Source organism: Ornithodoros turicata, chromosome 3 (assembly GCF_037126465.1).
Source record: "Ornithodoros turicata isolate Travis chromosome 3, ASM3712646v1, whole genome shotgun sequence".
In the NCBI taxonomy this organism is placed as follows: Eukaryota; Metazoa; Arthropoda; class Arachnida; order Ixodida; family Argasidae; genus Ornithodoros; species Ornithodoros turicata.
Window position 1 is genome coordinate 55385904 of NC_088203.1, and position 72089 is coordinate 55457992.

The 72089-nt window shown below is 44.7% G+C and overlaps 3 protein-coding genes and 1 long non-coding RNA gene across 5 annotated transcripts; 1 reads left to right on the forward strand and 3 right to left on the reverse strand.

The window, feature by feature from the left end:
- Positions 1–216: 216 nt before the first annotated feature.
- Positions 217–13485, reverse strand: LOC135389487 (uncharacterized). The gene is made up of 12 exons (XM_064619529.1): positions 13406–13485; positions 13188–13350; positions 12932–13099; positions 11023–11114; positions 9556–9705; positions 9403–9490; positions 6075–6248; positions 5249–5461; positions 4971–5142; positions 3080–3165; positions 448–525; positions 217–333 (listed from the first exon to the last, which is right to left on the reverse strand). The coding sequence occupies exons 2-12, from the start codon at positions 13338–13340 to the stop codon at positions 217–219; spliced, it is 1491 nt and encodes a 496-aa protein (XP_064475599.1). The 5' UTR covers positions 13341–13350; positions 13406–13485.
- A 1617-nt stretch (positions 13486–15102) lies between these two features.
- On the forward strand, positions 15103–17823 carry LOC135389488 (uncharacterized). The gene has a single exon (XM_064619530.1). It carries the CDS (start codon positions 15103–15105, stop codon positions 17194–17196), a length of 2094 nt encoding a protein of 697 aa, XP_064475600.1. The 3' UTR covers positions 17197–17823.
- Positions 17824–20766: 2943 nt separating this feature from the next.
- Positions 20767–23199, reverse strand: LOC135387106 (uncharacterized protein K02A2.6-like). Of its 2 annotated transcripts, XM_064616491.1 has the most exons (3): positions 22821–23199; positions 21796–22397; positions 20767–21519 (listed from the first exon to the last, which is right to left on the reverse strand). In XM_064616491.1, the coding sequence occupies exons 1-3, from the start codon at positions 23137–23139 to the stop codon at positions 21511–21513; spliced, it is 930 nt and encodes a 309-aa protein (XP_064472561.1). In that variant the 5' UTR covers positions 23140–23199; the 3' UTR covers positions 20767–21510. The 2 variants fall into 2 exon arrangements, with proteins under 2 accessions (XP_064472561.1, XP_064472560.1); XM_064616490.1 differs by having other exon boundaries at positions 21796–23199.
- Positions 23200–31463: 8264 nt separating this feature from the next.
- Positions 31464–32747, reverse strand: LOC135387107 (uncharacterized). The gene is made up of 3 exons (XR_010420858.1): positions 32657–32747; positions 31899–31981; positions 31464–31518 (listed from the first exon to the last, which is right to left on the reverse strand). It is a non-coding gene; the product is annotated as an uncharacterized LOC135387107 (long non-coding RNA).
- Between the last annotated feature and the right edge of the window lie 39342 nt (positions 32748–72089).

The window sequence follows — 72089 nt, forward strand, 5'->3', positions numbered from 1 at the left end:
TGGCATTTAGGGATCCCGTGAAAAAGATTGACCCAATAATGACTCCGTTATAAATCCCGGCCTATACATTGAATCCCCATTCGTACTGATGCTTGCAGTCCCATAGCCAGTGTGGGTTGTTTGGCTCCAATAATGCGCGTTGTGGAGATTCACTTGAGCGATATGGTAGAAGTGGGCCTCATCAGTCCAAAATAGCTGTCGATGCGCCAAAAAACACTAATCATCATCATCATCATCATCAGTCAAAATGACCCCGTTCACAAAGTTTCTGCTTTCCTCGGTCTGACATAGGATCCAGTTACAGAAATCCAGCTGTTTCTCGTTGTCGCCCGGCTGGAAATGTTGATAAAGGCTCGCATAGTACGGGTGGAATTTGTGCTTATGTAATATCCTCAGCGCACTTGACTTTGATGTCTGTACTCGCTTTGCCACGGTGCGCAGACTTACGTGGGGACCATCTCCTACTTCTTTCAGGACCTTGTTTGTTTGTCTCGACCCACTGGCAGTGATTGGGTGTGACCAGCTCTGGGTACACAGTAAATTTTTTTACACCCCTATGAGTGTAAAATGAGTGTTAGATAACTCACACCCTTATGAGTGTAAATCCTACACCCCAATGATGGGTGTAACAGGGGTGTCACGTATTACACCCACAAAAAGGGTGTTTATTTGGTGTATTGTTCCCAAAGATGGCAGGTTCAGGAAAAAAAAGCTTGCTCCCGAAATTCACGGAACACACTGCAACCTGAGTTTGCAACTGTGAGCATCCTATCTAGCTAGACATTTAGAGCTTAGCTAGCTGCTCTAATAAAACTCATGCTGCTCTTGTGTTCCGTGAATTGGGACATCGCGCTCAAGCTCTTCCTGAAAGTGACTATAGTCCTGGAATAGTGAATAACACAACACATTTATTTTCTTCTGTGGGAACTCTCACTCACTTTTGGTACATATTCACAAACTTGATTGCAGGAGCCCTCATGCGGGTCGTTGTGGCTGAGAGGCACAATCTCTCCAACACACATATGGTGTTGAACGCATTTTTTGCATATGCAATGTTAAAAAGAAAGTATGCGGACATAATCGCTGCTATTCCCTCCTCTGCGTTAATGACCCTAAACAGAATCTGCCGGTCAACGTGCAGGTGCATTTCGTTTGCGCTTAGCAGGTCTACTCCAGAATATATTACACATGGTGTAACAGGGAGGTCCACCTGGAAGCAAAAGAAATATGTAATGTGTACAATTAGTGAATAAAATTGCGGAATGCCACAGGTCTCCACCAGTGGCTGGACTGTGTACATCTTAAAAGTCTTATATTTTTACTAAAATGTCTTTGTAGGAGGTATACAGGGTGTTTCAGTTAAATCCCCGGGCTAAATAATTTGCGAACGGGTGCACCAATCCACGAGCTTTCTTTTTTACAAGTATCTGTCCGATACCACGTACAAGCTGCATACCGTGTGTATGAGTGGGAGGCGCTCATTATTAAAATAAAAATGCAAATGAGTTTCGTAAAAAAGCGTAACTTCTAAAGCAGGGCGCTGTCGGCATTAAAATGGGTACTACCCCTTTTGGGACCTTCAGTGGACACCTTTTAGAGAAAAATCTGCCACCGAAGCGGGTCATTTGTTGCAGTAATTAATTGGTTTCGGTTTACGTATTTTTTTTGCGGCTGGTCGCGGCGAAGCACAAAAGGGCGTATTTCATTGGTGTAATTCATTGGTGTAATTCATTGGTGTAATTCATTGGTGTAATTCATTGGTGTAAGGACGTAATTCATTGATGGATAAGGGAGTGAAAGAGCGTCCTTTTGCGCTTCGCAGCCACAAGCCGCGACAAAAATACGTAAACCGAAACTAATTAATTACTGCAACAAATGACCCGCTTCGGTGGCAGATTTTTCTCTAAAAGGTGTCCACTGAGGGTCCCAAAAGGGGTAGTACCCATTTTAATACCGACAGCGCCCTGCTTTAGGAGTTACGCTTTTTTACTTAACTCATTTGCATTTTTATCTTAATAATGAGCGCCTCCCACTAATCCACACGGTGTGCAGCTTGTAGGTGGTATCGGACAGATACTTGTAAAAAAGAAAGCTCGTGGATTGGTGCACCCGTTCGCGAATTATTTAGCCCGGGGATTTAACTGAAACACCCGGTATAGTGTGGAAGCCACGTCTTGCACCTATAGATACCCACACCTGCTTTTAATCTCAGTTGATGTGTGCAGAAAAAAAAAGAATGTTGCAATGGGTTACTACACAGATTACTGCTTACGAGATACAAAAAGTAACATTTGGTAATAGAGTTTTGGGTTATGCATAATGATCTCTATTGGTCTATAAGCAGGTGCTGCCTATAATTTCGTGTAGCCAGAGAAAAGTCTGTTCATATTAACGGTATATATGAGACATTCTTATAAAGGATTGCAAGATGACATTCCAGGTGACAGCTGTGCCATACTCAAGAGAAAAATTTTAAATCTGTTCTTGCACTGTTGTGCCACTGACATTCAAGGATTTAAACTGAGGTGGTGGAAGTGTGCATCAGGGAAATCTCAGATGATATGGAAGGGAGCTCAGTACAAGTCACATGCATAAAAACATTTAATAAGTCTAAGTTATCATGCTTGCACTGAAACCATTCACACATCCTGCTGAAGTAGCGTTCAATTTCAAGTAGAGGTTTTCTTGTAAAATGACAGATTTATGGCTCCACAAGCATTCAACAGTTGATAAATAAATGGCATATCACATGCAATCTTTTAAATAAATGGTATTGCAAAGCAGCAGCATTTCAGGAAGTTCATTACAAAACAAAGCGAGCCCTAACTGGCTAGTAAATCTGCCTTCCCTACCAATGCCAAGAGGCGTTCATGACACTGGGAACTGGGGGGTACTCGTAGTATACTTTCTTTACAGTTCGGTCATTTTATACCAAATGTTCCAAGCATTCCAATGAAATGATCTCCGACTGTCTTGGGGGAAAAGTAGAAAGGGATGCAATTGATGACACTGCATTTCCCTCAGCTTTCTTTGCCATTTCATAAGCACTTATAGGCCTAGGTGAGATGGAAGTACTTACATCTTCTTTCACAAAGAGTGTCTCACACGCCATGGGCTCTCTTACGTTTCTTGCAATGACTTCCAGGGCACAGGCAGCCAAGACATCTGAAAGATGTTTATTTTATTTTTTATTTGGTCTGGTCATACGCATGGAATAGCACTCCACTGTAAAAATGGCAATAGCTTTCTGAACAATAATGTGTGAACAATAAAATTTTATGCGATAGAACGAAGCAAAGGTGGTGTTTTTGGAGGAATATCATAAGCTAGTTAAGCACTGGATAGTCTTTGGAGGTTGCGACGACCCTCAAGGATATCACTTTTCCCCAGTTTTAACCAATGGCAAGGTACTTTACGCCTAAAGGCACAACTTAAGATGGCTCAGCCAAGCTTCTGTGATGATGCATTGATTAACTTATTAATTATCAACGATAGAAGACTGACCCAATGAGAACATTGTATCCCTTGGGGTCACTGGAAACATTGCCGTTTTCAGAACAAAAATGGAGGCTGTTATAACGCGAAAAATGCCCTGGAAATAAAGTGCTCTGGTGGTCATTTTTCGTAGCTCAAGTACAGCTCCTGTTTTCATTTCCTGTGTATGCGGGGGTGGGAAATAGCTGACGTAGCAATCTGTCCCCATGCAACCTGTCCTTCCTGTTTCCCGTTTCTTTTTTGTTACTTTGCATTAAACATATCCCCCCTCCCTGTTTTGTTTTCCCTCCCTCGCATACAGAGGAAAGGAAAACGAGAGCGCTTCTACTTGAGCGTTGAAAAACGACCACTAGATCGCCTTATTTCCAAACCCTTTCCTCGCGCTATAACTGTCTAGATTTTTGTTCTGAAAATGGCAATCCTACCAGTCACTCCAAGGGATTTGATGTTCTCATTGGGTCCATCTCCCATTCTTGATAATTAAAAAGTTCATTAACAAAAGTTAATTAATGCATCAACACAGAAGCCTGCCTGTGCCCTCTTAAGGTGGGCATTTAGTCGTAGAGCACATCGCCATTGGTTAAAACTCAGAAAGAGGTCTTTTTCTATTTTTTAAAATTACTTCTACAGTTACGGCGGACACTCTGTATTTATATATATCTAGTAATTTCCTCCAGGGTGATGTTCTTCTCAGTTGGCTGCATTTGTGGTAATTACGGGAAGCCGATGTGCCATAACCTCCGGCCATACAAACAAACGCTGGATGAAGTTACTAAAATTGAGATCATGTGATCTGCATCCCGAGTGAATCTGGCGATATGTATTAGAGGCATAAGCCGAATATCATGTGCTTATTTCTACTTTTACCTCCCAGCAATAATAAAGCACACAGCAGTGTTGTCGCATTTCTCTCACAGAGGATATGCAGAGTATCAAAACTGCCAATACCGGAACACAAAGAGCAATGCTGTAGTTGAGCAATGCAAACTGAAATCAGGGTAACAAAGCAGGGCAACAATCAGGGGTGGGACAACGAACATCTTGCTACCAAAAGCACATTTAAACTGGTTTGACTGCAGCTCATCTCCCTAGTTAAAGGTAGCATAACAGGGTGCTGTTCAATTTTGAGTTCGTGCTCCACACGCTTACAGATTCAGAAACCTCATAACAGGTATATTGAAAGATAGGAATATGCTACGATCCAGTACAGCATATGTGTCCACATCAGCTGCAGAGGTGAATGAATGGAGGTTTTCTATCCATCAATGGCTCATCACATCACAGAGCATGTCATAGGCGGATGCTGGCACTCTATTCAAAACACTGACTTGGAAGCTTATCCTTCATTTTTAATATCAGGTAAGGAAAGAAGCCAGAAACAGCGGGCAAACATAGTAAATTTGGAGGAAAAACACATCCATGGCACAGCAGTAAACAATGAAAAGTAAAAAAATAGAAAGAAAAACTGTGCTCACGTTTTTCGCGAGTGTCCCCTGCAACGAGGTATGGTACTTCTTGTATCCTCTGGAGGACTCCACTGCTACACTTTACTGTGCGTGCCTTAGCAAGATCAATGACCTTTTGGATGCCACATGTTGTTTCTTGTAAAGGGTTTTTGCCACACATTCTCTTGTACTCCTGGCAGAACTGGGAAGCAGCAAAAATGAACAGTGAAACAAAAGTATTAAAATGCACTAATATACTGTTCCTGCATTACATGACATAGTACTATATTGTCTTTAATTGTAAGTACCCTTGCACAATCCAGCAAGTATGGGTACTTTTCTTTCACAGTTGCAATTGAACACACTGCCAGTGTTGCTGCTCGCAGGCTGTAAGTGGCGTCCATTCGTTCCTTTATTTGTGTCTCGTCAGGGTCTGGATTTTTTGCTTCCCTGATCAGCCATTGCTCATGGGCTGTGATGCTGGCCTCATCCTCCCCGCTAGGTGCGCAGGCATCAGTGTGCTGTGAAGAAGTTTTTTTTTTACAAGCTTTTGATAGCACAGCTACAAAAACTCAATCTAAAAGCTAGAGCAGAGGTAGGTCCATGTCCTGAATGCATATGGTTACCCGATACTCCAAAACAGAAACAACAATAATTTGTATGCATACGAATTAAAACTAGTGTTCATCTTGAGCCCTCTATTCTTTATTTGAAGAACAAAAGATATTCGCTATGTTGACTATCATGTATCCTAATGAAAAACAAACATTCCTCAACATGCTGACACGTCAGCGGCTATATAGATGGGTGCCTATGGTCTTATAAACAACGTGGTTTCTTTTACCGTGGCACATTTATGTGTAACAAATGCATGGAAACAGGAGCACAGGCGCCAAGTTAGCAGGTGGGTTATTCAGGCATGTGCACATTCCACTGAACGCATCTGCAGCCTTCGCAACTAATTTGTTGAAGAAAAAAAAAAACTGCTGAAGGCCTCTACCAAGAGAATGTGACAATCAGACACAGTAAGCCCTAAAAGTTGCTCTATCTCTTTTTGGTAAAAGATAAGCGAAAGGCACCTAACTAAAAACCAGATAAAATCAGGTAACTGCTTATTCAAATGCAGGAACGTACAGGTGTTCTCTTCAGTGTTTTTCTTTGAAGCTCTTCCACAGAGGTGTCTTTCTCATTGCTTGCCCTCTTTCTTGATTGAGCGAATTGCTCCCTGGCCTCATTGACTCTTCTATCCGATAATATTTTGCGCCGTTCGTTCTTGAATTTATTTCTCAAAGCCACAATCCACGAATCCTGCCAAGCAGAAAACAAGTGAGAATGTGTTTTAGCACAAAGGCCTACTCCTAAAATTAGCCTAAAGAACCCAATTCAGTCTTACGGTTTAACAATAGTACAAAATACTCCAATCTGACAACAGTTGAATAGCATGCAATAGCACTGCAAATGCAGTGGCAGCAAGAAGGCAGACAAAAAAGAAGTGGACACTCTGACTGCATAGAAGAGGATTGTATTTTGTTGATATGGATGTTGGGACGGAAATGGCACCCACACAAATAAGCAAGAACATGTAGGGAGAACAAACACAGCTGGAAACTATCAGCTCAATTTTTCTCACTATCAACACAGTAAATATAAAATCTGTGACACGCAAACAGAAAAAAAAAGGATAGCATCAGTACTGCTAGAGGGAATATCAGGTAACAAGAGATACATACCATATAGCAGGTGCGAAAATATTCTAGAAAATCTAGTTCATGTGGTAGCAATCTCAGCAATGGCGTCCTGTGACAGTGGTCCCTTACCCTAGCTGTGTTGAAGGCTTCAGATATTTTTTGGGGGGATGTTCGGTTCCTAAAAACCACTTGTACAGAACAGCATGTGCAGATTGGGAGTCATATGGGATTCCTGATGTGCAGGGTCAGCTGTTCCATCCAAAAATCTCAAGAAATATGTGAAGCCTTTCATACCACCAAGTTTGAGACAGGCTGTGTAAGCACGTCATACAGCATCATAAGCACATTCTAGAATACCTCCACACAGCATGTAGTATCTTTTTGCATCATGTCCACTTAAGCAGTGGTGTTATCTTGTTACCAAGACATAACTAAAAAGTTGTCTTTTCTGCAGAATTAATAAACAAGTTAATTAAAACGAAATAAATAGGTAAAATATGTTACAAAGCCTAATTGAACTACATTTACAAAATATCTAGGACAAATTGTCCGCCATTTCAGTTTGCCGAGACTGCAAAAACGGCATCTTGATAGCTATCGTAGATTTTTTTAGAAAAGAAGGAAAAAGATACATAGGTACACATAAAAAGAAAAATAAGATAAAGGATAAAATAATATTAAAAAGATCTGGAACAAGCAGCCACTGAAGTACTAAAAGTGTTCTCACTCTCTCTCTCTTTTTTCTTCTTCTTGTCGCTCCCACAAAATACAGTCGACCCCCGTTTACCCGGACTTCATTCATCCGGATCCCCCGATATCCGGACAAAAAGCATGGGAACGGATTTTCCTCCATGTATTTTGTTCTCGTTTATCCGGACTTCAGCTTCCGGACTCAGACAAGAATTCCAGGAAAGAAAGTCAAAAATTCTTGTAATCCAGCTTCAGTTATCCGGACTACCGTGAGTAAGAGGAGACGCTGACCCCGCTTTGTCACCCTTTTTGTTGTGTTGGGGTTATTCCCGTCACACGTCAGCGACAAACATTCCTGCGAAGGGGAGACAACCGTGCACGATGACCCCCTTTTCTATTTGTGTGCGTTGGGTCACGTTGACCAGTCGAGTCATTTGGAAATATCTCGAGCAACTGTCCTGTTCTAGAGGGGAGAAAACTGAAACCCGAGGGATGTCGCCTGTTCGCCCGCCCTGTGCGAATCAGCTTCGCTAGCAAGGCAGTGATATGCAAGAGGAAGAAGGACAACCCCCACCTGAAGTTGCCAGACATTCAACAGTGGGCAAAGTCTGAACTTGGTCTCAACATTCCGAAGTCAACGGTGGCGGATATACTCAGCCGTTCGGACAAATGGCTTAGCGCAGACAAAGAAAACGTGAACTCCGTGGGAGACCGTTCTGGACGTGAATGAAATGTGAAGGAAGCCCTTCTAACATGGTTCGGAGATCTTCGTTCTCGTGGGGCACCGGTTAACGACACGATGCTGACTGAGAAAGCAAAGATTTTTTTTACTACGTTCACATTGATAAGGATGATGACACGTGTGCAGCTATGACTGATCACGGTGTGATTGCTGCTGTGGCCTCCGATGATGTGCAGCAAGACGGTGCCAATGACGCCAGTGAGAAAGAAGGGCCCGTTGTGACCGTTGAACATACGAGATCGGCATTAAGGACTGCACTGACATTTTTCGAGAAGCGCAACAACGTGGCTCTAATCTATGCAATTAGCAAAAGTTTGCAGGAATTGAGTGTTTACACTACTGTGAAACAGCTGTGATTGACGAGCTTTCTGTGTTTTAATTAAACCTTGCTCTGTCGGACGCTTTTATTCGGTCGTTTCATTTATCCGGATGCCCCGGAATCCGGACGATTTCGCCGGGAACGGCACCGTCCGGATAAACGGGGGTCGACTGTATATTATTGTGTGTGGAGACCTTCAACACAGTTCTCAGCTTCGTGATTGCTATCTCATATTAACAATATTTACTAACATTAGCCTTTGAAACAACTGAAAATTGTGCTTGCAAAAATAAAAGAGTGAAACGTACTGAAAACACCCAAGCAGCACAATGTGCTTAAAGTCGAGTGCAATAGGGGTGGACGGTATATGTCTTATCACAGTTCTTTAGTTTCACGAGTCTGTTCAAGGCCTTCCACCTACCCGTCCACCCCTATTGCACTCTACTTTCAGTACAATGTGCTGCTTGGGCAGTAACTGAGCTACAGATAAAAGTTTGTAATCGGAAAAGCATATTGTGTTCAAGATACAGTTGCTGGTACTGTGTTGCACGAAGTGTAATGCATGCTCTGTTCTACAGCATGCTGATAGCTAAATATGTTGCTAGCATGCTGGCATATTATACGTTTAACCGAATTGCTATATCACATCTATGATAGGTATCTGAAAGAAGTTATTGCAGGGGAGTAAAATGTCCTGGCGAACTTGTACTGGATGTTTTAAAATTGTAATTCATGAGATTAATTAAAATAAAATTATGAACGTTTCAATTATAGATTTTTCTAGGATAGCAAGGACATGAAGTTATTATCATAATCATTCGTGTGGAATCCGTCTGGTGGCGTGATCATCTGCAAGCATAAACTTTTATCGCCTCTAGCTGTTTGACTATTTCAAGCTCCCAAAAATATTGTTACAGGCAACGTATAACACCATAACATTTCCACATATTCTAATATCTCCACAAATGCGAACTCTGAAATTCTAGACATACCAGCAAGCACCCTAGAAATTTGAAGACTTACATAGCCTGTTCCAGTTGCATCAGCGAGGGACGGATATTGCAATAACAGAAAGTTGACAACCTTGAAGTAGAATTTCTTGGAAGGGTAGCTAGAGAAAGAAATATCGGGACTGTAGCTGTTTCCATAAACATGCAGTAACGGTGCCTTGCTTACATGGTGTAGTTGACCATAGACTGATATACAATATCAATAATTTTGCTGTGAACAGATGACTTCAGGGCTTCCCCATTTCTGATTGCTAAGTCCAACACGCCAAACTGTGGAAGGCAGTATGCGTTACCGTCGTCGTCTGCTGTAGTACCCCTATGGAGCCAAGTGAAAATGTGATTATACGAGTGGAAGGTTGGATTATGGTGTGTTTTCCCTTCCCTTTTTCCTTGTCCCTTCCATAAAAAAGAGAAGACTAATAAACATCTTTCTGGGCAACGTCAGTTGTGCTTTTGTTGATAATAGTGGACCCCACTAGCTATGGTGTTGAAAACAGCCCCAACATACCAGGGAGAATAATACCCCTGTCAGACAGACTAATTTAGTGTCATTTTCAGCGAGTGACAGTTGCACTTAGTGTCATTCGTGTGCTGTCACGCGACACATTTTAGTGACACTCGGCAGAAAGCGCACTAACGATTTGGTGAGTTCCCCAAACTCACCTCAATTCTTTTCGGTTCACAAAGTGTGTAGCCTCGATGGCAGGCTTTGCGGTACAGGTAAAAATATCAAGAAAAGCAAGGGGTCCCGACACCACAATATTTTTAAGCAATTGTTTAAACAGCATGTTTATCTTATTTAAATACAGTGAGAGATAGTGCCAAAAAAACATTTCATTATTCTCATTAACAGCCTGTAACAACTTCGCGGTCTCGGCGATCCTTTGGCGGCCTCTTTTTTTTGTGTGTGTGTGTGGCCCATGTTTGAGGGAAATTTGTTTATTGTTGAAAGAAGATTAGCAGGAAGTGTTTCTAAATCGAAAAGAAACATTCTGGGTAAGTACTGTGGCGAACACCTAAAAATTTTGCCGCCGTTTATTCTTATCTATCGTAATTGCCATCACTACATAAGTGACACTTAAGCCGTGTAGCAAGCACGTAGTGAAAGTGATATTCGTTGGTTGAAGTGCACTACACGAAAATGACACTAAATCATCCCGTGTGACAGGGATATAAGTGTGATACAAGGCGCTATAAGTTATCAGTGACTAACTGGGTGCATAACCTATATGAGCAGAATGACGATATTGCTTCTGCGTTGAACAGTAATATTGGCTAACTGTACTTACTGCGAAGCATTACGAGAAAATACCTGTAAAGCACAGATAGGTACTTTATATCAAATTACTCTTTATTTTCACTGATTCTTGCAGAGCCCAGAGAAACACAGGTATAAGGAGAGAAAGTTAAGGTTGCAAAACGTTTAGATGCAACTCATCTGACTATGCATAATGTAAAAACCCCGAGACTAGGGAACACGAAGGGACAGACACAACACGTGTTCCCTAGTCTCGGGGTTTTTACATTATGCATCATCTTCACCAGCTCGCTTGCTTCCTAGCCATTTTTTCATTGTCATCTGACTAGTTTGCCACAAGTAGTGAAGTGAAGAAAAAAATGTTGGCACACATACTGTTCGATGTAGAATGGGCAATTGATGCTTTCTGTGCCTTCCACAAGTGCCATTCCATTCTCTTGGTCTATTTGTAGTTGGCACTCTTCCTCCTAAATTAAGAATTACTGCAGTAAGACAGCACGAGCAACTTGCAAAGTTAAGCCTGTACATTACAGGCACACAAATTATTCAACTGCAAGCACATTTTTTTCATCTGCCAGCCCAGAGAGGGTCTTGCAAATCATTCCTAAGCAATTTTGTTTTGCTTGTTGAGAGGAACATACTTCACTGGCTGATGAACTAGCCTCACATGAACCAGTCGTTGTCAAAGCTAATAAGTATGAGTCTTGCACTCAACTTTTACGGAAATGGGCCCAGAGAGGATTTACATGAAACACTTTTTTACAGAAGTCCTGAAATTGAATCTAAATCATGCCTGCAACTGAAATTTATCACAGTGATACAAACTTATTTATTTATTTAAATAATGTTTAGTACACACTTACTTTGTACAGTAACAAAATCCCTCTTTCAATGTGCATTTGTCAAATCCATTATCAAAATTCACTGAAAACCTGGAAAGCCAACTTAGGCTGTCTGGAACGGTCTGAAAATCACCCCTTGCTCGAGAGAAATCATCCCTGTTATTTCATAATACCCACTCAGTTGGATGGTTTACTGTTTTTATAGCTCACTCATCTTAAGAAAATATACAGTCCAACAATTCATTAGCGAGGGTACTGGAAAACGAAGAACGTTATGAACTATTCATAAATACGTGACCGTACAAGCAATGTTGGAAGGCAGTGAATCCAACCATCTGAAATGGGGAGTTGTCACCATGAGAACTGTTAGCAGCTCTCCCACTGAAGGGCCTGCTTAAAGTTCGTAAAAATCAGATATTTCAGTACTGACATATAGCTTTTCCAGAAGTATCGGGAGGGATGTTGCGAGGGAGAACTGCAAAGGTTCCACAGAGGACGTGATTTTACATATAGAATTTTGCTGCCCCCATCTGCTAGCAAACTAATTACCAGAACCTTTGTCACACGTTTCGTGTGCTCTGTGCCATAATTGTAGGGTATGACTCAGAAGTGGCCCGTGGGCAACAGTATCTCAATGCCTTCTATCACCCATAAAGAGAGGTAATAGACTGATATGAGTTGCTCCATGGAAGAAGGATATTTGAAACCTTCTTCACAGGGTTAGCCAAAATGAACATCCATCAGATTTGAACAACGCCCCACATGTTATCAACACTAGAAGGGTGACAGTTTTGCCCCTTATAGGTCGATCTCGCAACGAATACAGCAATGCTTTGCATTAACTACTGTCTTTTGTTTTGCTCACGTAAAGTGAGGCACCCTGATAAATTGTTGTCGTCACACAGAAGTGGTCACTTGTGAAAGTTGAAATGCAGAAACATGTGAATATTGTTCAACACATGTTTTTGCACTTTTAGCAGCATATTGCATGTGTATTTTGGGTGTTCTTACAGCCTATAAGTCCATGATCTGTTCACAATTCATTGGATTCTCTCAACAAGCAAGGAATGATTTCTGAGATACCTTCGTTCGGCTTGCACATGATTAAATAAATGTGCTTGCGATAGAGTATGCAGTCTCCACACAGTCACTGTGACTACAAACAACGCACTGTCCTTGTCTTACAACTTAAGCCCTGACAGACGACAAGCAGAGATGAGCTCTAGCATATATACTACGTAAACCTCTTTCTATAACAGAAGTGTCGTAATCAAATTCAGAACCCGACCAACGCGTATCGATTCAAGAACATGAGTACTGCTATGACAGCTATGATCATCCAAAAAATGCAATGATCAAAGGTTTGTTGCAAGTATTTTTTACAATGGGTAGGACGAACAGGGGTAATATTTAGTGCCTGCATTACAAATCAAGCGTCATACCATTTCGTTGTCTTGCGTCCGTGGAGCTGAAACGACTGGCGTCTCATTTGCACATGGCGTACAAGCTTCAGTCCTTGGCGTGTCCTTAATTATTCTTATGCGTGACATATGTCCGATTGTGTCAGTTTGTGAGAGTTCTGTGTATTCGCCAAAATCTTGGTCAAATATCTAGACCGAACAGAACACGTTAATGGACGCACAGGCGAACGCACAGTTACTTTCACTTAAGCGCCCTTGTTTTGCCAAGAAAACTTACCTGATATCTGTCCCTCTCCACGTTCACGTATGCGCCCAGAACACTGCACGAGGCAATAGCACTCTTAAGACCTATGAGACACGGCATGAAGAGCTGGCACTTTCGTCTTACTCCTGCCGGCAACACTTCCACCAGGCACGTAATGTCCGTCATGGCACCAGGGCTGTATGAAAAGCAGTATATGTGACCCCTGCTGAAATCCGCGACCCTAGACTTACCTGTGATTAGTGAATACAGAAAATGCCTAGTCGTGCGCACGGATTATATCAAACGCTCGCGCGTGTAGCGTCCAGTCGTCCATCCGTCGAACCTGTTGCACGAAGTGCGAGCGCTATGTGGTTGCCAGATCACATATGAAACGGAATCGAAAACGAAACTTTGCAACTATCGCCCATAAATCACGAAATGAGCCATCAATACATCATGACATCTTTCAACAACGATATTTAACAGTTGTCATGCTCTGGCCCTGTTATTCCTATGGACGCAAACATATTACTCGGATTATTTTGCTTCCTATCTCTTGGTTGCTCTGTTCCTCTTCCTGTTTATTGCCATGCGCACGAAAAATGCGAGGTTAGCACCAGCGCGTCTTTGGCCACAGGGCCACAGCTGCCACATTTCGGTTTGTTCCTGATTACAGATATATTGTTATGAGGTACGTATATTTCGGTCTCGATTTGAACATTGTGTACGTTGATTCACCACGTCATATTTTTCTCCCGTATGCCAAGAACATACATCATGTGCCGAGAATTTGCGGACGCGCAGTTTCTTTTGTGGTGTTCATACATAGAAACGCGCGTCGAGTATTAAATGAAAGTGTTTCTCAGAAGTCCCCCGCATGAATAATTCGTAAGCGGATGGCGTTATCGAAAGGGTTTCTCTTCATCAACATCTCAGAGACGTCGTGTATTAGCGGGATAGTGAGGGATTAGTCTTGCAGTATGTTCATTGATTCAGTCAATATTTAGTTGCGCCCCGGGCGTCTTCCGTCCTTACCTTTACCACAGAGAACTGGTATGTTGAAAACTTCTACGAAAAAGAAAAGCGCGTCGACTCTTTCAAGTAATAAATGTGTTTCGGTTTACAAAGTTCTGTCCCGAAGTAGCCGTACAATTGAACTTGCATGTCCGTTACTGTAGCTCCAGTTGTGGTATAGTAACTGTCAGATATTGGTTGCATAGATTTTGAGGAACTAGTTTATTCCTATTGTGTCATAGATATTTAGTATAACGTGAAATCACCTAAAAATAGGTCACTATCTGGAAGTGTTGCTGCAGGTGAAATACAGAAAACAATTGCAGTATTCTGAATGATATATCAAATGAGTTACTACAAACGTGTTATCAAAAATCCCTCCCAATGATTCATTGTCACAGTCGACAGGCTCCTACTTTGATGACTTGCTTTAGTAGACCCTGTATTGAGATCTGACTCAGAACTGATCTTAACTTTTGTATATGAACACATAAGCTCAACATATTTTATATTCTATATTTTATATACATATATCTTATATACATATTTTATATTTTATATATTTTGAGAACAATAATTACATAAAAAGAATAAGAGAAATTTAATTTGTGGCATCTCTACATAACTGGCTTTATGAATTCCCTAGATGCCTGGTGTACGGTACTTGTGCTGTCCAAGGTGCCAGTGGAAGACGTTCACCTTAAGGTATCTTCTTCGACACTTCGGCGCAAGCCATGGGCACGAAGGAAATTGGGTGTGTGGATTAAACCACTGTATGAAATCGTTTTCACGATATTATGCGTATCGAAATCATGTTGCACGCGAGCATCAGACTCTACTGGAAGAAGACACCGGGGTTGGGACAACAGAAGTCAACACAGACCCCTCAACAGATTATGACCGTGCAGCAGCAGCGTCTGTTCACGAATCCCACATGCGTGAAGCCAGTGAAGTAGAGGAGCATGACCCTTCAGTTGCAAGACCAGACAGTGTGAAGCAACTAGCTCTCCTATTGCTGAAATGGAAAGAAGGCAGACGTCTTCCAGACAGCACGCTCAATGAAATCACAAACGATGTGATCCTGTACATCCAAGGTTTAGCTGAGCAAGGACCTCCTGGGGATGTGCAAGAACGGTTGCTGTCACTCACGGAGCAGGGCATTGAGCAACTGAAGACGAGACTCGGCCGGGAAAGTTACTGGAAGGCATTTCTGCCATTTGTTGAGCCTCAAGAAGTGCAACTGGGTCGGAACGACCGTGGCAAAACTGACGTGTTCCACTATGTGCCCATTCGTGATGTTTTAAAGAACGTGCTACAGGTCCCCGGCACATTCGAAACTCTGCAACAACCAAGCATAGAGGAGGGTCGTCTTTCAACTGTCTTTCACGGAACAGCATTTCAGGAGCACTCCTACTTTTCTGGAAACACATCTAAACTGTGCTTACAACTCTACAGTGATGAGTTCGAAGTCTGCGATCCACTGGGGAGTAAGAGAGGTATCCATAAACTCGTCGCCGTGTACTTCACTCTTCTAAACCTACCACAGCAATCAAGATCATCTATCTCAAATATTCATCTCGTCCTCCTTGCGAAGGACAAACATGTAAATACTTATGGACTAGACAATATACTTGCCCCACTATTGAAAGACATTGCTTTCCTTGAGACGGAAGGAATTGTTGTTGAGGGGCAAACGCTGAAAGGAACAGTGCTCGTAGTTACAGGAGACAATTTGTCACTTCACCGCCTCGGCGGATTCAAGTGCAGTTTCACACAAGGTAGGATATGCAGGTTCTGCTTGGCGCTTCGTCACGAAATCGGTTTCAAACACCAGGAACAGGACTTCGTACTTCGAACACCGACAGCTCACCAACATCACCTATGTATGCTCAGAGCCGGTGCATCAACTGTGCCCCTCTATGGTGTAAAGGAGCCTTGTGCTTTGACGTTTTCAGGTTTTGACCCAACATGCCACCTGCCTCCTGACGTGATGCATGACGTTCTCGAGGGTATAATCCCATTTGTACTTAAGCACGTAACTGCAAGCCTTATATCCTTCCAGTTCTTTGCCCTAGATGATCTTAACAAGGAAATCATTCACTTTCCCTATGCTGTAAATGATAGAAGAAACAAGCCAGAACAGCTTTCCCGTGACTTTATCTACAAGAAAGGCAGCATCAAGGGAAATGCAAGTCAAATTTTTTGTTTGTTTCGCCACCTTGGGTGTTATGTGGGGGATCGTGTGCCTTCTGACTGTCCGGTTTGGAGACTGTACACTTTACTAAGAGAGGTCGTTGACCTTATTATGGCAAGAAGCATTCCTGTGACTCACATACCATACCTTCAACGTTGCATCACCATGTTTCTGGTAGATTTTCATGATCAATTTCCATCCACAGCAGTTCCACCGAAGATGCATTTTTTAGTGCATTATCCATCATATATCCAGAAGTACGGTCCCCTCAGAGGTCTCTGGGCTATGCGCTTTGAGGCCAAGCATCAATATTTCAAAGACACTGCCCGTAAAACACGCAATTTTAAGAACATCACCCTCAGTTTGACCACAAGACATCAGTGCCTACAGATGTACATGTTTTCGCAGAGTTCTAGTGAAAATAAACTCACAACAGCAGGCAGCAAACCATGCCTCATTGAGCACTTGCCAGATGTACTCAAGTTGTACCTTAGTCATCAGATGATTCTTTGTGAGAGTAGTGTTGTGCTAAAATCTGTCACTATTAATGGCACTGTATGTTCGTCAGGCTGTGTGTTTGTAGCTAAGGTTACCGATGATGACCTTCCAGAGTTTTTTCAAATCTGTGACATTTATGCTGTCAATCGGATGATTCTTGGAGTTGCGCAAGTTTTGCAGACTGTGGAGTTTGACAAGCACTTCCACCTGTATGTTATCAATTTTACTTCCGAATACAGAGTTGTGGACAATCTTCAGGACATTGGATATGAACCGCTTTTTGTTCAGATGCGAGGGAACAGGCATATAATCAATCCCCGCCATGCATTATGCTAAAAAGAAGAGGTACATGGGACAGTCTTCATTTTTGAGAAGTCCCCAAGTTCCAAAGGTTACATCTGTAGTTCTGTGATTTCTGTGGATGCATGACCATATATCCTTAGAATATCCAGCTGGCAGTAATATCTGTTTTATACAGCATGCAGAATTCAAAGTTGTTTATTGCAAATGCGTCAAGATGTCATGAATGTCATCAGTATGTTATTTCATTTCTATGTTTATATCCATTTCAGACCTGTCTACATTACTGTGTTCTAACGTAATTTGTTGTGTGCTACTTTGTAATCTGTTCTTAATCAATGCAGTTCACTTTACTCTATTTTGGGAGTACTTACATTGCCACTTATGTCAGCTTTAATGTGCATCACATTTTATACCGTACGTTAAACTGGCGATAGATGTCGTGCTAAATTTACAGTTGAATAACATTTTATATTTGTTTTGTATAAGTACTTGTCTTTGACAGTTATTTTCTATCCCTAACGGTTCCTTTGTTGTTGTGTCACAGCTAGTGTATGAAACACCATTTTGAAATGTTTCACCCTTGAAAATAAACAGCATGTCGGCATATCCATGCATGTTACAATGTGGCCAGCCACATAATGCGTCTTTGGGTGTCCTATGGCACTCAATTTCTTCATGAAATTATCACTCTGATCTCAGTTGTCTCGCAGTAAAGTAGATGGTACTTTTAAGACGCTGCACTCCAAGTGCTTCCGCTTTGACCTACTATTGAGGCTTGAGCTAGCATTCATTATATCACATGTTTGGATTTTCTTGTCTCTCTCTTCTGTTTCATGTAGACAAGTTGTTCACGACCCATACCCTCTTCCCGCATGAACACTGCTTAAATGTATTTATGCATATATATAAAATATACGGAGAAAAAGGTGAATCGATCCGAGATTACAAGCAGAAAATACGAATACAGGGGAGTTTATTAAAGATGAAGGCGGCAAGTCGACACTGCAACAGCAGCCTGTCTTTGACATTTGCAGGCCCTGTTATCCTATATAAATATATAAGTAGGTGCAAGGTTAAATCGTGCGGGCGGCCACGAAATTAAAATATAAAGTGCTGCTGTCGCAACGTAAGCCGTTCCGCCTTAAGTTGTAATAAACTCCCTCCTTTTTTGTTTGTTTGTAATCTTTGATATATATATATATGGTTGTTTTGTTCGATATATATATATATATATATATATATATATATATATATATATATATATATATATAGAATAGAAGCTTGGGAGGGCGGTTGACCACGAGAATGAAATAAGCAGGAAAAATCAGAAGACGACAAAGAGCTTACAGGAAAACACAAAGGGGAGTTTATTCTATCCCTATATGTGTTAATAAACTCCCCTTTGTGTTTTCCTGTAAGCTCTTTGTCGTCTTCTGATTTTTCCTGCTTATATATATATACACATATATTACAAACAGTAACACAATTAGAAAGAAAACTATACACAAACTTTCAGCATTGTGTGGCATACACCCCTTTTGCACTGATATGAGTGTTCCAAAATTTAGGATGGTGTGTAACATAAGTGTGATTGGGGTGTGTTGGTACATTACGCCCTTTTTACACCAATACGGGTGCTTAGTGGAGTGTAGTATAAGTGCAATTCGGGTGTGTCCCCATAGTACACCCTTTTCACACCAGGAAGGGCGTAAAAAAATTTACTGTGTACCGGAATGGATGCTTCCTGTTGTGGACAATCTAAAAAATACACGCCTTATGGTACACGAGCTCACCATCCTAGTTCCTGGAAACATTTCGCACTGTATTTGAGGACTGCTCTGTCATAGTCCATACCTGCGGCCCCTAGAGCAATGATCATCCTTGTTTTCTCTTGGTTGGAATACGCGGTGCTTGCCATCGCTGCCGTTTACTTGTTTATTGCGTTCACTGAGACAGGAGTGCAAGACGCTCCAAAAATGTATTTCCTTCCCTACCTGTCAACATGTCGGGTGACCTCATTTTTGATAAGATAGCTCTGATTCCCGTAGACCCCGCAGGAGGCACCGGCTTCGGCTGGTGTTTGGTGAGTGGCGCCACCACGGACCCCAACCCCCAGTCCTAAAGTGTTATCCGTACCGTGCCGAGGGGGTGAAAGGCGAAGGGTAGAAGCCTTGAACGGTGGCGGTCGGGGTCGTGGTCAAACCCCGGCCGATGGGTTTTTCTTAAAACTCCGGGACCTTCCCGCATGTATGAATGTGAAGTGTGGGTGACCAATGGGAACATTCATTTTCTTAAACCTCTTATGATAAAACATCCTTCTCCTCCCTCGATCGCGGGCGGCAAGCGCCCGCGGACCGAAGTGTCTTCAAACAGGTGTTTGACACCTTTCAAACTAAATACGTTGTCGTTAGTACTGTGAGCACCGAGACTGAAAAAAGCACTCCACTCGGCAAAATGTCGCCATTCTTCATTGAGAAGGCGGTGGCGTCTCTATCAAAGAATGTGACTGAAATTAAGCGCCTTAGATCAGGTGACCTACTACTGAAATGCACCTCTGAAGCTGATTGAGAGCTCATACTGAACGCACAGCAGATGCTCGGAATCAAAATAACGCCAAGCTTGCACAGGACTCTTAATACCTGCCGTGGTGTCGTGTCGTTAGCTGAACTCATTGATGTTCCTTCGGAAGAGATTCTTGAAAACCTAAAAAGCCAAAAGGTGATTGATGTAAGGAAAATAAAAATCAGGAAGAACAATGAGTACATAACGACACGGAACACAATTCTTACATTCGACTGCCTAACTCTACCAGAAAGACTGAAGGTAGGTCTGACTGCAGAAGTGTGGCCATATATTCCTAACCCACTTAGATGTTTTAAATGTAACCGCTTTGGCCATCCTTCCGATGCGTGCAGAGGCTCTGAATGCTGTGCTCGCTGCAGCAAACAGGACCACAACTCCAAAGAGTGCAGAGGGCCTGATCACTGCGTTAACTGCTCAGGTGACCACCCTTCGTACTCTAGGTCTTGCCCAAAGTGGAAGTTTGAGAAAGAGGTTATGCACATCAAAGTTACACAGAAACTAAGTTATCCACAAGCCAGGAAGAAGGCATCTCCCTTCCTGTTCCAGAAATCCTTTTCATCTGTCGTTAAAGAGAAACCAAGGATGATTTCATGTGCAACACAGACAGAAAAGACAACACAAAGTGAAGAAACACATACACCTCTATCTCAAACACGACCTCCTGTAACAGTAACCACAGTTTCACAATCCTCTTCCGTGGCGTCATTTTCACAGACGCCACCGTCATAATCGCAAACTGTGGAGGCAAGCTCCATGGAATGTGATGATGACACGAGCGTGAGCTCACAAGCCCAAAGGAAGCCTAAGGGAGATATTTCACGGAGTGGCTCACTTCCTGATATATCTCCAAAAGAACAAGCGGCTGCTCGGAAGAAAACTCCGAGACAGCCAATAATGGCCCCTAAGAAGAAATAATGAAACTTTCCTCAAACAGTACACTCTTCTTCATAGTGCAGACATGTCTTGTACACACTGTATCCGTCGGAAGCACGACGCACGAAGTGCCAGCAAAACAGCAACAACGGTTGCGCCTTTATTCACAGCTTATATACACACACACAAAATGGGGGAGGACACGTACAAACAGGACCACGTGAAGTCGCTCAAGGTTAAGACTAGATATGCTACGCGCTGGGCTGTTATCAGCATACCGATACATCTTCCCTTTTTTTTATGTTTAACCGTTAGACATCTAATACTAACTCATACATGCAGACAGTTTAAAAGAACACAACTATGTATACACGAGCCTGTCCGGTGGGCGTCTTGTCCTGGATGACCTCCGTAGAGAGGGCTCTGAATCCTTCCCATCGTCAGATGAAGGTAGACACTTCTTGGAAGGTGAGGCCGATTCGGTTACAGATTGCGAAGAGTCTTCAGTCGCGGGTGGTTCAACTCGATGTCCGTTTTCTGGGTGACGGGCTGAATCCATGTCCGGCCGTGTAGGAACGTACCGTTCGGGTGTGGGCAGAAGATGTCGATTTCTTCGTAGCGGTCTGTTGTCTTCAGTGACCACCTTGTATGATCTAGGTGCTACGACATCTTGTATCTTTCCCTTTAGGGTCCAGGCGCCGTCCTGTAGTACACGTACATGTTGGCCAGGCAACAGCGGTTTAAGTAGAGTGCCTCTTGAGGAATCTTGTTGATGCTTTCGGACTTGTACTTGCGTGGTGCGCCTAAAGTCTGGAAGCCATGTGCGCAGTCGCCGGCCCATCAACAGCTCTGCTGGGGTGTTGCCATCTTCTTGAGGAGTGGTTCTGTAGTTCAGAAGTCCTAAGAAAAAATTGTCACTTGAATAAGCACATTTTTTCAATATTCTTTTCACTATTCTTTTCAGATCCGGGAAGTTTCTTCATCCAATGGTATTTGGTGAAACCCCGCATTGGCGTCTAGCTTTGAAAAATAAGTGGCACCAGCCAGCTCTGCTTCTATCTCCTCTCTTTTGGGCATAGAGTAGTGTTCCCGTTTGAGATTTTGGTTGATATGTCTAGGGTCCATGCATACTCTAATCTTGCCACTCTTTTTTCTCACGACTACCAAGGGACTTACCCAGTCAGATGGTTCTTCCATCTTTGCTATGATGCCCTTTGCCTCCATCCTGTCCAGTTCCTCCTTGAGAGGTCTTTTGAGCATCTGCGGTACCCGGCGCGCTGACTGGATGACCGGAACTGTCCCTTCCTTCAACACCATTCTGTATACTCTCTTGGTGCATCCCAAGCCCTGGAACAAATCTGGAAAGTCCGCCGCTACATGACCGTTTGAGCAATCAGTACTTGCCACAGCGTCTACGCAGTTGACCAGTCCGTATAGTCTGCACGCCTTGAGGCCCAAAATTGCTCGACGAGCACTTGTAGTCAAAGAATCCAGATTTGCTGTCACACCCTTGATCTTCGTGTGCAGCTGTGCGGTTCCGATGTGGGAGATAACGCCGCCGCTGTAACTCCGTAGAACTGCTGTCGTCGGCCTGGTACGAATCCCGAGGACTATCTTCTTGAATACAGACAGCGGAAGCAGGTTTGCTTGTGATCCCGTGTCAACTTTTAGTTGCACATCCTTCCCCGAGATAGCTGCCGTTATCAGCCAGTCGTCGCGGTTATCCCTGCCATTGCAGACTTCCAGCACATCAAGGCCGTCGCTATCTGTTTCATCATCTGCGAGATACACTCCGTCAGCTACCTTCTGCCTTAGTTTGCAACATACAGCAAAATGATTCCTCTTTTTGCACTTGCGACACACTTTCCCATACGCGGGGCACTTCTTCGGTTCATGATTACTGTTGCATTTTTTGCATCTGCTGCCACCGTATTTCCGTCGTTTTTCTTTCACCACTGAGTCTACTGACTTGTCAGTTTGACTCCAGATCTTCTTGTGTTCTTCCGTCAATTCGGCAGCTTTGCATATTTGAACCGTTTTTGTTAGGGTTAGGTTCTCTTCACGCAAGAGCCTCTCGCGCAGACTTCTGTCTAGCACCCCATACACAATTTGGTCCCGTATGAAAGAATCTGACAGTGTCGCAAAGTTACATGATTGAGCTTTCAGTTGAATGTCTCGGTAGAAGGATTCGAACTGCTCACCTTCACCTTGCATGCGACACCTGAAGACATAGCGTTCATAGGTTTCGTTACACTTAGTAGTGCAGTAATCCTCGAACCTCTGAAGCACTGTCGTGTAGCTCTCCCGTTCTCCGGAAGTTAGCGTGAACGTATTAAAAACTTCCACCGCCTCCGGCCCGGCCACATGGAGCAGCGTTGCTATCTTCTTCTTGTCTGAACGTGCCTTCCCTTCAACCTCTGTTGCCTCGAGGTAGAATTCCAACCGTTGTTGAAATTTGCGCCAGTTTTCCGCTACGTTTCCAGACAGTACTAGCGCATCCGGCGGACGAAGCCCGTCCATGGTAGCTGCTCCGGTGTGGAAGATCCCATTCCTGACACCATGTATCCGTCGGAAGCACGACGCACGAAGTGCCAGCAAAACAGCAACAACGGTTGCGCCTTTATTCACAGCTTATATATACACACACACAATGGGGGAGGACACGTACAAACAGGACCACGTGAAGTCGCTCAAGGTTAAGATTAGATATGCTAAGCTCTGGGCTGTTATCAGCATACCGATACACACACCTCCCGCATTTTCTCTATTATGGCGATTCTTCAGTGGAATTGTCGAGGGCTCCTCTCCAATTTTCACGATGTCAATGATCTTTCGGACAGGTATGATGCACTCTGTTTTGCATTACAAGAGACCTATCTGAATCCACAACACACACATGCATTCCGGCGATGGAACCCGTTCCGAAAAGATCGAATTGGTGCAACACGTTCATCTGGTGGTGTTGCTATCCTCACATCAAAGACCATCCCAGCAAAACACCTTCCATTGAAAACAACACTTGAGGCAGTTGCTGTTCAGGTATGTCTTCACGGGGTCCTAACCATATGTTCCTTATATCTACCGCCGTCAGGCCTGGTAGGACAAAAACAACTGGAAAGTCTGTTAGATGAGCTCCCACCACCCTAGGGGACCCTCTGGGACTGTTAGTCCAGATTACGATATTGTGGGGCTATTCCCACGTCTACGGGTATTCCCCGTGGTTTTAATTAAAAACGCGGGTTTTTGCGCTGTACTAGGATTCTGTGGGTCTGTCAATTTGGATCACGATAGTGTGGGACTATTTCCATGTCTACAGGTATTACCCATCTTTTAATTCAAAATGAGGGTTTCTGCACTATAATGGGATACTATGGGACTGTCTATCTGGATCACAGTATCCCATTACAGTGCAGAAATTTGCATAATTAATGAAAAGCATGGGTAATATCCGCACACATAGGAGTAGTCCCACAATATCCTAAACCAGATAGACAGTCCCACAGTATCCCGTTATACTGCAGAAACCCGCATTTTGAATGAAAAGCATGGGTAATACCCATTAACACTGAAATAGTCCAACAATATCGTAATCCTGATTAACAGACCCACTTTATCCCATTACAGTGCAGAAACCCGCATATCTAATGAAAAGCATGGGTAATATCTGTAAACTTGAGAATAGTCCCACAATATCGTAATCCATATACAGAGTCCCACAGTATCCCATTACAATGCAGGAACCCAGGTTTTTAATGAAAGCCATGTGTATACTCGTAGACATGGGAATAGTCCCACAACACCGTAATCCAGATTGACAGTCCCACAGTATCCCGTTATGGTGCAGAAACCCACAATATTAGTGAAAAGCATGTGCAATATGCGTACAAATGGGAATTGTCCCAAAATACACAAAAAAAAAGTCATGTAGCCCACACATAGTCATTTGGATTAAATTCCATGAGAAACGGATTAAATTATATGAAATGAGGATTAAAAATAATGAAATGAAGATTAATTCCGATGGCAAACGCATTAAATGTCATGGTATAAGGATTAAAATGTTCGACAAGAGGATTAATAACGGCGGAAAAAGCTGTAGATTCCCGCACGCACCGCGCGTGTTTGTTCCGTAGGTAAGGCTTGTAACCCTATCCCCCCTCGTGAGGCGTGTCAATGCAACCTCCTTTCTTCGCAGCTTTACGGTCAAACTAGAGCCGTCAAAAAAGAGGCGGAGCCAAGCGCTCATTTCCACTGATTTTCGGGTAATTTATTTCGGCAGTTGGCATTGCATTACGAGTGGGATTATGTGCTATACCACGGGGAACCCATTTCCGCAAAGAAAACGTTAGGTTGCCTTGGATTCAAAAAATTAACTTCCGTGAATTGAAATGAAATAAAAATGTTACCAATATGTGGCAAAAGTTATTGGCAGAAAAAAAACCCTTCACCGCATGTCTCTCCAGGGCCTACGTGTTTTACTATGCATTTCTATCATGGTTCACCCTGTATGTGTATGTGTCTACTCTACATCCAAGTTCGTTAGCATCGTTTTGGGGCGTGTGATTTAGCAGAAACTGAACAAAATCCAGGAACATAACTTATACCCTTTTCCAACACAACATCGCATGCACAGGACCCTGGTGCAGTAAAAAAAAACAAAAAAAAACAGTTATCACGAGTCAAACCTTGGTGGCTGAACAATGGTGATGCTTGGCAGGATGAAGTGACCGATGTGGTAGTGGAATCGGGCTGATTGTGGTGCTAAACGAGGACACCCCTGGAAATGATGTCCTAATATGACCAGCACAATACGACTTATTAGCATAGTGCCCGTGTTTTTCATGAGTAACATTGCTGACACGGTCAGGTGAAGTAGGCAGACCGTCTTTTTGAGGTTCATTCGTAGCAAAACTCAAGCTATACCATTTGTATGCGTGTGTAGAAAAGGGGCCTGAGCTGACTGTCCATCCCATTGACACGCATGAGTTTCTAGTTTCTTACCCTCCTGTAGATGGCCCCAAATTTTCTTTGGCATATACATACTTGTACGCAGGTGTCATAGCAACAAAAATACTAGAAAGGGGTAAGTCGACTTATCCCCTTATTGCATCCACGGGTTCAGTAGTGAACTATCTCCTGGCGCATTCCATTGGCAGAGCTCGGTCAAATTTTTTCCCCGAGAAGGGACAAAAACTGTTCCATTGGCAGAATCGTGTCAGACGCCGAATGTTTCATTAGTGGAGCAAGGGCAACACGGTTGCTCGAAAGAGCAATGGTTTTAGAGCTACGAGACCAAAGGTAACCGGGGAAAGCATGGGCTCACGTGCTATGCGCAGCGCATGCTTCGTACCTCGACCGATTGTTAGCATTCCATTGATGAAGCAAACCCGTGTGACCCCGCCGGTAGCATGCACTCAAACCCCACCCAGCGCGGGGCAAAATCTGCTCTCCAAATGGAATACGCCACCAAACTATAGATTCTATGGGCCTCCACTGTTTGCCCTGTCTTGGATTGTATGAAGTGGATTTGAGAGAAACCGCATCACCTTCTTGAGACTTGAAAGCTGAGCGCTGGGTTCGGAGGGTTCAAGGGTTCAATGAGAGGTCGTCCACAGTATGTTCATGTGGCTCAGCGTAGCTTTTATTGCTCATTTTAGCTAGCCGCCCTTGTGAAAAAATGATAAACATTCACTGGTCGGGAATCCGCGCAGAAAGGTGCCTAACGAAAGATGCTCGAAAAGATCTGCTTCCACATCTCGCAATGAAGCAAACCCATCTTTAGGCCTCCTTTCATGATGGTACCCTTCCAGCACATGTTTATTTTCACCGAAGACATGATGTTCATTTGCGCGGATGCACCTAGTAACCGTGCGGGTCTGGATATGCTACTGCTTTCGCGGAGAAAGACGTCTTAAGTGACGCGGATGCGGTCGTGAACGCAGATACCGTGAATGCTCTATCACCCACGCTGCACGCCTCTGCCTACCATATCATCCATTAACTGGTGCAATGCACTTGGTTCATTAAAAAGACATTGCACTTACATGAAAATATGTATAGTGCTAATTATGAAAGCAAATACATTTCACTATTATGTCACAGCTCTGCCAGTTCCCTAAGTGTTGTTCCAGGTAAATAAACAAACATGCATTTGCCCATGGAGGTGCCACGTCCAACATGTTTCTTTGTACAGCAGAGCGGCCGCTTCTCATGATATAAAGCCGTAGACTATGAATGGCTGAGCAACATGACGATCTTGCAAAATGATACCAAATGCTCTGTTGCACTTCTGGGCAATGGGAATAAAATATGCTACCTGGTTGCGGCTTGTACGTCACACGGTCACAAGGAAGGCAAACAATGCACATCACAAAGCGATTTCTTTGTACGTGTCCTCATCTGTGGGACATTTTGCAGGTTGCAAGTACAATTTCTGAGAGGTTTCAGGAACCTATCGCTTTGACACCCCTTTGATAACAAAGGCACAATAAGCTTGCAGTTGGCTATATGAGGTGCACCCCTAGCATGAACACACAGTGGAGCAATTCCAAAATGACAGACTTGATATCTATTGGATCTTGAGGACTTCAGCATCACTTCAGCATGAGATGTCCTCAGCAAGTTGCTATTTGCAGAAGGTGGCAACCATATTTCAACTACTACTTTTGAGAAGCAACCCTAAGTAAGTCACAGTTTACATTAGATGTGTGGCATACAAAGCACCGCTGACACCCTTGTCAGGTTCAGAGCAGGTCTCCGAAAAAGCTCACGCATTGCGTTGCAGCTGTTAACGGTCAAGGTACCGCCGCACAATTCTGCTGTTGTGAAGACTGCACGCATGAGCCCCCGCGCATACCTGGGGAATAAACGCGTTACACATTACAAGAATGTTGAAACAAGTAGTAGCAACGACATTGATCCTATGCGATGCAAAATTACTTCATCAACCAGAACACCAAGGCCTATGTCAACCTGGAAAGAAGGCATTAATTAAAAGGTGCACGTGACAAAGAATGGTTAGAACGATTGAGTGGCTACGTGGGTGTAGATATACTGGGCGGTTTTAGGTGCCACAGATTTTTCAGTAAAAATCTAAAAATGACAAGGTAACTCTGTTTTTGCACATGATGCAGCAGGAGGTTAATGGTCAACTTTATGTACCTGCCAAGCAATTCATTGACTACAATTTGATAATTTAGCTGTTTAAATACCAGCTTCTAGAAAAAATTGCAACAGCATATTTGTAACCCTTCTTTGATGTGCGAAAACAGAATTAGCTTGCCATTTTTAGATTTTTCATGAAAAATCTGGGGTGCCTAAAAAAGACACCATGGATATTCCAAACATCCATCAGAGGTTATTATTACTGTGACTTTCCCTAACAGTAATGATCGCAATGCCGGATAAACATTTGTATAAGTCTTCCCCTCTTTATTGCAAGGGTATCTCACCCTACGGTAAGCAGCCATTGAACTGCAGTTGCAACTGCGGAATTGAGAAGAAATGTTAAGGGGACGACAAGTTTTCAATTTTGGCGGCTTTCTGAGGAGGAATTACATAACGTGGCGGCTTTCATGTGAAATATCAGTGCATAATACTTCTTTTGACGGCAGCATGACGCACAAACACTATGTTTTGTCACTTTATCTGAATTACAAATTAGAAACTTTATCTTGGACAACCCTGTAACCTGAGACTCCGTATAAATGGTAGGCAAACGTTAATTCTATAATAAAGTAATAAAATAATAATAAAGTAATAAAATAATAATTATATAATAAAATAAATCTCCCCGAATTTAGTCGGATGAAAATCTTTCCACCTGAATTTGCGCAAATTTTCGACTTGAAGCTACTGACCCAATTTTTGCCCCTAAATATGGCAACAATAAAAACCAAAAACTTCAGGATCTATTGATCGGCAGCTACCGGCCACCTCGGTGCACTTGACTTTCAGTACATTTTGCTGCTTGAGCTAACACTGTACGTACTGACCTGATGAGACAAGGGAACAGACCCTAAGCTGATGTGGTAAAGAAGCGAAGAGGTAGCTTATGCTGTTGGGTGTGCAAAAGTGTGTCATGCATAGAACCTGCTTCTGGTTCGCGTTCATTACGTAGTGCATACAGCATCATTCTTAAGATAATTATTGTAAAACTATCGATACAATGCAGTACCTTTTGTGACGACGCAATAGCACTGGCTCGTTCCTGGGTAGCAGCTTCCACCACTTGGGACATCTGGGTGACCATGTTCTGCATACACAGTAAATCCGAAAACACCCTTCTAAGTGTATATGACATGTTCCAGGGCGCACTCCTTTTTTTACACCTCTCGAATGAGAGTGTTCGAGTACACCTTTTTGAAATGGTGTTTTCTACGAGAAACACCTTTTCTAAATGGTGTATTCTGGAATAAACACCATTTCAAATGGTGTATAATGCTAAAAACACCTTTTTTAGCATCCATTTGTATCAGTGTTTTAACAGGAATATACCAATCCGCGTGGTGCCCCTGACCAGAATGGCACGTGCAGCATGCTTGCATGGTTTGTCCTTTTGCTGCAATAAAGCAAACATTTCCATGTGAAGACTGTACAAACTTGAAACTTCTAGAACAATGTGTTACAGTTCCAGAAAAATATCCATGACGAAAACCCGAGACTGGGAAAAAGACGAAAAACAGACGACACAACACAAAGTCTCAAGCAGCTCGCTTGCTTTTTAACCATTTTACCAGAAAAATATTTATTGGCAAGAAGATCTGAGGCTGAGAACGACCAGAACTCAACATTGAAAATTGTTGATGATATATAGCTACATGAAGCAAACAAACATTGGCAACATAGATAGCATAAGCATATTGAGACACAGCAAACATCCATTGCAGCAGCCACGACTAGAGTAAAGTCCCAAACAAAATATTTTGGAACATGTTTGTTCTAAATGACCAGATCACAGGTTAAAACATACTAGTAATAATAAAAGCAATGACAGTGAAGTACATGTATCACAGTTGAGTGTCTGAAAACACACGAGTCACAAACAATATTTAACATATGTTCTAGTTATTTATCATTTAAGTTAAAGCGATGAAAAAATTGCCCTCAACTTTGGGGTTTACATGTCTGATGAGTGGCACTGGCGCACATAACTCAGAAAATGCTGTTACAAATGCAAGAATGGCTTGCGCTCTGGGAAGGAAAGGGTGGAGCTAAAGCACCGTAAGCATCCTTTTTTACTGTTAACAAAGAGAGGTGCCAGATGATAAATAACGAGGCAATGCCGTACCTTTGAAACCGAGTGAGAGGAGAGAAATGGAGAAGGCGCAACACAGCGTAACCTGACATATTGCCGTGAAACAAGTCCCACGCCCATGCATGCCATCAATGCGACTGGGCGCATGTTCAAATGTTGTCGTCTGCTAACACTCAGTTGGAAATTATTGGAATTGGGATGCAAGACTGAGCAGTGAGTTAACATCAGGCATTTTGTGAAGCTGAAGGGGTCTGTAGCAGAGGCTTTCGTGCTGTTTACTGAAGCCTGGTGAGGAGTGCTTGCCTCCGTCACGTGCGTTTAACCAACACAAGCGATTTTCGGAGTGCAGGGAAACTGTGCAAGATGATGATCCGTCAGTGCACCACACACAGAAGTTAATGTAAATGTTGAGAGTTAGGATGTGATTTGAAACGACCGAAGGTTAAGCATTCAAGAAATAATGGAGGCAGCTAATTTGGACAAGGAAACTATTCAACAGATTTTGCAGGCCAAATTTAACATCAAAGACAGAAGAATGGAACATCCCAAGCTTTTCCAATGCTGACATTGTTATTTGTTGTGCGTGGGTACCCTGACTGACTGTCAGCTTGCACACTTTCTCTGCCCTCACCATAAGCTGCAGTCATAGTTGACAGTAACAAACGCAGAGTGGTTCGCTGTAACAAAACTGGCAGATGGTAGCAGATGACGTTCTTTGACTGTGTGCCCAGTCGCACTGAGTGGGACCACAGAGCTGAGACTTTCACGCCAATGCGTTAGATCATGCTCTGTGGTGCACTCTCCATTTCTCTCCTCTCACTCTCGGTTTCAAAGCTACGGCACCAGTCTCATTATCGTTCAGTCACACCTCTTAGATGAAAGAAATCAACGATGAAAGATGAAAGTCACTGAAAGGTTAGCCAGGTGTAGGGATCGACCCCACATCTTCGGGATTCTCGCTTGTACACCTCTTAGGCTTCCTTGCATAATACAACGGTGCATTAAGTGCCCACACAGGGGATAAAGGAGGAGCACAATGCTCCAATATTGCAAGCTATGTTGGTATAAAGTTGTTGGATGCTTGGGTCGAAAGTGAAAAACCCAGTAACTGGCAACTCCACGGAAATCTTTGCAAAATCTTTGCATTGGCTACAGTAGTTCCCAAATTATAGAATATATAGATATAAGAGAACATCTTGTGTACCTTCCACAGAAGCTTCAAAAACAGTGTACTTTACAATGCTTGAGTGATTTAATTACTGCGTGTAAAACAAGCTGACGCCAAATGCCTTAAAGAAGCTCACTTGAAACTGGACAGCCTGAAGATGCAGCAGTGAGAGGTTGAAGCCTAAGCGCAGCTGTCAAGAATGTTCCTGTGCCGGTTGAAAAACCGAATCACTGGCGATCGGGCACGCGACTCAGTCACCTTTAAACACAGCCTTTCCAGAGAGCACAGCATGTTGTATGGCTTTTTGTACACAATTTGAAAAAGCCAGTACGCTGAAAGAATAGCGGAGACAGCCTCCTCGATGTCGATGACACGAAACAACAATGTCTTGTCCACATAGACGTGCATGTGCTCAGCATCTTCAATTGTAGCTCCGGTGAGGGTTACGCATGGTGTTTTTGGAAGAGGGTTGCCCCTAGAGAAGAAATATAGTATCCGTTTTACTAGTCATATAAAGGGACTTAATGTGACTCATGCTTTTGGGTGACATACTCTGAAGAAGCACGTGTCAGAGAAATATACAAAGTAATTCATGTGTTAAGGAATAAAGGACAAGACAGAGAGAGAGAGAGAGAAAAGAAACACATATTGCTTTTGCACAACTGCAAAACCAATATGATTGACTGGAGTGAACAATGAATTACATCGGCACTTGAAAAATCAGAAAGCTAGACACAGACACATTCGTCCTACGATGTAGATGAGCAATAAGTTGGGATTTTTGAAAATTCCTATCCACAGATGTAATCGTTATCAGGTCTTTGTTTCAAAAATAACAGCGTTCAATATACATACTTCTTCGAAAAGCATGGCATCAATGGCGTCAGGTTCCCGGACACAGCCCCCAAGGATCCGCAGTGCACGAATAGCCAGGAGATCTGGACGGTAAAAAAGAATATGGCAAAAGTTGAACTAACTGAACAGCAGGGCAAACACATCAAACATCCATAAAACCCAGGTTTGCATTACAATTAAGGCAACTCTTGGTGCCAGTGTGTCAAACTGGAAAGCTGTAAATGTAGGCTTGAATTGTGCCACTCGTAACATTTTAAGAAAGTACAACAGTACGACAATATTCCAGAAAACACTGACTTGCCAACAATTACGTAAAAAAATAATTGCACATTTCTACACCCATATAGGCATTCATCACTGGCAGGAAATAAGACAACCTTTGCGGCCTAAAAAGGAAAGTGCTTTTGGCTCTTGTGGCAAGGGACCCATGTGTTACGCACGACAGTCAGTCTCGCTGATCAGTATGCGAGCAGAGGCATCAAAACACTTATTTTATTATCGAGCTGTTTTCAAGTCGATGTTCTCTGCAATGTGGGCATCATGACCCTGGGATTTGGTCCACTTGTAAATAAAACAGCCCAGCTGAGACAATGATGTAAGACTACATTTAAATTACATAATGTTGGAAACATAGCAGCGAATGACTTATTTCGTACTTGTAATGATGTGAAATGAAGGTTGCACAAGCAACAGGAATGGTATTTCTCTAGGACTACCCAACTAAATCAGAAGTTAAAATGATAATCATAAAAACTCACGTTTACGACGTCTCTCACAAATGCCAGTTCGTGCCTCATCAGCAAATATTAATTCTCGTAGTTCCTCCTTGCAGTCGATTCTGTTTCTGACTGCGAGCTCCCGTAGCCGCTGAAGAGCAGCTACCGTTTCTTGATATGGGTGTTGCCCGTATCTTCTTTCACAGTCGTTGACGAACTGGAAAATGAACAAGAAGGTCACTGTGATGCTGCAATATCGCAAACACGGCCTGCATACTCTTGCGGCATCCATTAACTAGGGATATGTCTGTTTGACAGTGGGCACTGGCAATGTCACAAGAGCCGCTGTTCTTTGTTTCATTGTGAGCTGCATTCTGATACCGATAAGCTCTTCATTGGGTGCATCTTTCTTGTCGTTACTCGTCGTTACTCTCAGGTTACGAGTCAACCCGACGAGACCTTTGCGCGTCTGCCAGCAATTACAACCCGTGACAAGCACAGGAGCGGAAAGTATCCGTGACGCCACTCTTTCGACAACAAGGCAGCGTGCGGTTGAACGTGAATGCCTCACGGTCCTCACTGCAGAAACAATGAACGGGCGTACACTACCTCATTTTCAAGCGGAGCTGATGTTGCGCGCACCGCGCGAATAGTCGACATATGCAATATCTCGTCACCGTCGTCAAAGTCTTCAACTCTCTGTTTGTAGCTGTCGCAAGATCCACACGCTGCAGCCTAAAACAGTGACAACATGAGAACAAAGGCCATGGCAGCAACACGTACCCGCGTCATTTCGCAAGCGTGCAAAATAATGGCATTGAAGCATGCCCGAAAAAAGATCTACTAGCTTAACTTCATGCAATGATCGTCTGCCCAAAATCAAAGTGAGAAACTCACAGCACTGTCAAACAATCCTTCAACCAGCCTCATTGCTGTCAGGACACGAGAACGTTTCTTTTCCATCAATTCAACAGACCCTGCAAAGACAGGTGAAAATATTTTGATCAATAATGATTCCAAGCTTCCAGTGATCAATCCAATTTTACTTTTAACTTCCTCGAAATGTCTTAAGCCGTCAAAAGTAAAAGAGCGGTGCAACCTGATTAATACATCGTATTCCCAGCCTAGGTGAGAAAGTCAGCGCATAACTTGCCAATGCTAACACGTGGTAGATGCGAACTGTTCACACGTGCAGGCACCACATAACTTACAATGCGAAAGAAAGCGTTACTTACTGACGTCCACAACAATCGTTTCCGCAGGCTCTGCATTCTTGTCCCACGTAAATAGGAACTTTTTGTTTCTGACTTCGTCGAGGTAACCGCGATCATTGATCAGCTGCAGCCCTACGTCAACGTCTACCATTCTGTTCACTGGATACACGTCCAGTTGACAGAACCCGGGCCACTTCACTAAAATGTGCAGGATGTCACACATTTTGGTGCAAGCTGTCCCACGTGTAACGCAACAGTGACACAAACACGCATTGAAAACACGCCATAGCTTCGTTCATAAACTTTGCAACCAGAGCGGCACCTCCGGAAGATTCCGTTTCAATGTTTCTTAAATGCATAATTTACAGATGACCATCAGTATAACTAAACATGAAGATGACGAAATTGCATTTTTTAAATATTTGCGTGTTATTATCATTGATCAACGTGATAATTATTATGTTAACATAATATAATATCTTGATAACATGCTTCCATGATCATGCTCCTGTGCTGCCGCCCCTCCATTGCCACCTTTACCTATTACATGACACGGCTGACATGGCGCGCGGTTTCGCGGTGTAGCCATGTAGCGTGGCAAAAAGTCTTGTGGGCGAAGGAAATACACATTGACGCCCCGGAAAAGATATTTTCCACATATCTGCGACCCCAACACAGCAGTTCCTGAAAGATTTGAAGTACAGGTTGTTGGCCTCAGAGAGACTCGCTGTGAATCCCCCGACATAGCGACAATGAATATTCTGTAACACCTTGTCCTGAAAACAGCGTTAATACTGTTAGAAGACACGCTTCAGTAGACTTTCACGCTGACGTGGCTCCCGACTTGCAACACTGCTGCGCAAATGTCGACAGTGATGCGGACAGCGAAGACGACAGTGATACCGAAGGTATCGAAGAACGCGCTTCGGATCACGACACCGGGGCATCATCCGACGATGACATTACAACAGACGAGTCGCACTCTGATTCGAATACACCGTCGGATAACGAAGATGATAGAAGTGCAGAAGCTTTCCCTGAACGCGCTTCAATATTCGACAGACAGAAATATGTAAGGGCTGGCTTTGTTGTGGTCAGAAAGTGTTGTATGTGAAACGCTTGTCTACAATTTGGGGCTCGTTCCTTTACACTTCCTCGAAAGAATGGGCCCGGGAATGGATTAATAAACAGACACATCAGAGCCTGGTTAAACTGTTACTACATCATTCCTATGCCCTTTCCTTCCAGGAACCAACATGAACACCAATTTAGTCTTGTGTGATCCATGCTGTAACTGTGCGGGTTAGAAAACTCAGAAATTTGTCACCCCTAATTAGTATGGTGATTGTTTTTCTTCTCGGATATGCTTATTTCATTACATGACTTTTGCTGCTTCCCTCCAGAAAGAACATGTTTTCGAGGGATCCCGCCTGACTCTTGCAGATAGCCTCCTCCTCATCATGGCTCATGATCTGAAGTACCACAATTCCAAAGAGGCAACCGATAGCCTTCTGAATGTCATTGAGGCACACCTGACGGAAGCCAACAACTTTCCAACCACAAAGCACCTATTCTACAACCATTTCAGTAATAGAGGTAGCAACCAAACGTCCCACTTCTACGGCCCTAACTGTACAGAGTACCTCCAAGCATCCTGCTATGACTCATCTGAAAGTGAACTGCATTGTGCAAGTTGCAGGAGCAAATATGCAAAGCACTTTCTCTTGGACAACGGCCATTTTTTTGTCAGCGTGGATATTGTGCCCCAGTTAAAGCGTTTGCTTGAAAAGCATGAAGCGATTTTGAAAAAACGCTCAGCACAATCGTTTGACGTTGGGAACATCACAGAGAGCCCAGCATATCGGAAGCTCCCTTTAGGCGACTGGGACATCTCATTCACATGGAACACTGATGGTGTCCCTGTATTTGAGTCTTCTCAGTGCAGTATATGGCCGTTGTTGCTCCAGGTGAATGTGCTGCCCCAACGCTTAAGAGGGCAAGAGATTGTACTTGCAGGACTGTGGTTCGGCTCGGGAAAGCCAAACATGAACAGCTTTTTGAAGCCGTTCGTAGATACGGTTAACTCATTGTCATCAGTGGGATTTTCGTGGGTATCACATTCTGGGGAAGCCAGGCGTACCAATGTGTTTGCTGGGCCGTGTAGCCTCGACAGTGTGGCACGATGCCAGGTCCTTAACATGGCACAATTTAATGGTAGGCATGAGTGCACATGGTGTGAGCAAGAGGGTGAAGTTGTGGAAGCAGGACATGGACATACAAGGGTGTACCCAGTGAACGATGAACCTCCTACACACCGCAATGATGCCAGCATCAGGGAACACGCAGAACGTGCAGCTGCTTCTCATTCTCCCAGTTGTGGGGTTAAAGGCAGCACAGTTCTGTTCGTGCTTTCATTTTTTCACATTACATCTTTCGTGGTGGTAGACTACATGCATGCTGTTTGCTTGGGGTTTGTACGAACAACAGCGTGCGTGTGGTTCACCCACAAGGGAAAATGTCCATACCGTATTGGCAACAAAATTTCCGAAATAGACAGCCGGCTTCGAGGTCTGAAGTCCATCTGGGAGATATCTCGTCTCGCTCGCTCAGTAACACAGTGGAAGTACTGGAAGGCTTCAGAATGGCGAAATTCCTTTCGTTCTTTCCACCTTTTGTACTGAAAGGAATCCTGCCTCGGAAATATTTTAAAAAGTGGATGAAATTTGTACAGCTCATGCATGTTCTCCTTGGGGAAACTGTGCCAATCCATAAGCTCTCTGTTGTGCGAGCAGAAATGATCGAATTCCTGAAAAGATATCAGTCTCTGTATAGAAAAAGAAAAGGACATACAATGCCCACCTACTCATCCACATGGTCGATAATGTTAAGGATGGGGACCGCTTTAGAATTTCTCTGCATTCGGATTTGAAAGTATGAATGGGAGGTTGCTTAAGTATGTGCAAGGTACCCGGTATGTTGGACAACAAATGTTGGAAAAATACTTTACATATCAGGTTTTGCGTCACTTCGCAGCACGAACACCAGTGTCTAGTGTTTTTCAGGATGTCTTGAATGATTTGACAGAAGGATACAAAGCCCACAAATTTGTGCAAACATGTGGCAGCATTGTGCTTTATGGAAAGCAGTCATTGGCAGGAAATAGTGCTGCCTTCAAGAAAATATCATGTGGTTCTTTCAAGTTCTGTGTTGACCTGCTTGACAAGTCGCGTCGCAGCAACTCTTACGTGAAAGAAGGGGGATCCTAGGCCGGATTACAAAGATAGCAGCAGCATAAAAAGATTTAACGCATTCACATGGTTGCCAGTGTAAGCAAGCTGTGAGTTTGCATGTGAAACCCTTCAAGGTTGTTCGTCATATATTGTCCATGCTCAGTAAAGATATTTTTTGTTGACACGTTAGTTGAGGTAGAACCTGTTGAAGGCAATGTAGAAATTTCAGGACATGGATTGCAGAAGTGTATGTTTTTTGAGATTGAAAGCAAGTTTTACATGTGTTTATTACATGAGTGCCTTGCTGCTTAAGCTGTATGAAGTGGATGCCTGAAAGCCTGTGATAAATGTTTCTAATTTCTAATGAAAATTTAGTTTCAAGTGCACCACCCTTTACAATATGTAAATATAGAATGCTGGATTGTCTAATTTTCATCATGTTTGGAAATGTAAATGTACAAGTGAACCACTGCATGGACAGCATGTAAGATGTACTGACATTTGCTTTTGAGTATTTATGCACTGTATTGACTGTGCTCCATATTTTACTGTAATGTATGACTGTAAATAGTGCAATATTTTTCTGTTTTCAGTACAATATTTGTCGTCATTAGTGCAATATTTGTCCGCTCTTTAGTGTGTTAGTGCAATATTTGTCCATATGGCGTGTTGTGTCTGACTGATACATTATTGCCACCGATTGTTTCTCTCAGAATGGTTGGAACATTGTGCAAGCATGAAATTGTGTGTGTGAAATTGTGAAATTGTTGAGACAGCCGTGTCACAACCAGTGCACGAAGTTACGTGTAAAAAATGACCATTTTGAGCTAGAAGTAATAGTCTCTTTTAACAGGGTTTTTGCCTTTCTTGGTTTTTGTAGTGGACAAACACACACGATGGCACTTACACACTGCGGGTTACACACGATCACAATTTATGTGTGGGGACAGTTTGGATTGGATCACATTTCTGAGACGTGATTTGTATTTGGATCAAATTGTATTTCCAAATAGCAGTTACCAGATGAAGCTCCAACTTGAGACAAGACTATTAGTGGTCGGATTCTCATGCAAACCCAGACACTTTCCTTCCCATGGATTAGCCTCTACACCAGTGGTTTCCAACTGGTGAGGAATTCTGCCCTGGGGAGGAATTTTCCAATCCCAAGTGGGTAATGAGGGATGACCTGAGATCTATATCTTTACGTGGGACATGTCAGAACTGTTTCACTTGTCACCAAGGCCATTGAAAAAAGTCCTGGCCTTCAGGCAAAGTGCTTATTATCGCTCCCTCTCTGTGTCACTTAATCAACAGGGCCGTGAAGCGAGGGGAAGCAAGCCGCAAAAGGGGTCCGGGGGGCGAAAAAGGTTGGGAACCACGATATAAACATTTGCGTGCTGTCTCAGACAAGCTGGCTGGGGTGGCTTGTCACTGTCTATTTGTATTTCGGGGTGGCCGAAACTTTCAACTGTGTTTTTTGCACTGTGTCTGTTATCCATGTTCAGTTCAAATGAGCGGCAACCAGATACCCAACCAGTCCCGACATGAAGCACGATCAATTGTGGTCGGGTTCTCATGCAAAGACATGTTTTTGTTGACATGATTTAACGTATTTCTGCATTGTACATATTCTCAGGGATTGAAACACATTTATATGTGCATCTTCAACCAGTTTTTTGTGCATATAAATTTGATGTCTACTGACAACAGCCACACAGGTGGATAAAGAGTGAACGAAAAGCATTAGGCTCGGCGAATGAATACACCTCCATAATACTTCCACCCGGCGTCGGGAAAGTGGCGCCCCCATCGCCCGGCAGCAGCCGCAGTAGCCCCCTCCTGCACTCACGGTTGGGTCGCCGCAGGAGGGAGACCCCCACGTATAGCTGTGCGTGGCTGTCCCGTGTCTGGGGAAAGGGGGACCCTGGCGGTTGCGTGGACCCGGAGGTTGTTTTGGACCCTTCGGGACCCCTCCGGAAAAGCAACACACCGCTTTGGCTCTGCTTCCCATAGACGGGTGGTCCTGGAAGGCCCGGCCAGGTCCTTTCAGCTTAGTCGCCAGCTCCCACGCTCATTACTTTCTTCCTTTGGGTCCTTCCTTCTAATCCTTCTCCTTTCACCTTCTTTGGCGGCGAGGGCCAACCTTGTGCAGTCTTTTCACTCTCTCGAAACCTGCGCTAGGGTATAGTGCAGAGGAAAGTGTGTTGGGCTCGATGGTGGGCGACACACCTGCTCTACTGAATAATACTTCTTCTGTTTATGGATAATCAACACTAAAAAAAAAAAAAAACGATCGTCGCCTGGAAAGGAGCCGCACCGAAAGAACTGAACTAAATATTTTTGATCTAACTCCAGATCCCTGGTTTCCCAAGTTTCTTGTAATCCAGTCAACCGAAGATGGAAAATTACTGGCAAAAATCTCTCCTTTCGCTGTGGCGAAGGACCTGGAAAAAGTCATTGGTAAAGCATACAACGCAAAAAAAAAAAAAAAAACTGAACAATGGAGACATCCAGGTTGAAGTACAAAGTAACCAACAAAGCACTGCATTGCAAACACTGAAGATCATTGGGGATACTCCTGTGAGAGTGACGACACATCGTACATTGAACATCGTGAAGGTGTGATTTCAGAGGACGAGCTTCTCGGACGCACGGAACCTGCGATTGAAGAGGGTTTGAGTGACCAGGGTTTAGTATGCGCAAAAAGAAACATGATGAGGAGGGACGGCAAGGAAATGGAACCACCAAACCCATTATTCTGTCCTTCAAACTACACACCATACCCACCAATGTAAAGGCAGGTTACCTGAGCTGTAATGTTAGGCCCTATATGCCAAATCCGAGACGTTGTTTCAAATGCCAGCGTTTTGGGCACAGCTCGCTTGCATGTCGCGGACATCTGACATGCCCAAAGTGCGCTGGCAAAGACCACTCAGGAGAATCTTGCAGCAATGAATACCGTTGTGCTAACTGCCAAGGTAACCATCCAGTATACTCACGATCATGTCCGCGCTGGAAAGACGAAAAAGAAGTAATCAGAATCAAAACAGAGCAGAATATTTCCTACAGAGCTGCTAGAACTAGAGGTGTGCGAATAGCAAAATCCCCATGTCGAATCGATTTCAAATATTTCATGTTCAATGCGAATCGAAGTCGAATAATTTGGCACCATTTCGAGTCGAATTCGAATATGTACGGAACATTCGAAACGAATACCTTTCGAATATCTCACGTTTATAGTTTGGAAATACTAAATCAAATAATTGGCTCACTCATAAGAATGGGTGGCCTGACAAGATCATGGCTGTCATCATATCCGCATCTTCCGCATCGCATGCCAAGACGTTGATTTCTGCAATCAGCCCTGAGTTTGTTTCGTGTGGCACATGTACATGTGGACGATTATGCACTTTACTCAGATGCAATCGATAGCTTTGGAATCTGAGGTGATCAGTTTTAATACAAGACTGGAAGCAAAGAAAACTTGATGAAGTTCACATTTCAAAGTAAGGTGGCACACATATGAAAGGGCTACAAATTATCATGCAAAAAAGCAAGATGTTCCACATGTCGTGGTGTAAGACGGGCCCTGCGTGTGCATGCAACATTGCCGGACAAAGAAAAAACACGTTCACTTGGCACTGATGTTGCCGGTATAGGTAGGTACCACCGTGCAAGTCTTGCCAAGTGGGGAAATTTGTGTTGCCCCGTGGTGTACCACCACTGACATGGGTCAGCATCACGACTCACTGGTTTGTCACTAGTGTAGTTCTCCAGTTCTTTTTGTGGCTGGGAGGCAGAACACTCTTGATCCTTGACAAGCAGGTCAAAACTGTCCCAAAGTGTTGTGCTAGCTGACTGACACTGATGTTATTGATGAGGAGTCAGTTCGACCGAGGAAGGCCATTCATCTGGTCCTAATTTCTCTAGCTCCTTGGATACGACATCCCTTAGCCATACTTCTTTTGCCGGCACACTCTTGTAGATGAGAGTCTTATACCTGGGATCAATAAACATTGCTAGACTGGCGGCCACATCAAGCTGGTAGTCAGAAAACCTCGTTTTTAGACTCTTGACCAGGTTTTGGGCAAGTTCTGAGTCTTCTTTCTCTGAGGCACACCTCAAGTGTTCAAAAATACAATACAGGATTGGTATCTGGGATGACAAAGTTGGGTATTTGTCCCCTCCTGCAGTTGTCGTTGCATCTGCCAGGGGCTTAAGGGTGCCAACATATTCTTTCATTTGCCTCCAGTCGGAGGCCGTTAATCCATCCACAGGCATATCATGAGATGCAAAGTCCACACATATCGCCTCTTTTAACTCAAGCAGACGATCTAGCATCAGAAATTCGCTGTTCCATCTAGTCTCTACGTCTTGCTTGACGTGGAGTGGAGCCTTTCCAGACTTTCGCCGATATTCGTCCAGTCGTCCCTGAGCTTGAGTGCTGTGCTTATAGTGTCCCACTACTGCCCTCGCCTTCTTACAGAGTTCTTGAATGCCGCGTGTGCAGTCCTTTGCATCACTTATGACTAACTGCAGTGTATGCGCCATACACGACCTTTCACACCAACCTAGTTCTCTGATGGCTGCCTTCATGTTACGGGCGTTATCGGTGACGATATACACAGGGCACGCATGAGTGTCTATACCCCACTCCGCTACCAGTTCCTCTAGGGCTGACGCGATCTTAGCGGCGGTGTGCCTTCCCGAGAAATACGATGTATTTAGGTGATAGTGCTTCAAGCAATACGCTGAGTCCAAAAAGTGGCAAGTCAGGCTTATGTAGGCTTCGTTAGCACATGAAGTCCACATGTCCGATGTGAATGATATACTTTCCATACCGTTTTCAAAGGCTGCGCGAAGTTCTTCTTGCACCTTCCTTCTCGTGTCGTCATATAACTTAGGTATGATCGTCCGTGAAAGAAACGTTCTTGATGGTGGTGTGTAGCCCGGGACAGCCTCTGTCATCAGCTCCCGAAAACCACGATCGTTTACAATAGAGAACGGCTGAAGATCGACGGCAATCATTCTTGCCACCTTCGCGTCAAGAGCCTCCTTCCTTCGTGAGGATATGGTGTCCTGCCTTTTCATCGTGTCTGTTATCTTGCGTTGCGTACCGTCTTTCAGCTGCTGACACTCATTTTGGTATTCCTTGAAGACCAACACGTGTCGTCTCAAGTGATTAGCAAGAGCCGTCGTCGTCCCCGTTGGCGTCTGAAGGGACGCGCCACAGGTCTTGCACTTCCCGCCTGTCGCAGATTCTTCGAAGTACTTCCACTATGGCGGGCTAGAATGAATGGTGTGCCGAACGGAGGCTGCAGACTGCGCCGGACGACGGGCCTGCCGACAGGTGGCTACCACGGGCTCGATGCGCTGTCTCTGGAAGCGCCTCCACTACCACGTGATGAGATTGGCGAAGAGCACCCGAGCGCGTTCTGGAGCCCTGCCCATCATACGACCGGAACGGCTCTGCCGCGAGAAGAAGAAAACGTGTGCGTGCTAGTAGCTTGCGCAGTGTTCGTTTTTTTCAGACACGAAACAATGTGACAGATACGCGAAAGCCACCACCACTTTTTCAGACCAGCATTTATTTGTCTTAACCGCGACGATATCAAGGGAGGGTGAGCAGGGTTGTTAAAGTTATTTCAAATAATATATCTGGGCTACAGCTACAGTTACACCATTTTGTAGATAGACCAGTACAGTTACAGATACACCAAAAATATACTCGGTACTTTTACAGTTACTTTCTACGTTCTACGAATTGAATAATTTGTTACGCTACTACCGCTTCTCCTCGGGTCCTCTGCCTTGTTTTGCGAATTCTGCGCCCATATCAGACATGAAACATAAAATGCCTTTATTTAAAATTGATTATACACCGACTAGACGCCCGTGAACAAAGACCACGATTCTACAATTTAATTCTATAATTTAAAGTACTTTCTACACGACACATAACCAGGTGGTATGTGGAACTGGATTTTTTTTTCAATTATTTTCTGATTCAAAAGTACTGAAACAATACTTGAAAAAGAGTAAAAGTTACCTGTAGAAAGTAACTCCGTTACACTTACTACACTCTAAGAAAAAAAGGAGTAAAACGGGGAGTAGTTGCAGCTTCTACTCCTTTAGTCTGCAATTACTCCCCATTTTAGTCCCCTAACCCGAGATTTAGTCCCGACATTTACTCCCCAGGACTGCAAATTGTCACTAAACTTCGCGAATGGTCTCCTGAATGCAACAATCTACGTAAATATGTGCCCTTGGTCAATTTGAACGACATAAGGCTGTATAACTCAGACAGCGTAGCAATATTCCAACCACACAGAGTAAGAAACAGTTAGCGCATCTTTCTCCGCAAATTGTGCCCTATGTATGGCGCAAGATTTTAAATCACGCGATATATCACGGTTGACGGTTTGCTTCAAAGTATTTTCATGCATGCACACGAATTATGTACTTGGGACTCTTACAACTGCGCGGGAAATGCAGTTTACACTCTGTGACATCCATTTACTCCCGTGCATTTACTCCCGAAAGGGACTATTTTTTGTGGCAAGGCATTTAGTCCCCAAAAGGAGTAAAAGTACTCCTTTTTTTTCTTAGAGTGTAGCAGCAAAATGCATTCGCCATTTTACTCCAGATACACAAAAGGTATCTAGTTACCAGTACTCAGTTACTTTTACTTGGTTACTTAACAACCCTGAGTGTGAGCTTAACACAGGGCGAACACAAATGGAAACGTTGTATATACGCGTGGGAGGGGGAAAAGAACGCTTCAGCTACCAACAAAGCTACTCACAAGCATTCGCGCTGAATGAAACTATACACACAGATAAATACTGAGAGGCCGGTCTGGGACTTTAAGCGCAGACCCACGTGTGTTCGCGTCTTGTAACCGCCACCAATCACAGCAGAATTCAGTCAGCATTTTGCCAGCTTATTGAGGCTTCGCCTTTTGTCGCGTTCTTTTTTTTCTCGGTTGAGGCCTTTGATAAAAAAATGTACCCGCGTCAGGCAATAAAATTTAACAACATTCCTTGTTACTGCAATGTTGTGTTCACGGCACCCAACAAGTGGTACGCCAGCCCTGTTCACAGACGCTATCACGTCTAGTATCGTCTCCGAGTGAAGCTCAATAGCGCTAAAGCATTGCGAGACAGCATTCTCGACCGCAAGCACAAGCCTGTAAAGAGCTGGCGTTGGATATAGCAAGCCTCCCCTATCAAACATCCTCGTGATATCATCGGGCATGTCACACGGCGGCTGTTCCCCATTTCCAAAACACAGTTCTCTGCACTCTACGCATTGGTGCTTGAACAGACACTTGCGCGCAGCATAGCCTGCTATGTAGTATATCAGGCGTGAATCGCTTTGCGCGGCGACATACGGCAAATGGTCCAGTGCTGCTTCTGCACCTGCAAGGTTTCCGACGTCCAACAGTGCGTCGACACGTTCTCTTAAAGAAGACGGCGTTGGAGATGCAGCCTCAGGACGCAACAGAGCAGAAACAACTCCTCCGCCAACGGCGCCGCTTTCCGGAGCCTTTGCGAGATTGTAGAAGCTCAAGCAATTCAGTACTGCTAAGAACTCTGCAGCCGAAGGGTGTTGGTTGCATCCGAGGGATTGCCGTACGATACCGAACAGGCGTTCGACGCAGTCTTGACTGAGTCGTGACGTAAGAAGGTATGCGTAGCCTACGTCCCGAGTTAAGTCCATTAGAAGTCCTTTGGTGCTTGTCAAGGTAACACGCAGCCCTTCTGCAGTGCCGCGGCTCAGAAATCCACGCTGTCCAGCGTGGGCTTCCCAGTCGTCTAAATACTGTAGAACTTCGTCAAGCGCCTCCGTATGTCGTGAATTTGGCCTGCAGATGAGCACCATATCATGAGAGGTATATCATATGGAACAACAGTGACAGTAACGGTATTCAAGGCCGAATGAGTTCACGCAGGGTTGAGCCTTGAAGTTTTCTCAGTGATGTATAAGCATAGTATACTGTCTGCTATCGTAGTATAACTTGTGTTTGTTCACAACATACGGGCCTATCTGGCGACCTTCAGCTCTTTCAGCCGTTAAAGCAAGGAGCCGTGTTATAAAAGATAAAGCGGTACAGATATATAACTACCTGCAAATTTTAATCGCAGAAAGCTTTCTTTCTGTTAGTTTGTTTGGTTGGCAAGACTTCACACTCATGCTCAAAATCACAAGGTGACGTTTGCCAGTAGTCATTTCACGTAAGGAACATACAAACCGCGCTAAAACGGCGAGAGCAAGTCAACAAGCTTAGTGATGCCCATAACGACAGCGATCCCCCCGTAAATCTGAATATTTCGCAGGCTGCGCTTTGAAGGAAAACAGGAAATCCTGGCCCGTAAGATGTTGGTATAGAGCACAACGACATTGTCTGAAAATTTTGACCGTTACTTTTGTCAACCTTCGGTTTGCAAAAAAAAATAAATATAAATGAAAATAGTAATAAATAAATAATTGTATTTTCAAACAAACAGTTAAATTCAATTTTAAACAGTTGTATTTTCTCGATTATTTCCAGCCCTGTTCTCGATTATTTCCGTCGTTCTGTCGCACCTGTATATCTCTATGGTGCCGTGCGCTCGAGCCTGGTGCTACGTGCTAGTATAGTGCAGGCTGGTGTTAGCCTTCTTGTTAGGCCTTCATAGAAGGCAGCAACTGTAGTTTTATTCAGGTTTCGTGGCACTTGGATCGCCGCTCAACATAAGCATTACCTCAGCGCCTCCATGGGTTGTCGAGATGTCATCGCGTTGATTAGCCTCAGCATGAGTTGGACGAACTCCTCCGTTGGACCCGGATCGCCGTATTGCCGTTCGATCTCAGCTCTGTACAGCTCCAGGCCCCTGAGCACATCTTCGCTGAAGATTTGAAAGGCCAGACCCACACGCATTTTCTCGAATGGCCCAGGATGTATATGGGTGTGTGTTACTCTGGGCATGGCTTTCAGTGTGCTGGCCCCGGAGTCGCACTTCCAAGCAGTTTTTATATGCTCCCACAGTACCTTTGTTATCGTATAGGGACAAAAACGGAGCAAGTGAGTATAACTTACGCATAACGTACGCTGCCCACGCACACACGTTTTGTGCCCGCTATTCGCTCAGATGTAAGCCAATACTAAAATGGGCGCGTAAACACAAAAGGACGTCAACAATACATGGACGATGGACTGAGGTGCTTGACCGCATACGTAATGGTACCTCAAAAGCGATGCGATATTCAAAAAGTAGTGTATGCAAACATTTGCAAATGCTCATGTATGCAAATATTATTCACTTTACAGCGCTAGTTGTAGTTATTCGTTGACAGTTGACACAACTACGCCTTCCGAAGCAACTGAGGTTGGTGAAAGTCGACAAAATATACTTTGTTGCCCTCATATCTATGAAGAATACAAGAAGCCATAGCTAAATTCGTTCTTGTTAATCGTATGTTGTCGGCGCCGTCGTATTAAATTTTCCAATAAGTCGTCAACCGCAAGGACTATCGTCACGCACACGTTTCGCGGCTCTTTCTCAACCTTTTGAATATCAGGACCCAGAATATCTTTCCCAGTTTCAATGTCTGGAGCAAAGAGCCTGTTGTCCAGGAAGGAGGAAAAACTACGAGGGAAAAAAAGACATCCTCATGCCTGCCTCGCGAAATGCGCCGCCGTTCTCGCATGTAATTGACCGTCAGGTGATACGTTTGAAGGCTGCTGCGACGCTGCAACCCACCAATGTCCCCTCGATTTCAGGCACCTGTTAGTGCGACGGAACCCCCGCCTTGCTCTGCGGCTAACGCACGACACCGGCTAAATAACTCGGTGTCTGTCGTGTAGAGTACAGAGTTTTGTACAGACGGGGCATAATGGCAGTCGCTACTATGCTATACGTCAACTTTTCCTCACCTTTCCACGGTGTGTTTCAAAACCAGCTTTGTAGAGGCTATTTCGGACACACTTGATAAGGTGAGGGAAATCGGACATGAAATACAGGAACCGTCTGGGGTCCGCAGGATGAGCAATTCTGCATTTCACGTCTGTACTGCTTGTCGCCTTCACGTGTAGCATGTGCCACATTGACCTATTCCAGGACGCCCCATCGCAGCACACATAATCAACATAGAGCCCGGCTTGCTCGCAGAGCAACACTGCTTCGGTTACTACTTTGATGAGGATATGTGCTTTGACGTTTCCGCGGGAGGAGAATACCCCTGGGAGATTAAAAACAAATGCTTAAACTTTTATGCATCAGACAAAGCAATAACAACAACAACAACAAAAATAATACTAACGATGATTGGGAAAATACATAAAAATGCAATAGATATACGAAGTGGCGCGATTTTGCCACTATAGGTCGTATAGTGAGAGGCAGAACGGTACACACGCGCGAATTCTCCAAGTGTGCTAACATAAACGCCTAACTATAATAAGACAATGTTCATGAAGGGCTTTTGGGTGAATCACTGTCGGACAAATTATGCACCTCGTGGTTAGTCTTACCTATAACTATATTAAGCAGCCTTCGATTATTCGGAGCTATATTGTGCTAAAGGCGCCTGTACTGTTACACAGCGTAGTCTTTCCAGTGCCTATGCGTGTTGCGTACGAAAAGCACCGTACATGAGCATCCGAGGGCGCCGTTCTTACCCACTATTTGGGTCCATTTTCCCACGAACGGCTGGAACATGAGGACCATGCCGTGGTCTGCTGTTGCGTGTTTTGCACCATCTTGAGTAAAGGAGCCAAGGTCGACGAAGCCTACAACCTCGCCGGATGATGTAGAAGTAAGCTGCTCGGAGAGCTTCATTTCATCCAGGACGATTCCCCCGTGTCTTCTATATGGATCCATAGTCAGTGCCTTGACCCGAATTGCATCAAACACCTTCCGGTTAAATCCGAAACCTCCCTTGAAGTTCTGTGAGCGTAGAGTACGTGGTTGAGTAATTCATGAATGCGACGTTGTTGACAAAAACGGCTCGCTGCCAAACCTACTTTTAGATAGCTCTTTAGACAAGACCGACTTGGTAGGACTAAGATTTTTCCCCGCCTAAGGTGCTTGTACAGCCTTGGACTCTTCATGTATAGGATAATACACTCCAAAAGCCAGTCCTGGCTGTAGGCGAATCCTTTTTGCGACTTTCTTTTAGTTGCAGAGAAGCAGTGGCGGACGCTCTCCTGCTGCTTCGCCGGGAGCATTTTGATCTAAAGAATTGTTTTTAATTATTATAAGCATGAGAACCATAGATCACGCAGTGATCGCAAGGCTAAGGACAAAGGAAAACGTTCTCCCTCGAATTGTGGAAGCCGGCCGTTTTGTATGTATGTGTGAATGTTATTTATTTTATCACTAAGTGATAGGGACCAGCGACGAAAAGCCACTGTATGTGTGTCTTCCAATTTTCCGGAAGGCAGCTATGCGGATACGAAATGGCAGAAAGCCGGGTGTTCTAGACCGCTGCTAAGAGTGGAGAGATGCAGTAGTTGGTAAAGATTCATAGCTACTTTGAAGACCGCGCTAAAACTAGCATCAGTGATACAGCCACACACAGGAACATGTTTCCTCGTAGTACCTTGAGCGCTCTCTCTCTCTCTCTCTCTCTCTATGTGTGTGTGTGTGCTCGTCCACCCCTTACCCCCTTTCTCTTTTCCACAAGCCTTTCCTCCTTTCTCTCTATTCCACCTCCTCTCCCTCAGCCGGTATTTTTCGCTACGAAAGGTGGCAACCCTACTTCCCACTAACCTTTTCCTCGAGAGCCCTATCTTCCACCTCTGCATTCTTTCGGCGCATCTGTTCCAGGGATACTTTTAGGCCACGTATTTGCTTGGACTTCCGGCTTAGTGCTTTCAAGCGAGCTTGCAGGCGCGACACTCTTGTTTTCACGGGCTGCACCCTATGCCGTTTCTTCAACAAGCTTCGTCGAAGATGCTTGCAAAACAAGCAAATACCACTTTTGGGATCTGGACGAAGAAGATAATTTTTTGTAAAAAAGGAAAAAAAGAAAGGAGGGTGTTAGTAGTAATCACGGCGCCATCTCCATTTTATTTTCTTCTGCCCCTCCCGTCAATCCTCTGGTCAGTCTCTCAGGAGTAGCAATAAACGATCGTCGATAACGCGGGCGTAAAGAACGGCCAAGATCTCTCCTCCTTTCTTTCATCTATTCCTATCAGAATGGTCTCGCAACTTGAAGCAGCGATTTATTGTTATCCTATCAGAATGCCGATTCGAATGAGGGCTTCTTTCCACTGCTTATGTGGCAAGAAAGAGACTTCGAACCCGGGACCATTTCTTCCGGTAATTTTTTTTTCCGGAACACCTCCCTTACATAGCTGCTGAGCGCAAATGTAGAGAACACAATGAAGCTTCACTGTGTTTTATAATGCGTCTACGGGTTTAGGTGGTAGCCCTGGGAAATATTTTTGTCGATATTCTCGTGATTCACTATACATTCTGGTGCATCAAACACGGATGGATGCGTTAAAACGCAGAAAAGTGGTACGAAGTCGTCATTCGGGGTAATTTTGTGTGGTGTTAATGGGGCTAGTGCATTAGGGTTAGTGTTAACAGGATTAGAAATTCGCACATGTAGCGGTGCATACCAGATGAGCCGTTGCATCGTTTCGATGCGATCCTCTTGCCGCATACAGAAATACTCGACGATTCCAAGCTAAGCGTCGCAAATTCGTCGACTGTTCCAGCTCCTCTGCAACACACTATCTTGTCAATGTCTTGGAGAAGATCTTCTGCTGATATTTTGCTTGTGATCGTTGTGGTCTTGTGCAAATGTCCCCCAATAAAAACATTGCATACTGCAGCAGGTTGACTGATATCTAACAAAACAGTCTTTTGTAGGCAGACAGTGCTCCGGTAACCTTCATCCAGATGGAATGTAGCGTACGCTACGATGTCCTGTTCATTTTTGAAAGTGATACGGGACCAGTATGATGTAGGGCACGTTAGGGATTTGGCAAAGTGGTCTCTTTTGTCACACGGCACACACTCTCTCTCTCCAACTTCGGACGAAAGGTCTGCATCCTTGAGGGCGTCATCATGACGTGTAGCAATGGTGGAGCTAGTCGACGCCCTTTTGACATGCTGATAGTCGTCGCCGGGACTTGCGCTTCTCTTCCTGCCTTCACGTTCGGGAAGGACAGTTGGAACGGCGTCATGACGAAGCAGTGGACGGCCTCGTGGTTGACGTACCACATCGCCGTTTATCACGTGTTCATACCAACGGATTATGTATCTGCAATACGTATACATTCTAGCCCGCCATACTTCCACACTGCACTGCGCTTCTTTTTCTTCGTAGGGCATTCGTCAGGCGTTTCCATTGTGCCGGAGAACGGCGTAGCGGCGTGAAGACTGCGGCACCAGTTGCACTTCCAAAGTTTCGGTTTACAGCTCGACTCGCGCACGTGAGTAGCATGCGTCAACAGGAAGAAGAGGAGGAGAAGGAAGGACGGTGACGATGGCGATATGGTTGCACTAGGTTTGCGCTAAACACGCTTAACGAAGTGCAGGGGACTTCTAGGACTCATACCTGCGCGCATGGAGTACCAATTTTGCGGAATCCGCCCTCTTTTACGCGCATTTTTGGTTTTCTGTACACAATTCTACCTGCGGCCTCTCACGAACGGGCAGTCACGGCAATTTCCGGTAATATTCGAAAAATATTCGAAAAAATCGAATAGTTGTAACCATTTGCGAATACCATTCGAATAGCGCGAACTATTCGAATCGTATTCGAAACTTCGAATATTCGCACACCCCTAGCTAGAACCCAGTACGAATTTCAAAAGAAAGGCAGTTTCTCCGAAGTGGTGCGTAGGGGAGTGGCACCACAGAGGAAATCCGTGGAGACTCAAACCTGCTCGCAGGTTATTGAGCCTCCACCCCACGCTCCCCAAGAGGAAGCTGGGGACACTCAGGTGTCTCCTGCTACAACGGAGGTCAGCCGTCCAACTGGCCAAAAAGAAGCAGCCACGGCTCTTTCTAAAGCCGATGGTCTGCAGTCGATTTGGGACGGAGGTGTGACAGCCACCACCCAAAAAAGCACTCAAAGCATGGAGGTTGATGATGACGACAGAATGTCGCAAGAGTCATCATCAAGCGTCCCTGAAATGCATCCAAGAGAAAAACGAAAAAAAGGCAGAGGAAGAGGAGTAAAGATAAGCGAACCACAGAAGCCACCCCTGCGAAGGGTCCAACCTCCTAAATGAAACAAGTGCTATTCAGTCGGCATAACCAAGTGCTGCGCTTCGTTTGGTTTCTTCTTGGAATTGCCGCCATTATGAACCACTTCCTCCAGTGGAATTGCCGTGGTTTGTTTTCAAATCTAGATGATGTAAATGATATTTTTGATACCTACAATGCAGCATGCTTCTGTCTCCAGGAAACGTACTTGAATACAACCTCCCCAACTCCTTTACGTAGACACAACATATTCCGAAAGGATCGAAATGACACGAATCGTTCATCTGGAGGTGTGGCGATTGTCACACGAGCGTCTGTTCCATCCAGGGCAGTTAACCTCAATACACAGTTGGAAGCTGTAGCAGTGCAGGTGTGCCTGGACAGAGTAGTCACTGTCTGCTCTGTTTATCTGCCGCCAACAGCATACATCACGCAAAACGACATAGAAGGTCTATGCAGCCAACTTTAAACTCCTTTCATTCTTTTAGGCGATTTTAACGCGCACAACCCACTCTGGGGTAGTACAAGGATCGACTGTCGGGGAAAGATGATAGAAAAAGTCTTGCTATCATCTTCCGTCTGTCTTTTGAATACAGGATCTCCTACGTTTGTACATTCCGTTACACAATATTTATCGGCATTAGATCTGTCTCTATGTAGTCCATCTCTTTTTGGAGTTTTAGAGTGGTCAGTAAAAGAGAATCCATTGGGAAGTGACCACTTTCCAGTGGTATTGAAGTACCTGCCTCAAGTACATATCTTGACAACGTGTCCCCCCAGGTGGAAACTTGAACAAGCCGACTGGAACACTTTTTCTGAAAAATGCGACCTGTCTTTAATCCCTGTTGATAGGATGACAACTGACGAAGCAAACCATGTCATAACTAATGTCATCCTTGACGCAGCAACACAATGTATTCCCGAAACTTCTGGTCGCTTGCCTAAGCGACCAAAACCCTGGTGGAACAAGGAGTGTGAAGAAACACGAAAAGCTCAGAATCGGGCATGGGGCAGATTTCGGAGATACCCCACCAGTGAAGAAAACCTTGTTCTCTTCAAAAAGGCAAGAGCCAAAGCCAGGTGGATGCGCAAGCAAGCAAAGCGGTCCCCTTGGCACAGTTTTGTATCATCCCTGTCTTCCAATTCTCCTTCTAAACTTATTTGGGATCGCATTCATAAGATCAGAGGTGTACACATGAGCCGTGCTACTCCTCTTTTAGTAGTTAACGGTCAGCCATGTCAAAGCTTACAGGAACAAGCTGATACTCTTGGTGAGCATTTTGAAAGTGTTTCCTCTTCCTCCAACTACAGCAATGATTTCCTCAAAGTAAAACGTAGTGCAGAGAGGAAGAAAATTCCAAAGCATTGCGGAGACAGTTTGATATATATTCAGCCATTCACCAAAGTAGAACTAAGTCGTTCCTTAAAGCATACAAAGACAACTTCACCAGGCCCAGACAGGGTGATGTATTGTATGCTGATCCATCTGTCTGAGGCATCCAAAGAGGTTTTACTGCAATTTTTTAACCAGGTTTGGGTTCAGTGTAAATTACCCTCAGCCTGGAAAATTTCCACTATAATTCCTTTGTTAAAACCTGGAAAGGAACCTTCAAGCCCGGCCAGTTATCGACCCATCGCTCTCACGAGTTGCATCGGCAAAACGTTAGAGCGTATGGTCAATGCTCGGCTGGTACATTTCCTCAAAGAAAACAAATGTCTTTCGGAACTGCAATGTGGTTTTCGCGCTGGGTGTTCTACAACTGACCACCTCGTACGACAAGAAACAATGGTCCGTGAAGCATTTGTCCGTATCCTACAAGACATGTACTCTTTCGGGATCAGGGGGCGCCTCCTTAGGTGTATAACAAACTTCCTCGAAGACAGGTCATTCCGAGTGCGGCTTGGAGCAACGCTATCCCGTCCCTTCGTCCAAGAGGATGGAGTGCCGCAGGGATGCGTCCTTAGCGTCACTCTGTTTCTAATGAAAATCAATTCAGTAGCTAGCATAATCCCACCTTCCATGTCGTATTCACTGTACGTGGATGACATTCAGGTTTCCTTCTCTTCCACGAATCTAGCAACATGTGAACGACAGGTGCAGCTAACTTTAAATAAGCTTACGAAATGGTCCCATGAGAATGGATTCAGGTTCTCACATGAGAAAACCGTTTGTGTTCATTTTTCGAGGGTGAGGGGACTGTTTCCTCCACCTGCTCTTAAGCTGAACGGACAGGACCTTGCTATTAAGGGTGAACACAAATTTCTCGGGGTCATCCTTGATAGAAAGCTCACCTTCTTACCTCACATCAAGAGCCTTAAAACAAAATGCATGTAATTCCTAAACCTATTGAAAATGCTGTACCACAAATCTTGGGGAGCAGATCGTGACACTCTGCACAGGGTCTATGCGTCCACAGTGCTGTCAAGAATGGACTATGGATGTGTTGTCTTTGGGTCTGCTCGGAAATCTGTCCTGAAGATTTTAGACCCAGTACATCACCAGGGACTGCGTTTGAGAACTAATGCTTTCCGCATATCGCCAGTGGAAAGCCTCTATGTTGAGAGTAACGAATGGTCACTGGAAAGAAGGAGATTTTACTTGTCTGTTTCGTACTCTTTGAGGGTAAAAGGCTATCCCAGTAACCCAGTCATTTCCTGCGTTAAAGGGACACGCTTCAAGGAGCTCTTTCTTAATAAACCCAGCATTATTCCCCCATTTAGCATGCGCGTTCTCCAGGGATGTGAGGATTACAATTTCCCACATGATGATTTCACCATAGTGCAGGCTAGCCCACGGGTCCCGCCGTGGCAATCACCTTCATGTTTCAATAGATCCCTGACTATGTTTAAGAAACAGAACACACCACCTGTTGTGCTCCAGCAGGAGTTTGAGTCCCTTAAAGAAAGTTTTGGGCAACACAGAGATTTTTACACTGACGGTTCCAAAACACGCACCTCAGTTTCATGTGCAACGGTGACTGATGGATTCACACAATCATATCGTCTGCCTCACATGCTCTCAGTTTTTAATGCCGAAGTATACGGAATAATCCTCGCACTGAGCTAAATCTTAGAAAGTCACACCAAGTCATCAGTCATTTACACAGATTCTCTAAGCTCATTTCAAGCAATAGGCAACATGGTGGTGTCCAAAAACCTCCTTGTGCAGAAAGCATAGTGCCTTGCTGGTAAGGTAATAAAAAAGGGTCTCTCTTTAACATTCTGCTGTGTACCCAGTCATGTGGGTATGCCCGGTAATGAACTCGCTGATGCAGCTGCTACAACTGCTCTTTCATCTGAGGTGAATTATTTTGATGTACCGTCCCAAGACCTCCGACCTACACTTATGAGGGCCATAAACAACAAATGGCAACAGCACTGGGATACACTGCACAGCAACAAACTTCATATAGTTAAGCCTACCATTGCAAAACGGACAGAGTGTTTTAACAGTCGTCTTCATGAAGTTGTTTCTGCCAGGCTGAGAATTGGGCACACGCATTTCACCCACACCCATCTCCTCTGCAATAAAGAGGCTCCGCATTGCATGAGATGCGACGAGACGAAATCAGTCCTTCACATGCTCATTACATGTCCATCATACGACACACACCGACTTCACCATTTTCACGAATTGTACACATACCATACACGTCTACATCCCTCCCTTTTGCTGGGGGATGAGGCTCTTTTACCGTTTGAACGTGCTTTTAACTTCTTTCAAGACATTGGTATTTTACCTGCATTGTAGTTTTAGTTATTTGATTTTATGTCCTTTGATACTCTAACTGTAAAGTTGTGTTTTACTAAATCGCTATACTTTTAGCTTGTACTTTTCTTACCATTGTCTTGGCGCATTATGGCCTTCGTTGCTTATGCGCCATGAAAACCCGAATCATCATCATCATCATAATACTTCCATATTAGCATTCGCTTTACTGTGCAGCCAAAGAAAGCCAAGAAACTGTCCATGCTTGTGGCACGACTATTTTTCCAAACATGGTCCATAGACCACATTTGGAGAAAAATGCAATGGACAGGAAAGCAATAGGGAGGAGAAATAATGGCTCTAGACCATATGTGGTATTTTGTCCAAACAGAGGAAATGTCCAAAGACAGAGGAAATACAATGTCCAAAGGGGGTCTATGGTCAGGCCAAACCAATTTTTGTAAGGGCGTCAGTATATGGCGACGATGGTGCAAACGAAAAAAAAAAAAAAAAAACTCAAGTCGTGAGGCTTTTGATTTTTACTTCGACTTCGTCAATTTCCGAAACTTTTTTGTCCGGGTTACACTTTCACCTGGACACCGAACGCAAGCCTTGTGTTTCTGAACTGCTCAGGTGAAATACGGACAGGTTTCAACCCTATCTGTTTCGAGTGCATATTGTGGTGCTAGGTACAGGGATTGCAGTGCCAAAAATATCATTTTGCAAAATGTCATTTTCCGAATCGTTCGAATAAGTAGGCTGTGTCCGTAGAATGTGTCCTACCTGAGCTTGGGTAGGACACGTTTGAAGCAATTGTATGTACTGGTATACGGGGATAGAGCTTATGTACAGTGGTATGGTTTCGGCGCCGTACCATTTTCTACTGAAAGAACGCATTCTCAAAACTGCGTGTTGTCAAACGCAATGAGCTAGATGATGGTATGATGATGTACTCGATTGTGCAGTGCAAGAAATTCTACGCGTTCGTAATTTGGTGATCTACGCAGTATATTTTTTTCTCTACTGTGCTCTCTGTTGACCTGCCCTCTGTTAGTCTTATTACCCTGACATATTGTTTGTAAAGAGAACAATGAAATGCACATTTGCAGCATATAGGCTGCTTGAGCTCTGCTCAAGTGCTGCTCTTGTTCCTCTTGCACTAAACTAATTCCTCTGCTCTAAACATTAAACGATAAGCTGGTTCACGTATGCAACATAAATAAGGTACAATGACAGCACATTCGAAAACGAATTATATGAAACAGAACACAAGTATGCTTTTTACCACAGACTTGGCGCATTATGACCTTTGCTGCTGTTATGTCAGAAAACATAAAATCAATACTTTTTTTTTAGTCTTAGGTTGTGATTTTCAAATTCTACTTTCCATTCCATCTTTGACCTTCGAAGGAAGACCTTCCGCTAAATTTTAGACAGCCATTCCTCTTCGGACTTCTTTCGAGGGCACAAAAGACCTTTTGCATGGATTTGTCCCGGATTTATTTTACTCATATTTTTCTGTAACGGTATATCATGTGTGTTTTAGTTTTAGGCAGGATTAAAACGCCATACATTAATTTCGGTGCTCTTCACGTTCGACATGAGCCAACCCTGAAAGCCATCGTGATGAGCACTGTCTCTCTATAAAAATATGTGAGGACACAGGACGAAATGGAATCTGAACAGGATCGTCGGTGCTACCCTCCTGGATATGTCGACGCAAAAAATGCTGCAGGAGAAGTTGCGCCCGGAACATGGAGAGCGTCCGTTACATATAACGAGTCCATCAGGGATGTGACTTCTGTGAGCAACAATATGTGTTCTGTTGATGCTCCGAAGATCAGGGACACAAGCGCAGGCTACGTCTGCCCCGTTTGAGAGGGTTACATCCCATTTTGCCTAATCCGGATTATCGGATTAAAGAGGCGGGAAAGGTGACTGGCGCTAGGTGAAATGGGACTGCTGCGCAATCTCATTAGGCGAAACGGGACTGTCGACAAGTGGGCGTTACTTACGTGCCCCGTCCCGATAGTGACGTCTGCAAGAAATGAATGCGCTCGTCCGACGACAACCTTACGTCGTCCGGAACAAGAACCCTTTACATTTGCAAACGAAGGTGTGTGCGATACCACAAATTATAATAAAATATATATAATATTAGTATATAATATATATATATATTTTATATTCATTTTATATATATATAATAGTATATAATATAATATATATATATATATATAATAAAATGTATATATTATTATCGAGTAAAACGTTTTCGTTAATTCATGAATGGATGGATGGATGAATGTTTAACGTAAAAAACATATAAGTTTCCAGATAGACTGGTCAGGGAAATGGACCTGCTGCACTCTGAAAACTGAACTTCACGGCATAGCACGCTCTGCGACAACCATTGCCACGTATGAATGGGTTTTCGCTCCTGATTCGAAGACAGAGGGGGGGGGGGGGGGGTACGCCTTTTTGTATCAGTTTGGATATACGATAGTTGACACGAAAATGCGTACGCCTCCCTCTCTCCTCGAATCAGAGGCGATAATCCTATCATTCGTCGCAATGGTTGGCGCAGGACGTGCTATGCGGCGAAGTTCAGTTTTTAGAATGTACCACTTTGCAAAATCACTAGCAGGGACACAGGTCCTTCGTGCGGCTCAGAGAATTCGACTTCGAATGAAAAAAATAAGAGGCAGATTTTTGAGTTTCTGCTCGCCTAAAAAAAAAAAAGAATGAAAAGAAAGAAAGAAAGAAAACTCCACTCGTGAATAGAGCGGAGGGAACACGAAGGCATGACGAAGGGTACGCCGTGACCAACCAGATGGTCGTGACGTGGTACCTGTGCACGTGACCTGTGACGGACCTCATTAGTTTAGCACACAGATACGAAATACACAGGTAAAGTGACTTTTGGCAGCACGCTTGAATATAATTAGCAAAGGGATAAAGTTGCTAGGTGGCGATGCTTAACTAACTTTGACTTCCCGACAAAGAATAACAAATTTCTCGCATTTGCTTTTCAGGAAGTACTAAAAAATGCAATAATGCTATGCTTGAATAAACCCAACGAGGTTGTAAAGTTATGTGAAGATGCGAAAGTGACATTTGGCAGCACGCTAGTGGACCGCCTTCTTCCATCACGTGACACGGATCAGTAGGCGAAGTGGGACTGTCTGCAGCATACATTAGGCCAAATGGGCCAAATATATTTCATATAATTTATTTTCGAATGTGCTGTCATTGTATCTTATTTATGTTGCATAGGTGGACCAGCGTGGCAGTCAGCCATAGAAGTAAGCACCGTAGTACATTATCGGGCGCACCGCTGTACAGTACGTTGCCAAAACCTATGGATTTGCATTTGTTACTCATTTATATTTCTATTGTGCATCATTATTAGGACCCGGGGCTTAATGCGCAGAAATCTCCCAAAATATGCGTGCTGATATGTAGCGCAAAACGTCTAAATACACCGAATATGCATCAATATTGTGATGCATGGCCAAACGTTTCGAATGGTGCCAAAGCTTAACGTAATATGCGGACAAACCGCGGCTAAATATGAAGTGATACGCCACCTTCGTATCATATGACGATCAAAACGACATATGCAAAAACATGCGATTACATGACTTATGAAATATTGTAGATTTGGGGTCGTTGTGATTGGTAATGTGTGGAGAAACGTTAGGATATCCGTTAGAACGCAATAAAACATGTCCATTTTACATGAACTCCCGCCCACAACTTATTATAAGATAAATATATTTCAGTTTGCAAGTTGTCCCTCTTTTCTATTCATCACTACATTTTCCTCAACTCCAGCTAGGAAAACGGTTCAGTACATTGCTCTGTAGCCGAGATGCCGCCGAGGAAATGCCAAATCGCTCATCAAGGAGTTAAACAGACAAAAAGGTTCATTATCACACTAAACTTTTTTTTACACCTTTTTGAGTGTATGAAGAGTGGTTCATGACTAACACCCTTTTGGGATGTTTGGCAATCCACCCTTTAAATGGGACCCTTGGTACTGCATGCATTCCGTGAATTTGTGCGCCCAAATCCCCGACGAACCCGCAGTTTGTCGCCTCGCCTCTATATAACACAACGAGGGGACACATCATTACTGGCAAGCATCTTTATTATCAGTACGAGGGTTTAATATCACAGAAGGGGGTGCTGCTGGGAAATGGAGACACAATAACATCACTTGCTGCCATGAATTTCAGTGCAACTGCCCGCAGTCTGGTCTCGTCGATCCCAAGGCACAGACGTTGCAGGATGCATGTATGCGTGCTTGTCATACTCTATATTAAATATGAAATACGCAGCTATTCCTTCTTGGGCCTCCATGACTCGGAACAACCTGGTCCGGTCCACACGAAGCTGCATTTCTTGCGCGCCACGGATATCAGGTTCAGAGAGCACCAGGCATGGCGTAGCTGGTATGCTTCCCTGGAAGGGCGACAAAACAGAAAGGAATCAATCAGAGCACTGAGAGAATGCCATAAAAGCAGGCAAGCTGGCAATGGAGCTCTCTAGTGGTGAAAAAGCATGAGGCCGGGCAGCATTGTACAAGAAGTGTGTTAGCATTGTAGAAGATGTGTGTCAGGTACCCGGACTCAAGCTTTTTCCACCAGGCAGACCACATGTGGTTCACCCTTCTGATTTATGAACAGTGTAGCACAGTTCGAAAGCTTTGCAGAGTTGCAGTACCAAAGGGCTTACATTGCGGGCAAAAATAGTTTTCATGGCCTTTGTCTCTTTGATGTCCGTCACTATTACTTCCTCAATGCAGGTAGGCAGCAAGTCTGAATTAATTTGACACAAGAGGATTCAACTAGAGATGTTACAGTTGCAATATCTGTCTATGCGCTTGCGTTTCTTGTGAGTTGTGCCGAGGGGGAGATCCGGAATTCCAGAGGAGATCTTTAATGGTCTTCAGAAGGTCTGCACTGCATTTGATTTTGCCACTAACGGCAAGGTGCCTTATTCGTTGAAGGCGATACTGGGTCTGCCCAAGTGCGTTTTTGTCATGGTGCCTTTCATACTCCCTGAAAAACTGAAAGGAACATTAACATGTAGTGTATTTCATTACTAAACACAGTACATGTCACAAAAAGAGCAATGAAGGGAAATCTGGGGCTATATTTGCTGTGCTTCAGTTACACTTGCTACATCAAAAGGAACACCTGTCTGCAACGCCGGTAGTGCTAATTTTTCATTGCTTTCTTTGCAAAGCGCTCCGTAAAAACAGTATCAAACTGTCGGAACAAAGAACAGTAATACATACCCGAGCAGCATCCGTCAAATACGGGTAGCGCTGTTCTATGGTTGATATTGAAGGGAGACTTGCAAACACAGCCGCTCGTTCACTAAAGGTGGCGTCCATACGGGTATTGACTTGGGCCTCATCTGGGTTCGGATTTCGAGCTTCTTTTAGGAGCCATGCTTCGTGTTCCTTGAGGCTTGCCGCATCCTCTCCTCTCGGTGCAAACCGTTTGCCATGCTACAAAGAACACCGTTCTGTATATTAGCACCTTATTCTGATCGCAATCGGTACCACAGGGTACCCCTCCTCTGCAAATTTATAAAATGAAAGATTCTGGAGGAGCAAGCAAGCAATGTTTCTCTGTGAGTTGTCTTTTGTATAGTACAAACATTTTGACTCGCATAATTTAAAAAACAGGTGCATGAAACTCGAATAAACATGCACTAAAACACTGCAAAATATGTATGCAAGTATGCACTACAAATCTTCGAGATATGCGCTATAAATCCTGCATACATGCACTATTTTTACAGGATCTCCGGTAACACTACTAAAGTCATGTTCTAGAAGACCCAACTTATAACAACGCTCAAAATAATTATTTCTTCCTTGTCAGGCAGTCGGGTATAGGTGCGTTCGCCGCAATGGTATCCAATCCAATGCAAGTCGCTTCCGCTTCCACTGGGCTCCGTGTGCCATGCTGTGTGCGAAGTGTAGATGGGTAGAAATCCAGCGAACCGGTAGAGAAGTACGAAGGGAGTTGCCTCAGGACAGGAGCCGCCGATATTTCGAACAGAGACTGTTCTTCTTCTGGGCACCGTCCTCATCATTGGCATGGTATTTAAAGGAGCATGAAAAGGAAATTTGAATGGCTGAAAACCGTTTTTAATTTGTCAAGCAGTGTGTAAAAATCATTCTCGTAAAATATTTCGGCTGAACAATGTTTTGTTAGAGCGCAATTCGATTTAGAAAATCGCTTCCGTGGCGGGAGGCTCGCGCGCTCCAGTCACGAGCCACTCCCCATTGACTGTGACGTCAAACGTTAAACGTGCTCTCATTCGCTACGGAAAATTCGTCTGCTTCGGACACGGCATGCTCCTTGTTGACAGCGGTTCATTATGTTCTGTTGGTTTGAGGCATAAAACAGAGGTGCGAACGAACAATAAAACATTACGCTCATAATGGTAACGCGATCGTGTGTCTTATAGTCATTGTTTTTCTTTATTATACACGTCTCCAACTAACGAAAAGAGCCAGCATCCCACATGAGGCGATACGCAGGGTGGCGGTTCGTGCTGTTCGCGAAGTGATGCAACATAAGACAAACAAGACAAACAAAGTGCGTTCTTTCTGTGTGCAACTTATTGAACTAGTTCAACAATTGCAACTTCCACTCGCACTGCACCTGCACGTCCCCATTCCCTTTTCGAGGAGTGCGGATCCACACGCGAGTTCCCGATTTCGTTGCACTGCGTGTCTTCACCGTGCAACCGAAAAGAATCGACTGGCGGCAGACTGATCAGACGACCAATGTTTCCGACGCCATGTTCTCTAAAAAAAAAAAAAAAACAAATGAAAGAAGAAGAAAGCTAGCCGTTTCTGATGCGCATGCGTCTCGCGGCAGAACAACGCGCGCGAAAGGAGCCCGCTGTCACCTTGACTATTGCTGGTGTCAGATCGCAGCCGAGGTCACTTGCGGGCCTGGGAGTGGACGCAACGTACAACGTCACATCGTGACGGAGGTGCCCGTCATTTCTCACGTGTCTTCCACGGGAGTAGGAGAGAGCTCTCCGCACTCGTGAGAATCAATCGACTGCTGCGCGCGATATTTTTCTGCTACGCTCATATTTCTTACGTGAAAACGTTATTTAGTGATTGGACATTCCATCAGGATCAAAAACTTATTTTTTTTCTCGGTCTTAGACTGCTCCTTTAAGCAACAACAACAAATTTATTTTGAGATGGAAAGTGGGGAGGTTCATACTCTTCCCCATTGCTGGTGGGGATGTGGGGAATAAAATAATGAGCCCCTTCACAATAACGTCGAAGTCCGATGGTGTCCAGAAATGTTAAAAGAGCATTGAGCGCAGATCGTTGCTGGGCTGGATTGGGCCAGGGACCAAGCAATTTCGATAGAGAGAAGGGGCGAGAGTCCAGCTGACGAAGAGACTCGGAGAATACGGTTCGGCAAGGTTGGTAGTGGGGGCGATGAAGAAGAATGTGCTCCAGATCCTCAAGAGCACCACAGTGGCAGCAGGTGGGAGAGTCAAGTTGTCTCAAGCGGTAACGCCACTGAGCTGTAAATGCCACATCGAGTCGCATTCGGTGGATTAATGCAGCATCTTGACGAGAGGTGTTTCGTGGCATGCGGAAAGCCAGCGTTGGATCAGCTCTGCTCAACATAGATGCCATTTCCCATAGAGCCAATTTCCAGGCTCTCATAGGCGAGAAGTTTTCTACGTTTACGGCAGCATAAACAGATGGCGCATCCCGAAACAACAAGTCCGCCTCAGCATTCGTCATACCATCCGAAGGCGTAGTGCAAGGACAATGCCTTTCACGTCCAACCCCCTCCACAGCTGCGGAACTCTATGCCATTCTTTTCTTTCTACAACACATCGCTGATTTTACACCGCGGGAATGGGCAGTCTTCACAGACTCCAAATCTGCACTTCAAGCTATTCGAAATTCCGGCATACGAGGCCCATCCGCACCCCTAGTCACAGAAGTGCTAATGGCTTACCACACTGTCTATGCACCAGGCCACAGGCTAGTTCTCCAGTGGGTTCCAGCCCATTCTGGTGTCGTGGGAAATGAGCCGTCCGACAGCGCCGCAGAAGCAGCACTCTCGTATCGGCAACGGATCACTATTGTTCTGCTGAGACGAGACCGCCGTTCCATTCTGCGACGCCTCGTGACACCCCTGGCTTCCCGCCAATGGTATTTAAAGGGTTAGGTGTGACGTGTTAAAGGTTCATGCGAATAGTGGGTCAACAGCCCGGAGGGAAGAAAGGGTTCGTACGGGCTTCTACGGCCGGAGTGAATGCTCGCATTGTTAGAGTGTGGAGGCGGTTATGTGAACGAAGTGACCTTGGCTCCAGACCGGTTACAGAAATGGGAGGTTCACGAACACGGGGACGAAACGGGACAACAGGCAGGAATTGGCAAGCATTCCGAAAGCTAAGAAGCTTAGTGATTATGTGGGGAAAATTCCACAGCGAGCAAAACATTTTTTAAAGATATATAGGCGACCTGCGCTTCGCTAGAGGCGCCACAAGCTATTGTGCTACAGCGCCCCTCGCGGAAAGCGCGCGCAGAGTCATGCTGTAGAGCGACGTGTCGAGTGTGTTGTGTTTGGGCTTACGTATGGCTGAAATCTTCTGTGCTGAATTTTTTTTGCTTGCATGTGTTAACACACTAAAGGATAACTGGGAAATTTACACGTAAGGGGGGTCTGCAGTATGGCTAGCCATATGCTGCACGTGCAGCCAGGTATAAGACTGCCCACAATTTTGAGCACCTGGTGTGCTCAGCAAAAGCCTACACACAACTACCTGAGCTACCGACACCGGCAGTGCACGAAATGGCAATCCATATCATGCAGTGTTCTGCGTATTTGGCATTTGTCATACTAACAACTCCCAGTCTCTACACTAAGAGACTAAACAAAAATATTGCTTCAGCACAGGGCTATTCAAATTCATCAGCACATTACACGTGTTTAATATGTCGCTCATCTAGGGTACAAGTGTGACCAGAATTCGAGTATATTACTTATATTTACGTGTATTTCCGTATATATATATATATATATATATATATATGTAACGTTCCTTCTCGAAGGAACCCAATAGTCCAAAACTGTGTCCTCTTCTTTCTTCCTCGTGACCCCACCCTCTCGTCCTCCTCGTTGGCACCTTACATAGGCCCCGGGGGTCTGGAGTAATCCCTCCTGGGATTGTATTTCAGAATATTGCTGATAGAGGCAATGTGCAATCGGTCGTCTTCCGGAAGTCTGTATCCAATAGTCTTTAGTACCCCATGCTTCGAGGCGGTTTGGACCACCACGAATGGTCCCTGTGGCGGCGCCCTGTCCAGTGTGCCTTTACGAATGAGGACGAGGTCGCCCACGACTATGTCTGGAATGCGGTGACTGTGACGGCGATCGAAGTGCTCCTTCATAGCCTGTCTGTATCGATGAATCTGTGAGGGTGTCCTGCGTTTCTCGTTCAGAGAGACGTTGTCGGCGATGCCCAGCAGTCGGTCGGCCTGTAGGACAGGTGAAACACCGTACATGGCAAAATGTGGGGAGCAACCGATTGCTTGGTTGTATGAGCGGTTGTGGTGGTGCGTAGCCGCTTCCAGGCAGGTCTTCCATCCTCCGGGGAAGTCTGGATATAGCTGAACGAACTGCTTCACGTCCCGAATCGCGCGTTCAGCCATGCCGTTTGCCGCGGGGTGGTACGGGGCTGTGAACTTCAGCTGGATGCCCTTCTCTTGAGCCCATGCGGCGAGGCGTTTACTTGTGAACGCAGGGCCGTTGTCACAAACGATCACCTTTGTGTTCTTGAAGATATCCCTTGTGAGCTAAAAAGAGCTAAAAGAGCTTTTTAGCTCTTTTGTCCCGAAGAAGGCGGAGCTTCCGCCGTAACGTAGACATCCTCCCTAACTTTTATGATTTTTAAGTTTTAATAAACCCCTTTTTTGTTACTTCCCCTACTTTCGTCTTCTGTCTCCCATTTATTTCAACTATAATTACGTAGCCGTCCGATCCAACTCCAACTTTTCGATATATATATATATATATATATATTCGAGAAGTCCCACTACGAAGGGTGGCATGACTAACACGGCGTTCGTTGACTCTATGTCTGCACGTATCCCCGGAAATCCTTGACACTGAGAATCACATCGCCTTTTCGCAGGAAGCCAGAGTTCACAATGATGTAGAAATATGTAGCCTTGCCACCGTACGTTTTCGAAATGAGTGGTAACATGCCTCCTGTCCTTCGATTACCCTTGTCAGTCGCATCCACGTCGTGATGTGCTTGGAGGTATGCGTCAGGAAAGGGCGTGGAAATATAAAGAGTGCTGTTTGCAAAATAGCTCGTTTTGTTACCGACGGAATGCACGACGCACTGCATACGACAGTTCTCTTCGTTGGTACCCACATTTCATTGGGCTGCAACAGGCGTTTAAAGGTTTGTACTCCTCATCATGAAATCCTCATCGTCAATCCTCATCGTGAAATAAAATGTGACACACATTGGAAATTTCTAGGCGTAGATGAACTTCGTCAATTCAGTGAACAGTTGTGATCCAACGTTCTCTCCTATGCTTCCCGTGTGACTTTCCGAGAAACGGGTTACACGACGCGTGGATATCATCGCGTTGTATATTTGTTGTGCAGAAATAGTTGACTCGACGACCATCGATTAGGAGTTTCGTTTTCCACGGCACAACATACGAAGAATTCGACAAGCAGAGAATGTGATAGCCAACGAGCACGCGAAACAGACGAGAGCTATCGCCACCGCGACAGCAGATATATGCGTGCTCCCGCCACAGCGTGGCGCTCGCATCGCTCCAAAGCTGTAGCGCATCTCGCCTATATTCGTAATACAAAGTTGTGGCATGCAATAAAGAAAACAAAAAGCAGTGGCCGTGCAGAACATAACAGATGATAAAGGGGATAAAAGAGTAAAGGCACGGGAAGGGAAAAGGCCATGCAAGCACGTTCAACACGCTAACTCCATCAATTAAGCACTGCGAGCAATTACAACCACCCCGTTAACCACGCATTCACATGCACAAGCTCCAATGTCATATACTGCATTGAATGCGGCGACTGCTCTATGCAATACATTGGTGAAATCGGCCAATAAATGAGCAACCGCCTTACCGGACACAGAACCGACACGTCCAACAAACTCCCCAAAGCAGTCGCCGAACACTTTCACGTTCCTGGCCACAATTTTGACAACATTAAATTAGAGAAACATCTAGAAACTGGGTTCAGATCCACACGTGACAGACGTGGTAGGGAGCTTTATCTCATATACAAGTCCAACGCTCTTCACCCGTTCCGTATCAACAAATCACAAGGCACCCTAGAAACACTTCACAAATAAAATATGCTCAGACCTTTTCCATTCTATTCCCTTTATCATCTGTTATGTTCTGCATGGCCACTGCTTTTTGCTTTCTTTATTGCATGCCACAAGTTTGTATTACAAATATATATCTCTAAAAAAATGTTTTGCTCGCTCTGGAACTTTCCCTACGTAACCACTGACCTTCTTATCTTTCGGAATCCTTGCCAATTCCTGCCTGTTGTACGGTTTCGTCCCCGTGTTCGTGAACCTGCCATTTCTGTACCGGTCTGGAGCCAAGATCACTTCGTTCACATAATCCTCTCCACACTCTCACAAAGCCGCCATTCACTCCGGCCGTAGAAGCCCGTACGGAAGCCCGTTCTTCCCTCCGGGGTGTTGACCCACAATTCGCATGAACCTTTAACACGTCACACCTAACCCTTTGAATGCCATGGCAATGATGTGGACGGTGCCCAGAAGAAGAACTGCCTCTGTTCGAAATATCGGCGGCTCCTGTCCTGAGGCAACTCCCTTCGTGTGCGAAGTGTGTTTGTTGTGTCTGCCATCACCTGTGTGCTTGGATTCCCTAGGATATGGGTGTCGTACGGTTTAAACCTTGTGCTGCGACGTGAAAGAACGGCACACGGAACTCGTAGGAGACACCGTTCGCAAGACGCTAGACCTACCGTATCGATCATGGCGGCTCACATGCTGAGATGCCCCTCTTCGCTGGCTTGGTTTCTAGTTATTATGAAACTTCTATGACAGAGGGTGCGTTTTTTTATTCAACCCGAGTAACTCGCTGACGTATGTGCCCCTGCCATCACGTGACCCGAGAGTAGCCGCCCTTCCGAACGAATTCTCGACCGGCAAGAGTCATTCTCTCGTCGGTCAATATGGCGGACGCGTTGGAACGCGCGGAGTTCGAAGCTATGGAGGTAGTTTTCCACCAACTTATCGTTGGAGCGATGGTTATAGCCGTGGCCACCATGACTGACAGTGACGACGACGACGAGGTTGGAGGACGGTAAGTATATTGTACACTTCTTGTCGTGCCTTGCGTTTCGATAGTCACCACCATTAATTACGTAGGAATCGTAGGAATACCTAAGGTCGCGGACTACGCCGAAAAGACTGTCTGGGAGATGTCGGCAGCAACCTTCAAGTCCCACTTCCGGCTGCTACCGACGACAATGGAAAAGCTCGCCCTGCTTTTGTGCCCAATTCTGAATAGCGAGGATGGCCCTGATAGGCCCCAAGTTCCGGCGCACAAGCAGCTGTTGATAATGGTTTGGTGCCTTGCCAACATGGAGTCATTCAGGTATGATTCTTAGGATTATGTGTAGTATAGGGTGTATTCACTGGCCGTCATTTTGCTGTCCTCGCACCGCTGCTAATGCTACGGAAGCATGTGCAGCAAAATGGCTGCCACAAGCACGGGCAAAGGCTACGTCGTCTTTTTCAGTGACGACAGGTGAATACCTCCTGCTGTGTTGCACGCGCGTCCCATAAGGTTGGGTACATGTCTGGTTGAGGCGTCCACGTATTCTAACAGTAAAATTTGCGTAAATGAATGTAACTGCCTTAACCCTTTTGTGCCCAAAACTTACCCCAGGTTAATAAAATCTACAAGCGTGCGTGATGAGCTGCAGAAAAAATCTGTTTATTTGCATAGACAGGGCAAACTGTTGCCTCTGAGCAACGTTAGGCACTGTTGTCACTAGTGACCCATTGATGCCTGAAACATTTACCTTCGACCCAAAGTGAAAAAATTTGCAGGCTGCCTGACAAGCCTATAAATAATGTGCCCCTGTTCTAACCTCCTTTGTTAGACAGAGCCTAACTAATATAAGACTTCTGTTTTTCCTCTCGTTTAGGGGAGTTGGAGACCGTTTCGGAGTTGCCAAGTCAACAGTGTTTCACTGCGTACGCAGAGTAGGGGAGGCACTGCTGAGTCTGGCATCTCGTTTCGTCACCTGGCCCAACTGTCACGAGGCGCGGTCCATCATAGATGGCTTTCAGAGGAAATCCAGAAATCCAGCCATTCTGGGGGCAATTCATGGATCTCACATAGCAATCACTGCACCAACAGAGCATGCCGCTTGCTACATAAACAGAAAGGAGTTCTATTCTGTGGTGCTACAGGCGGTGTGTGATCACGAGACGCGTTTCCTGCACTGCTCGGTTGGCGAAGCTGGGAGTATGCACGATGCTCGTGTTCTTCGTCGATCAGAAGTGCAGGGAATGCTTGATCGTGATCACTTCCCAATGGACAGCCATCTGGTTGGGGATGCTGCCTATCCAATCGGCCCATTTCTTATGACACCGTACAGAGATAATGGTCCACTTGTGCGTTGTACAGAAGCGCTTCAATAAGCGTCTTTCTCGGGCACGGGTTACCATAGAGAGGGCATTCGGACTCTTGAAAAACAGATTCCGGAGGCTCTTTCGCGTGGAAACCAGACGGCCAGACATTATTGTCACCGCGATCATCTCGGCATGTGTTCTTCATAGCGCTTGCCTGATCTGGGGTGACACATTTGACGAACCGACAGCTGAGTACAGGCAGGACGACTCGAGTGCCACTGATCACAGCAGTGCAGATGCCAGGCAGCAGGGCTTGCAGAAGCGAGAGACAATTGCACGAAGCCTTCCCATGTTGTAATCAAGCAGCGAGTTAGTTTTTCATGTCGCAGTAATAAAGTAGTGTTTTTGTTCAAAAAGTTTGAGACATTTTCGTTCTACGGTGTGGACTGAGAAGCAAACATGGCCGCCAATAACTTGCATCAACAACTACAGCAGGCAGCACAGGAATAGTATGTTTCAATAGCATGCACAGCTATGATTTATTGGTACGTTATATTTCAAATCGACAGGGATTTTTTTCTGTTAACAGTTGCCAGGAAATCTTTGAAGCGTTTGGAGTAGTTGATGCTGCCATTGTCCTCCTCCTCTTTGCATGTCTCTATCAGGAGGAGGACAGCATTGTGGGGCCACTGGAAAGGACTTCTCGATGTGGCGGTGGGCTGATCTTTCCCCAGGCTCTCAGTCTCGTCACTTGGTCCTGTCCGTGAGTGGGGTGGCTGCAGCGCCCTGTGCAGCTATTCCATTGAAAGATAAAATGGTAGGTAATCAGAAGAGACCGGATTAGTATGCATAAAAAATGCTGAAATATGCACGCAATTATACGTTAACGTTCTTTAAGTATACGCTGAGAACTTGCACTTATACAGTGTATTTCACGAAAAACACCGGGAGCGCTTCACGAAGAAACCGGAGGCTATCTTTGCGGTACTTGAATAATAAAAAGGTGCTACTACAAAAGTAGCTACTGTTTCTCACTCAAGTACCACAGAGATAGCCTGCGATATCAGTTTAGCGTGTGAAGTGCTCCCGGGGTTATTCGTGGAACAAAGACGTCTGGTATCACGCTAAAATGTCCGTAAAGGTCACACATAAGCAAAGACAAAAAAATAATTTCTATCGTATACGAAATATCCAGCTAAAGCCTGAAATATATAACTCCTAAAATGTGCGTTAACATGCACTTAAAAGTCACTCTCAATCATCAATCAATCCACAACATACCAATTAATCTAAACAAATCCCACGTGTTGCAAAACATATGAACAATACAAACAGTACTTACTATTTAACGCGGATGCAGGTATACCGTGTGCGGCTTGAAAGTGCTCGGCTGTTCCGTGCCAATGTGGAAGTTGTAGGTCGCATAGCGAACACTGATACATTTTAAATCAAGCAAATTGCCAAGACGCCCGAAAAAAGTGGAAGCTGTCAACTTACTGACACCTTTCAAGCAGACGACGAAAGACGCGCGCTCCGTTCTCTGACGTCATAATCCCGGCCTACCCTCCTTTCGACCAGAGTTGTGGAGAACTCTCACTCCTGGGCCCGCTTGCACGAAACAATCCTAAGTGTAACACTTGGCAAGTGTTGCACTAACGCGTTAGTGCACTAAGTTTAGGGTTGCGGTTAAGTGGCTTGCACGAACACTTCGACGACCGCCCTAAGTCAAGTATTCTAAAGTGGATTGTGGCTACGAGCAGTAGCAGTTTTCGGAGGCTCTCATTGGTAGAAAGAGAACTTCCGGAGTTCATCCCAGGAAGTCGTGCGTCACGGCATGTTTGGATTCTGGGAAGTCGTCTGCTTCTGCCGTCGCACGTAAACAGTTTGTAGAACCAAAATAAGGTATTGTACTATCATTGTAGCTGCAAGAACGAGTTAGGTCACTTGCTGCGTGCTTTTGTTAAATAAAATAAAGCCTGTGGCCCAAAATATGTCTCGAATTGCTCGATGATTGGGAACTTATCGCCAACGGCAGTGCCGGTGAGAGGCACTTCGCGTGCGGCGATCATTTTGAGAGATGTTGCTAACGAAAAGCACAACACGTACGGCACCCACAGCATAAAAAAATTAGACGTTGTTAGTATTGCGAGGAAAATGCGTACTGTATTGCGAGATACAGTTGGGGCCAACGACGAATCTTCGATACACGGTTCATAGCGGCCGACATGTTAGTCCTAAGCTTTAGTGCGGTAGTTTAAGGTGCTCCTAGGACCCTTGGCCAGCGTCCTAAACTGCGCGGAGCGAGCGCCACCACTTTAGTGTTGTAGAAGTTTCGTGCAAGCCACTTACGGCTCCGGCACTACACTAAGTGGGGAACTCGTTAAGTATTACACTAAGTTTGTTTCGTGCAAGCGGGCCCTGACCTACTCTGGCTATTTTTCGCAAGAGAGTTACGACCCCATTTCCGCTACTCCCGGAATTTTCGCCCACCTTGAGTGACTGAAGGGTAACTCGGATTAGCCAGAGTTGAATAAAAAAACGCACCCAGAAGGTTGTCCGGGATGTCGATGGTGACATGGTTGAAAATGGGTGGAGGAGGACGTGACACGTTGAGGAGGTCCGGTCGCAATCTTCTGAGAGTGCCTATTGCAGCCTGAACTGACTGGGCCCTGCGGATGAGGTGTCTTGTGCTGCCTGTTTTTACTTATGCAATTTACTTGGGATATGCGTTGTCTAATGGAGCTCGGGAACATGACAAATAGGGCACAGCTGCCGTACTTCTTCATCGGTAATGGGTTGTGGAGGATCTGCGGGGTGTCTCATCTCCAGAATGAAGATCTCCAGCACTAAAGGATCATGGAAGTGACCCCCAAAATATTCTTGTTTTTTTGTTTTTCGCTGCTATGTCTTCTGCAACGAATAAAATGAGCTCCTGCGAAAGAACGATGAGTGCAGGTAATCTACAGAGCGCGTGCAAGGCTCAGGGGTCGGATTCACAAACGCGATCGTAAGTAACGCTAAGACGTCGCAGCCTACGACGCGCGTACGACGGCGTCGTAAGCACGATTCACAAAGCTATCGTAGCGGAGGGAGAACGCCTTTTCTCGAGGAAGAGGAGGTTGCTCATTTCCTGTCACGTGCAACTCTGAGAGAAACAGCCAAAGGGTGCGAGGCTATGTTTTCGCTGTGGTAACGATGACGAAAATCTGCAGTCGTACCAATAATAGTCGTCCCGTTAGAAGAAGAAATCGTCCGTCCCCAGCTGCGTTGTTACCACACGTGCTCTCGGTCTTTCGGTAGCCATAATGGATACCATGCAATCACAGGCGAAACGCGTTCGACGACCCAGCAGGGATATTCCCAGTATGTTCGCCTTGGGGGGCGGTGGGGGGTGTTTTGTAAGGGGTGTGTGTACCCATATTTGCA

Excerpts from the sequence above, each read along its gene's own strand:
- LOC135389488 (XM_064619530.1), top strand. The coding sequence starts at position 15,103 with ATGCGTGAAGCCAGTGAAGTAGAGGAGCATGACCCTTCAGTTGCAAGA.
- LOC135389487 (XM_064619529.1), bottom strand. The coding sequence starts at position 13,340 with ATGACGGACATTACGTGCCTGGTGGAAGTGTTGCCGGCAGGAGTAAGA. Across the intron at positions 13,100-13,187 it reads TGGAGAGGGACAGATATCAG|ATATTTGACCAAGATTTTGG; the intron begins GTAAGTTTTCTT and ends TGTTCGGTCTAG. Across the intron at positions 5,462-6,074 it reads AAACACTGAAGAGAACACCT|CACACTGATGCCTGCGCACC; the intron begins GTACGTTCCTGC and ends ACTTCTTCACAG.
- LOC135387106 (XM_064616490.1), bottom strand. The coding sequence starts at position 23,139 with ATGGACGGGCTTCGTCCGCCGGATGCGCTAGTACTGTCTGGAAACGTA.